At 45.1% G+C, this 72089-nt stretch overlaps 2 protein-coding genes across 3 annotated transcripts in view; both read left to right on the plus strand.

Annotated features, from left to right (window-relative positions):
- RETREG1 (reticulophagy regulator 1) overlaps positions 1 to 11352 on the plus strand; it is a 167925-nt gene extending 156573 nt beyond the window's left edge. For both annotated transcript variants that reach the window (XM_075585924.1, XM_075585925.1), the window contains one exon: positions 4811 to 11352. In XM_075585924.1, coding sequence (XP_075442039.1) covers positions 4811 to 5289 — 479 coding nt within the window. In that variant the 3' untranslated portion in view covers positions 5290 to 11352. The remainder of the gene's footprint in view (positions 1 to 4810) is intronic.
- A 25716-nt stretch (positions 11353 to 37068) lies between these two features.
- Positions 37069 to 53810, plus strand: ZNF622 (zinc finger protein 622). Its single transcript, XM_075585927.1, has 7 exons — positions 37069 to 37172; positions 38124 to 38776; positions 40133 to 40396; positions 42451 to 42613; positions 45328 to 45443; positions 47767 to 47910; positions 52620 to 53810. Exons 2-7 carry the CDS (start codon positions 38167 to 38169, stop codon positions 52745 to 52747), a joined length of 1425 nt encoding a protein of 474 aa, XP_075442042.1. The 5' UTR covers positions 37069 to 37172; positions 38124 to 38166; the 3' UTR covers positions 52748 to 53810.
- Positions 53811 to 72089: the final 18279 nt, after the last annotated feature.

The following is a 72089-nucleotide window of genomic DNA, read 5'->3' on the forward strand; positions in this document are numbered from 1 at the left end:
ATTTGAAAGAATCACTACTGGTACTTTTATCACCGAAGTTGGTTAGGCAGAAGTATTAGGACATGAAGGATGAATGCATCAGGCATCAATAGTGAGCATTTTGCCATTATATTGGCACTAAAGGCCAGATTTACTAAACTTTGCTAACAAAGCTCGCATTGGCTTACTGCTGAAAGGTCTGTTAAGTCATGGAACATAATGTGACATTACCTAAAACATGAACAGACATTATGTTCCCTGAGTTAACACTGTATCCATGCAGCTAAATATTTGCAAAAACATCCGGACAACATCTCATCGAAGAGGGATAACGTCACGCAATTGTATCATAACGTTGCATTATCTTCCACTAATGTGATATTCATCTGGTGATGTTCCAGTTATGTAAGTTGTAGCATTACTCCTATCCATACCCTGAAATAGGGCTCCTGCTGCAGTAGAGAGGAGAAGCAAGGGAATTAACGCTGGGAAATAACTCTATGTTGTTCTAATGATGACTTCCTGGGAGTGGTGTTACACCAGGGGTGGGCAACTCCAGTCCTCAAGGGCACCAACAGGTCAGGTTTTCAGGATATCCCTGCTTCAGCACAAGTGGTGCAGTCTTTGAGCCACCTGTGCTGAAGCAGGGATATCCTGAAAACCTGACCTGTTGGTGGCCCTTGACGAATGGAGTGGCCCACCTCTGTGTTACACCCATCCAAACACTGCTAAAACCCTCTTCAGGGTCTTGATTAGAGTAATGCCAAGTGTTTCTGTGACTTAAATAACACAACATTAAGTCCCCATGTTAACCTTAACGGAGTTTAGTAAATGTGTATGATAACGCCTTATTCACATATCATTTGTATCTCATTGTCCCAAACGGCTGCTATAGTGAACACTACAGGAGAAACTGTGGCTTAAGGCTATGTTATTGTCCTTAGTGGATACAGCAGTATTATTCCCGTGAGTAGCCTGACGGAGCTTAGTGCATTTACGCCTTTGTGGTTCTTCATTGGTCCAGTGAACCATAAAAATCAGTCTGTGCCTATCAAGGGAAAAATCCATACTCACGGTACTTTCCCAGACCTTGAAATTGATAACATTTCATATGTGTATATTGGCCTTTTTTGAAAGCAGGCAATCTCAAAATATATGGGCTTCACAAATCAACGACTGTGGTTTAATTATCAGAGCAGACATTTGATTTAATACAAACAGAATAGTAATATGTTTTCCTGCGCAGCGCTGCAGTGTACACCGCACTGTATATAAAACGATTGGATCTCTCTGCCATGTGAAGGTTACAATTTATTTTGTTAGACCAAAGACACGTAGAAACATGGTATTTCCCAGCAGATAAGAACCACTTGGCCCAACTAGTCTTCCCATTTTCCTGCCTGCTGTAAAACCTCACACCCTGTTTGATCCTTGGCTTTCTTTCACATTATGTCTATCCCAAGCATGTTTTCCATTAGCCGGCCTCCCTCCGGCTTCCGAGCATGGCCTCTTGTTCTAGCGCTCCTCTTTCCCTAACGTGCCACCCTCCAGCTTCCGAGCATGGCCTCTTGTTCTAGCTCTCCTCTTTCCCTAACTTGCCACCCTCTGGCTTCCGAGCATGGCCTCTTGTTCTAGCTCTCCTCTTTCCCTAACTTGCCTCCCTCCAGCTTCCGAGCATGGCCTCTTGTTCTAGCTCTCCTCTTTCCCTAACTTGCCACCCTCTGGCTTCCGAGCATGGCCTCTTGTTCTAGCGCTCCTCTTTCCCTGACATGTGCCTCCCTCCAGCTTCCGAGATTGGCCTCTTGTTCTAGCTCTCTTCTTTCCCTGACATGTGCCTCCCTCCAGCTTCCGAGCATGGCCTCTTGTTCTAGCTCTCCTCTTTCCCTAACTTGCCACCCTCCGGCTTCCGAGCATGGCCTCTTGTTCTAGCTCTCTTCTTTCCCTGACACGTGCCTCCCTCCAGCTTCCGAGCATGGCCTCTTGTTCTAGCGCCCCTCTTTCTCTGACATGAGCCATCCGATTCGATTATACAGTATAGTCCTCTCCTTTCTATCCTCCAAGCTGTACATATTAAGGTCCTTTAGTGGTTCTTGATAAGTCTTACGCTGTGGAGATCATGCACTATCTTAGTGGTCCTTTTTTTGCACAATCTCCAATTTATTGACGTCCTTCCCAGAGATGTGGTACCAGAATTGAACACAGTACATATCTATATGAGCTACATCATCCCTCATTCTCTCTATATTTTAAGCTATCATGAGCAGGGCCCTCTTTATCTATTTGTGCATGTTTCTCCTTATTTGTATGTAACTCTGTTTATGTAATTTATATCTCTCTATGCCCCCATTGTACCGCGCTACGGAATATGTTGGCACTTTATAAATAAACTATAGTAATAATCTATAAAGGGCACCACCACTGCTCTCTTTCTGCTACTAATACCTCTCCCTATACAACCTAACACCCTGCTGGTTTTCCGCATTGCTTTGTTACATTACTCGCCTGTAATGCCTTTTGATTTGTGTGACCTAGTGCATTATTTTGCACATTATTGCCATTAAATTGTAATTGCCACACTCTTGACCATTCCTCCAATCTACCTAAATCATTAGTCATTTCGTTTACACCCCTCGCCCCCCTCCAAACCATTTGTAATGTCATGAATGAAGATATTAAAGAGCACCAGTCCCAGTACAGATCCCTCCACTAGTCACCTTGTCCTCTTCTGAATGTGCTCCCTCTGAGACATGAAGATAAGGATCTGTCCAGTATCACTAGGAGCTGATACTGGATTCATAGTACCACTGTACCTTTACGGATATCTACTGTGACCAAATGAAATGCTATTGTTTATATCATACAAGTGTAGCGCTGTTTCCCTCCCACCCACCCCCCCCCCCCCCCCCCCCACCCCTCCTGGGAGAGCTGCCCTAGCTACCGGTGTCTGTGGGTGCAAGTACCTGTTGGTGTCCAGGAGATGCTGAGGTTCCGCAATGTTGTGGGGAAACAGGACAGGCTCTTGTGATGCGAGTGCCTCCATCTACCACAGGTACCAGGGGTGCTGGAGGCAGTCCCCATGATAGGACCTTTTCATTCTCTCCCCAAGTAACTGCATCCTTAGGCCAGAGTATATGGAACAGGAGTTTTTATTGCATCCCCTGCAGGCAGTACATACAGCAAATACTCTTTGGATCCCATGCTCCTGGATGGTCTCTGTGTTAGATATGTCCTTAGGCCTTATCACAGTCACCTAGTTGGACTGTTCATATAATCCCACCCCGCAGGGTAAGACAGCACACTTCCCTCACTTGTGGTCTCTCTGCTGGCAGACTACAAACTCCCTAAATGTAGACGTGCCTCTTCCTTAGTGGAGAAGGGGAAGGCACAAGGTCTGCACCTGGATTGGGCAGCACACAGACCCTGTCACACCTCCACTCCTGCCACTCAAGGAAGCTGTAGAGGGGTAAACCCAAGATGGGCACTGCCTGCACCTACCAGGACTTACATGCCAGGGAGGGCAGACGTATAGCCAGAACCAGCTATGGCTACACTAGTATGTGGTGTGAACACTAAAATGTAAAGATCTCAGTACTATTTCACAAATATTATTACTTCATGCTCTACAGGCCATGTACCTAAAAGAATAGTTGAGAATAAAGGTGTGTGTTCATTTTTTTAAAATCTAAATATTAAGCTGTTGCATTTTTTTATAAAACAGCACCACCTAGTGGTACTCTGTAGAACAGGAGTGTCAAACTCACTTTGTATGAGGGGCCTGATCAGATTTCAGATCTCCATACTTTCTTAAAATACAGCAGCTTCTCCCCCACATGCTCCCCTCCTCACCTGCTTCTCCCCCACATGCTCCCCTCCTCACCTGCTTCTCTCCCACATGCTCCCCTCCTTACCTGCTTCTCATCACATGCCCCCTTCCTCACCTGCTTCTCCCCCACATGCTCCCCTCCTCACCTGCTTCTCCCCCACATGCTCCCCTCCTCACCTGCTTCTCCCCCACATGCTCCCCTCCTCACCTGCTTCTCCCCACATGCTCCCCTCCTCACCTGCTTCTCCCCACATGCTCCCTTCCTCACCTGCTTCTCCCCCACATGCTTCCCTCCTCACCTGCTTCTCCCCCACATGCTCGCCTCTTCAGCAGCTTCTCCCCCACATGCTCCCTTCCTCACCTGCTTCTCCCCCACATGCTCCCCTCCTCACCTGCTTCTCCCCACATGCTCCCTTCCTCACCTGCTTCTCCCCCACATGCTCCCCTCCTCATCTGCTTCTCCCCCACATGCTTCCCTCCTCATCGGCTTCTCCCCCACATGCTCACCTGCTTTTCCTGCACATGCTCTCCCCTCCTCACCTGCTTCTCCCCCACATGCTCCCCTCCTTACCTGCTTCTCACCACATGTTCCCCTCCTCTCCAACTTCTCACCCAAATACGCTTCTCCCCAGCTTATTAAGCAGCTTAAAAACATTTTTGCAATGGTGGCAATCTTTAACTCCGCCACTCCTTTCTGTACCACATTAGTTTTCCAAATATGATCACGTACTACAGGAATTCCACCACCTCCCATGTCACCCATGCCAAAGTCTGCCAATGTGGAGTGCCCTGGTTAAACAACATTGTTTGTTTTTAATCCCAGTATCTTTATGACTTCCACCAGACTGGTACTCTTGTCTTTTCTCTCTGTTATCTCAGGTGTAAAGCTGTTTCATTCAAAAGTTGTATTCTGTTTTGACCTTTGAAGAATACATAATAATCTTTAGGTATATTTTTCATGTCCACAGTCCAGTCATTTTACCATCTTTGTCTCCTCTCCATTGCCAGATTTAGACCGGCCAAGTGACCAGGAGGAAGCCTTTGCCAGAGACCTGGCAGAATTCCCTTCCCTGGAGAATGGGTCCAATGATGAAGATGACTCCAGTATAGGCCTGCCTCACAAGCAGAAGCGCAAGCACAAGAAAAGAGACCAACCAAGTGGTGAGAAATATTCAGCAGCAGCCCTGTCACTTCTCCTGGGTAACGATCAACCCTTTAACTTAGTCAGCAATGTGGCTGGAGAGATCATCACAGCTGCAGTGTCAGCAGCTATCACAGACCAGTTACAATCAGCCCTGCTTTCCGGACTGCCTCCAGCGGCCAACACAAGTGAGGACACTGACACAGAAGAAGCCGATGACTTTGAACTTCTGGACCAGTCAGAGCTGGAGGACATAGAGGAGGAATTAGGACATGCATCAAGCCAAGATCCAAATGGCAAGAAGCCATCTTCAGGGTTTCTCTCTAGTTTTCTCGGGGGCCATTAACACCTACAGGTCTCCATTTCTAGTACATCTGGGTGAGATGGAACGAACAAGGGAAGACATGCAAATAAACAAGAGAATTAAGCAAGCAGCAGAATAAATTTGGGAAATTGTATAAGCTTTAAGTATTGCTCCCTTTAGAGTTTGTTGTCACCTTAGGCCCAAGTGATACATATCAGCTATCTCACCGATTGTTTCCTATCACACATTGACGTTGTCGCATGGAGTTGAATTACCATGTATGTACTCTCTTGTTACAGGTATGAGCCTTAGAAAGTTGTATGTTAAAATAGAATATGAAGGCCTTTTCATTTTCTTGCCAGGTGAAATTCTAAGGTTTACAGCCAACGTTTTCTTTACTCTCTAGGATGTTTGTGTTCAGTCAATTGTACCTTGTCACAATGTTTAGGAGAAGCTTGTTTCATGCTAAAAGTTGGAGTTCCTTTTAGGTGGAGGTTTTTGTGAGGGTGCTAAATGTCATACATAAGGAATACCTACTGACGCCCCCATTGCTAACACCTATAAATAACCCTGACATGTAACAGAAGATCAGATGCAAATCACAATGCAATGACCTGGGCTGAAGGGCCTTCTCAGTTAATCTCTGCATTTTTGGAGGTAATCAGCAGACTAGAGGGGCCAGTGGTCCTTACCTGCTGACAGTTTCTCTGTCTAATGGAAAACACCTCAGTATGACCCCAGCCAAGTGGAATCCTTAATATCCTTAATAGGGTTTTCCAAATGTTATATAATAAGGATTAGGCAATGTTCACTGAACGTATCCAGTTGAAACATCAGTTCCTATTTTGGTCTATCTCCCCAAAGCAATATTGCCAACATAACTCCATAGCCACTATTCGATATGCTATGAAGACCTTGTCTAGAAATATGCAATGAAGAACAACTTGCCTCGAAAGTTTTCTATTCAAGTGAATGGGTCTTAAAACTTTCCAAGCAAGAAGAAAATGGTTTTGTAACATACTAAATAGGGAGACATGTCACCGTGATATTTTTATTGAGTTCTTCAGTAACTCTGATCTCAGTGTACTGTTGTTCACAGGAGTCTGGCATTTGTATTGTAAATGGAGACTTGGAAAACCAATCCTAGAGTAAAGTCTCATGGTCAAAGAAGTTGGGTCTGAGTGTGGAACATGCAGGTGATTTTTCTCTTAAGGAAAAGCATTTATTGTTACTCCAAAAAAGTATAGGTACTCTATTAATAAATTAATATATAATACAGCATGTTAATTTTCAGACTTTTTTTTATTTTTCCCCCAAATATGAATTGTTGGTTTATGATATTGTACATCACAAAGCTTTTGAATTAACATTTTACAAGTTTACTGTTGAATTGTGAATCGCCTTATTAAGAAAAATTAGCAAATTATGTTAAGAAGGGAATCTTGTCAAGATAAAAAGCATTTTAAGTCAGGAAAAGCAGCAACCTCACAGGTTCTAATCAAATGCTTTCATAAACAATATACATACATACATATACAGTATATATATATATATATATATATATACACATACACACACACACACACACACACACACACACACACACACACACACACACACACACACACACACACACACACATACTTTGCTTTTGTAAGCCTGTAGCCTGAAATACAAGTATAATTGAGAGTTAGACAATTCTAAAAAGGATTATCTATATGTTTGACGTGATGTCAGGTTATCAGAGTGTTAGGGGACCATTCCAATTTTTTTCCTGTGTTATCGCACCTGATACTAAATGATACAGCTGTCAGTGTCACCTGAGTGCCACAATCTGAGATAACTCTATGGCCCAGACCCACAAAAGGGTGCTAAGCTTTAGCAAGCCTTAATTCCCATGCATATGAATGGAAGCTGAGGCGTGCTAAAGCTTAGCACCCTTTTGTGAATTTGGGCGAATATGCATATCAAATGAATGAATTGTGGCAATACTGTTATCTATTTTATTTAATGAGGAGGTACATTTTGCCAAAGGAATAAAAACAATTGATAAAAGCACTTGCAGGCACTTGTCAGCATTTCACAGGTTCTTACCACAATGTTGAGCGACTCATACTGTACATCATCACAGTTCTAAGATTCAGAGCCAACAGGCATTGATTGGCTCATTCATTAGGACGTGTTATTTTTTCTCTTTTACTGTTGCCCATTACTGGGTTCCATTGCATAAACCAGCTTGAAATGTCATCATGAATCCTCTAAGTCATTATTTGCTTTTAACTTTAAGAAATACAGAACCCTTTGAAATGTTACTATGACACACAGGGAACACCAGCTTAGCTATCGTACAAATATTACTGCCTTTGTATTACATACAGTAGGGCCCCGCTTTACAGCGTTCCGCTCATACAGCGTTTCCCAATGTATACCCATATTTATTAGGTTCGGTGCTTGTTCTGTTTTTCCGGGCTATCTCAGCATGACGCGCTCAGCAGCTGAGTATCCGGCTGTCACTAAGCAACAGTTTTAGCGCATGCGCAACTCTTTGTCAGATGCCATTTGTCAGCGAAACAGTCGGTTTACAGTTCTGCATCTCTGTTCTCAAAGGTACAATACAGTACAGTAGGGCCCCGCTTTACGGCGATTTCCGCTTTACGGCGACGGCCTGGAACGGAACCCGTCGTATGAGCGGAGCCCTGCTGTATATATTTTGAATAAAGAAATAACATTGAAGCAACAATGCCGTCTACAATTCTCCCCTCCCCCACCTCCCCCCCCATCTTATCTGAACCGACGTCTGGGGGAACCGCAGGTTCGGTACTCACTCCAGCGGCCAATAGGAAATCTGCAATGTTAATCTGAGAGATGTTGTTACGGTTTCCTATTGGTGACCCCATGGCCATGTTTGAAGTCTGTGGCCATATTTGAAGTTTTTTGGGGTCAAAACCAGCACAAAAATACTTACAAGTATTACGAGATCCAAGGGGTCTCTGGTTGCCGGGGGGGGCCACCGTTTCATATAAAATAAAGAAAACATACATTTCCTAGGCGGGATTACTGCTTTAAAGTGCAATCTTTACATACAGTATAACGCATCATTTGTCTCATTACAAATGTAACATTGTAATAACCTCTGAATTCATCAGTAACATTTAAAAAAAATGTATTTAGGAAACTTTATTGTGTTTTGAACAATAAAATAGCAGCCATTACCAGTTTGTCTTCTTGGTCCTCTTGCAAACTCCCACAAACCTCGGGGTTCCATGGAACACAGGTGAAAATCAGTGATCTAAATAAATAGTAGATAGACCACAAACACTTTTGTCCGAGCTGTCATAGGGCAGAAAGTAAGCAGCTTAATATGTCACCTACTGTAGTTTCAAACAAATTGATATTACAAAATGTTTGAGCTGGGCCATGGAATGGAACACAGTAATGTAACAGACAAGGTCTCCTCGATCCGTTTCTTCTTTAAGTTTGGAATAAGCTATCATCTGCTGTTTGACATATTTGCTGCAAATGCTCTGCAACAGTTAAAAGTCCTTACTCCGGCCACATTTGAGTAATATGTGGTTGGTCTCATGTTACCAATTTAGGTAAACGGATTTATTTTCTCTTTTAAATCTTTGTTTAAACTCACTGTTTTATAAGGATAGTAATCACATCTGTGGCTTAACATGGACTATTACCGTATTGCACATTCTTTTCTGCAGAACACCTGGCTTCAGAATTTGCACCAGCCAGGGTATTATTGGTCAGTTAGATCAGGGGTGCGCATAGTTTTTCCTCTGTGCCACCCTGTTGGCTCCTCCCCCCGGCACGTCCCCCCCTTAACTTGTCTCCGTATTTCTGATGTCACGACATGATGTGACCGTTGCCATCGCGACGTGTCGCTCGAAGCCGCCGGATATAAGGGACCTTATAGACACCTCGTGCTCCCGGGAAGAGCATGGGGCCTCTGCAAGCGCCGCGTGTCCCCCCCACCCCGAGAATTTTGCGACCCCTCCCCCCCCCGTTTGCGCACCCCTGAATTACATAAGTTTCCATTTCTGATATTTATTTAAACAATATTTATGTAAACAAAGCATACACAACTTAGTTTGTCTATAACTCCAGCACTTTATTTTACTATATTGCTACGTGTGAGTTTTGTATGTTTTCGCTATTGTTAAGTATGTTTTCTTCCCACGTGTTTTATGCCAAACTGTTATAACAATGACAAAATCAAGTTTACCTTTATACAATGACAATCTTAAATGGCTTGTCTTTTCGGTGACCCACTCCCAGGAACCCCCGTGGTTCAATAGGTATTTATTTATTTTTGCTACTGGCATTTTCAGGAGAAAACATGGCAGCCTACAACATAATTGGTGAGGAGCCAATGGGTAATGGGAACAACCTTCTGATACATAATATTCCCATAATGCATTGTCTCATTGGTAATGGTGTTGCTGGTATCCAATTATTCCTACCAACAATGTTGGGTGCAATAAGTCCAGTATCTGCTGAACCAGAATGATGCTACTATTTGTGCCCTGACAGAGCTCTGGTTCAAGTGTCTAAAATCATTTTTGGGAGGAAATGCTGCTTTGAGTCTAAATTGTCTGTACAAGTTAAAAACCACTGCCAGTTTTCACAAAGGAAACATGTCTATACTGTGTTGTGGTGTAAATTTATTTTGAAGCTTCAAATGCTCATTTCTGTACACTAAAGAATAATTGAGTTCAACACACATAATTAGAATAATTGGTTTTGTTTAGTACCGACCTGTTATGCAGAATTGTGCATAGCCTTAAGGGGCACGGTGAATCAATGGAAGAGTTAGTTCCTGAAGACACTGGAAGATACAGTTTACTACAGCTTTGTATTAAAAAGACATTGGTACAGAACTGGGATTCAATTTAAATTAAGCCCCATGTTTCATGAAAAATATATTGCCTGTCTTCTGGATCTATATATTTAAAAAAGTAAATGCTGAATCGTTGTTCTAGTCCTTACAGCTACCATATCTTGGGCTATCATTGAGATGTTAGATGCCCTATGTGGTGTTTGATTAGTGACGCTAGAAAATCTACTTAAGTGGTTTATGAATCAAGGCAAAAGTGGATACATTTGGGGGCAAAGACTTGATACACATCTATGAAAGGGAAAAAAATGCTATTAATTTCTATGGCATTTCTTTATTTGATACACATGGTGCAATTCCCCCCCATTTGCCTTGATTTATACGCCTCCAAGAGTGTAATTCTATATGCTCTGAAGAGGCCGATGGGGATATTTTCCACTGAAAACCCCAATATGCTGTATATCAATGAGGCATTTTGGACGGATAATGCCATATTTGCCACTTTGGAGAATATAGAATGACCCCCTAAGACTTAATAAATTCATCAGTGGAGATATTGAAGTCCCCATCTAGTTTTTATACAGAATAATATTTGTATAGTGGAAGCACTTTCTAGTATGTATGCAGATAAATGTCTTAAATGGAGATGGCCTCACAAATACCTAGCTTTATACAAACCAGGTGCCCGGGTCAGCATGAAGACACAAGGAATCCTACTTGGCCTTTAGACATCCCGTATTCTGCACAATAGCTTAGATCATAAACTCTTTATCTAGTCTTTTTGTAGACCTCTCGTCTTTATGTAGACCAATGGTGTGACTGGAGGAGACTATGTATAGACCAGTGAATTGTCATAACAGTGTCCATTTAATAAGGAGAAAAAAATATGTTCCTTAGTAGGAGAAGAAAGTTTTAAAAATAAATAATGCACTTTATTGTTTTATCAAACAAAACAAACCTTGTTAATCCATGCCATGGCCACTTTAATTGTGAGAACAGGAAGGACAATTATAAATGGAGTTTACTATGTCTGTTTGTGAATAATCTTTGTTTCTGGTTTTACAATAGAACAATTAGGACTAGATGTGTATTGTATTTTCATTTTTTTTTTTCCAACTACATTTTGCTGAAGGATGCTCAAAAAAAAAACAATGCACTTTGATATGTTACTAATTGATGGTGTTCTGTACGCATACGGTGGAACATGAAATGATTTAGGGCTCAAATAATAAACAATAAAGTGAACATTTCAAAATGGATTTGTTGTCGTTGGGTGTTTTGTAAAGGGCTTGTTAAGTCCATCTGTACAAGACCACAGGAGGGGGGGGGGGCACGAATACCTAGATAAGTAGTCACAAGAAGATCATGTTATATTGAAGTCATGTCCCAATGATAAGAGGAAATATTGCCAAAGCTCTATCGGAAAATGTGTCTGGTTGCTGGTGGCAACTGTGAAGTGACGCATATGTGAAGTGCTTCCCCAGAAATCTGCTACAGAGGAAATGTAATCTAATAAACATAAGCATCGCCCACAAATGTATTCTGATCCACAGAGACATTTAAAGCCGCAATCCCCTCTATTCACCATAAACAATACATACTTACATCCTTTTTACCTCTGTGAAGTCCCTTTATTGCAGATTTCTGCTGTTACAGTATTAGCAATATCACCCATTTTGGCCTTCTGTAATTGCACTCTGGAGATATCCCTGGCTGAAAAACTGCCTGTTTCTTTAGTTTACAGGAAGAACATTGCATCAAGGTTTAAAAATACAGTGTATATATATATATATATATATATATATATATATATATATATATATATATATATATATATATATGTAGCCATGTGTAAAATTGGTGTACAGATCTCTCTCATGCTGGCAGTAATCCTGGTAAGAAGGCAGGGTTGCCAGTAGTGATCATGGAGGTTTGCCCTCAAACCCCTGTGATGTGTCATATATGTAGCAAAGGAAGTGACAGCATGCTTTGTGTCCACTGTTAGTGACACAGAGGTGGGTCTTTCTGGAGCCTATATATTACACAGCACTCCCAAAAGTTAGGTCGTTCTTCTTCTCTGGCGGCTGGTTCAGAGTTGGAGTTCAAGGTCTGCAGCAGTTCATGTCTGTCAGAGTGGCCAAGGGACAATCTATTACACACTGTGTCCAGGGACCTGGCACAGCTGGTGGTCTCCCTTAGGGGAGAGATGGAAGAACAACTCCATTAAAGAGACAGGAGGAACCTTCTGCATGGAGGGTCTCTACAAGATGTGCTCCTAAGTGTCGGCCGTTGTGATGGGCAGTCTGCCAGAAACATGTCAATAAAGATGTCCATGGAAAGACCTTTCTTGCCTGGGAGTGGAGTTACTCAGGGAGAAGGTGCACTTAGGAGTTCCCCGTTAGAAACTCCTCCCTGCTACCGTAGGGATCCTGATGGGGTGGAGGCGCTGTACCAAATGTGAGTAGGACTCAGAAAACTACCTCAGACGCCTGTCATGGTGATATCCCCAACAATATTAAGCGGGAGACTCAGGAGTCCTGTTGCCAGCAGGTGCACCACACTACATACATGTAATTGGGATAGTTTCTCACATATGGGGTCAGGATCAGAAGGGCCCAGAGGGAAACACTGTTACATTTGGAGGCGCTGCTGAGATGCCTATCAACAGGACAGCTTTTGCTAGGCACACTGGAAAACAGGAGAATATATGCTGCCAGTCAGTGCTGTGGAAGGGACGGGAGCCTAGGGGTAGTCAGGAGTGTGACGGTCCGCTCGCAAAGTACACCCTAGGGCCTTGAATGGAGTAAAGTGGGTCTGGAGACAGGGCTATAGCTGTTCAGGTCACCTTGAGGCAGCTAGTCATAGGATGCCTGAGGGGATAGCCTGGTTAACGCGGGTCAGGAATTCCTGAGAGGATCTGTGTTAGAGGTAGCCAAGAGAGGTTGACGCCCTAGTACTGCATGGGAGAAGCCAGAGTACTCTAGCCAGTAACCAGACTACTTACCACAAAGCACATACTGGAGGGAAGCAGATACAGCATACAGTGAAAGAGTGAGCCTAGCCTGAGGTAGTGCAACATGGGTCAGACATACATGAGATACATGTAGGAAGGTGCACTGGCATTCTTTATTGCATCGAAATGCAATGTGCGATCGCAATCAAAGTGTAAAAATGGCGACTGAAAGAAATGATGTTCCGCGCGGTGCGGAGAGTCCAAAATGGCAGCTCGCGCCTGATGGAGAGAGCGCACGTGGTGTGTGTACCACTGAGGATCAAGCTACAGAAGGAACTTTTGTTAGTTTGCTATGGAGTGGCGCTAAAGCAGTGGCTGTGCCGTTTTTGTCCTGCCTAGGAGCCCGGGGTGCTGCCTTGGATGAGAGTGTTGAGGACATTGCTATTATATGTGGAGAGAATGGAGAATCTGATTGCCAGGCGGTGATCACAACACAAACTACCTCAGCTGCTAATGTGAATGGCCGTGCAATCCAAAATGGCGGTTCCCGCTTCCCTGGGAGACCGTGTGGGCCGTGTGAAGAGAATTCTGCAAATCATAATGTTGCAAGGAGTTGGCCGGGAGAGGCGCGAAAGACAGAACCCCACCCTGCTGGGAAAAGTGGCGCGAAACCTGTGGCCGCGCCCTCCTGGACTGTGACAGGCTCAGAGCCAATTCTGGGTCACCAAGTGAATCTGTGGGACCCTCCTCTGATATCCACCAGGGGAGGGGTCCTTGTATCTGCCAATTGAAAACGGAGCTGACTGAGGGAGGAGCTATAGGTGCGCTTCCTGCCCCTCAATTGCGAGGAGCTGGTGAACAGGAGAGACTGCGGTGTCGAGTGTCTCCCTTAACCAGTGTGACTAAGAGTGCAATGGACATTGCTGTACACCCCTACCTATTGCCAGGAGGCTTCCTGGTCATGAAGGCGGGTGGAAAGGAGACGCTGCAGTGCCTGTGCGCTCAATGCAGGCTACCCGGCGGAGAAGCCAGCACCACTGCAAGATGCCCCCAGTGTGGAATACACTATCTATGGGCCGTGGAGTCATTTGTGCCTGGGCACGTCGCGGAGGCGGGAGGAGAGACAGCCAAGCTGACTGCTGGAGCCTCGCCCAAAGTGAAAACGGAGAAGGCCAATCCTGGAGAATGGGGATCTTTGCTGATGATAGCACCTGAGAGAAAGGAGATTGGGGCCTGCAACCGCAGCGAGAACCCGGAACCTCGCTGTTGGTCCCCTGCGGAAGTACCATTACCAGCGTCGGAGTCTGCCTCGTCGGACGAGGAGCAAGCAAGCCCGACATCGGTGGTGATGCGCCTACCGGCGGACCACTACAGCGGTGCTGAAAAGGAGCCAGCACTTACCTGTGATGTGGAGGAGCCGAGTCTCCAGAGTTCGTGATCGCCTGAGATGATGCGACCGGAGTGGATGAGTCCCACGGCCATGGCGACTCAGATGATGAAAGGAGAAGAGGATCTCATCGCAAGCCCGCGGAGTGGTGAGATACCCTCTTCCCTCCCTCAGGCTCCGATGAAGGCGGCAGAGAAGGAAGGCCTAGTCCAGGCCCCAGTGGAACAGCGGAACGAACCATCGCGTCCGGCACTGGATGTCGTACTGGAAGAGGAAGTTCCAGTGGGGGACCCCACCCAAGATGGCGCCGTGTACCGCGAGATGGATGACGTCACTTCCGGCGGACACAGCGGAGCCTACTGGAAGCAACCAGCATCACCACGACCGCCGTGCTGCACCAGGTTGTCCGGAACGGAGAGGAGCAAGAGTCGGCAGGCTACGAGGAATTCGGGGAAACAAGAGACGGGTGAGCCTTACCCACTCAACGCTGGCACTGGCCGAGGTATTGCCAAACTGCGGATAGTAGTACCGCATCGCCAGCACACTTCTCCCTTTGCCCTGCCCCCGTCCATTGCCCAAACCTCTGCCCCTGTCATCTCGTCATCCGGGTCCCTGTCTAGCCAAGGGTGGTCTGCGGAGTTCCGGGATACCTCTGAGGAGCGGACTGGGTCAGCTATGGACGGCGGGGAATGTTTTACTTCCGATGAAGGATCGGGGAAGGAAATGATTGCGTCTGAGATGTATACAAGAACGAGTTCTATTGATTATAATGCAAATGTGAGGGGTAGTCCTAAACGCATTGGGTCAGCATCTAGGTCCACAGGAACATCAGGAGTTTCTTCTGGGGGAGAACCGGAGGAAAGTGAGATAACGGTATCAGTGAGAGAGCGGGCTGTAGAGAAAGAGACCAGATGGTGGGCTCCGATGTTTGAGGGGTATGAGGCCTGGTTGGATCGTACGCGGTTCATACTTATACGGGGCAATATAGTTGATCATTGGTGGGATATAGGTGAGTACTCCAAGGAGGAACGCCTGGAAGAGTTGATTAAGCGATGGTATGACCTTCAGAGGGGCATTGTTACTCTACGGGGGTCCTCTATCTTATATGATGCAGTTGCTCCTGAAGAACCATTGTCCTGGGTACTGCCAGGCAAGGCAGGCAAGAAAAAGTTGATTCGAATCATCAGGGCTGAGAGTGCCATAGTTGCAAGATACAAAAGGTCTCATGGTCTGGAATATCCATATGTACCTGAACCTCTCATGCAGGACATAGAGGATAACAGGGATGCCTGGCTGAGGGAGACTATTGAGGACTATACCATGTCTAAAACTGATCATGTAGCACATAAGACAGAGGAAAGGATCTGCTATCTCATGAGGGTATGGAGTGTTGGGTGCAACATATACATGCACAAAATGGAGTATAGAGAATGGCAGCCCCGATCTTATAGTATTACAGTGCAGGATGCTAATGGGAGGGAGGTGAAGAAACCTGACCCTAGGCACTACTACTAAGTAAATTCTCCTATGGAGTGGTTCAAATGTGCTGCTGTGACCAAACTGGCCTATGTGATTATGTTCATGCTGAGAAGAGGCATTCTGTAATAATGTATGCATATGCTAATGTATATTGTTATATGTTGCAGTACTACCTGATGGAAGGTTCCGCAAATTTAGGTCCCAAGTGGGGTCGTTGGATTCCACCAGGGGGAGATTGTAGCCAAGTTAAAAATTGGTGTACAGATCTCTCTCATGCTGGCAGTAATACTGGTAAGAAGGCAGGGTTGCCAGTAGTGATCATGGAGGTTTGCTCTCAAACCCCTGTGATGTGTCATATATGTAGCAAAGGAAGTGACAGCATGCTTTGTGTCCACTGTTAGTGACACAGAGGGTCTTTCTGGAGCCTATATATTACACAGCACTCCCAAAAGTTAGGTCGTTCTTCTTCTTCTCTGGCGGCTGGTTCAGAGTTGGAGTTCAAGGTCTGCAGCAGTTCAAGTCTGTCTGTCAGAGTGGCCAAGGGACAATCTATTACACACTGTGTCCAGGGACCTGGCACAGCTGGTGGTCTCCCTTAGGGGAGAGGTGGAAGAACAACTCAATTAAAGAGACAGGCGGAACCTTCTGCATGGAGGGTCTCTACAAGATGTGCGGCTAAGTGTCGGCCGCTGTGATGGGCAGTCTGCCAGAAACATGTCAATAAAGATGTCCATGGAAAGACCCTTCTTGCCTGTGAGTGGAGTTACTCAGGGAGAAGGTGCACTTAGGAGTCCCCCGTCAGAAACTCCTCCCTGCTACCATAGGGATCCTGATGGGGTGGAGGCGCTGTACCAAATGTGAGTAGGACTCAGAACACTACCTCAGATGCGTGTCATGGTGATATCCCCAACAATATCAAGCGGGAGACTCAGGAGTCCTGTTGCCAGCAGGTGCACCACACTACATACATGTAATTAGGATAGTTTCTCACATATGGGGTCAGGATCAGAAGGGCCCAGAGGGAAACACCGTTATATATATATATATATATATATATATACTATCGCAATTGGACTAACACGGCTGTTTCCGTTATATATATATATATATATATATATATTGTGACAGAAACCAGGGGATGGTAATAAATTCCGTATATAGGGCTCCCAGGATACTAGACAGTTTCTATCCTGTTTGGCCTGGGAGTGCAGCCTTATAATACATACACTCCATCCCACAGTTTGGCAAGCGCTGGAACTGAGGGATGAGAGATCCAGACCAGAGTTTGTCTGCTGCCTGATTTCTGTCACCTGTCATGCTAATTAGGAATTAGGTATGAAAGACTGATTTCCTGTTTGCTCTGGTCTCCCCACAAGAGCCAGGAGGCTGGAAGGCTGCTGAACTACAGAGGGGAGAAGCCTCTTCCCCAAACAGGTTCAATCTTTCTGTTCATTTGTGTAAGACTGCAAAAGTACCGTGTTTTGATGTTGGAAGTGGAAAAGCCACTTCCAACCCTGAGTCAGGGATATCTAAGTTAAGTTATCGCTCAGGTGAGCAGCTTTTGTTTTGATCTGTTTTCTGTTGTATGCACTGTGGCAGTCTCAGTGCCTGGGACTGAATAAACCAGGCATAGCCTGTTTAAAGGAACAGTACGTGACGCCTCATCATTTAACCTACCCTAAAAGACCGTGTTCTAAACAGTCCCGGACAAACGACGGAGCCCCGGAGTAAGCCGTTTGTCACATATGGTGGAGAATGCGGGCAGAGCACTAGGGGGTCTGCGGGTTGAAGAACTTTGAAAAAAAAAAAAAAAAAAAAAAAGTTTTTTTCATCCTCTGCAAACAAGATGGAAGACGTGGTGGGTGCACTGGTACGCAATGTCGCTGCCCAGAAAGACGCGAATGAAACCCAGCAACAGCTGTTAATAGCCCAGCAAGAAACTAATGCAAACCAGCAGCAGACGAATGCAGCCCATCAACAGCTGCTAATAGCCCAGCAAGAGATTAATGCCAACCAGCAACAGGCGAATGCCAACCAGCAACAGGCGAATGCAAACCAGCAACAGACGAATGAAGCCCTGCAAAACGCGAATGCAAACCAGCAAGAGACAAACCGCTTGCTGAGAGAGGAGCAACAGCGGTTCGCTCAGGGCTTACAGCAGGAACTCGAGATACTGAGGGGGACTATCAGTAACCTTCCACTGGCAGCGGCAGCCCCAGTACCGAAAATGACCAGGGCAAGCCACTACCTTCAGAAGATGGGACCCTCGGATGATGTGGAAGCCTATCTTCTCACGTTTGAACGCACGGCACAGAGAGAGGGATGGCCAGAAGCTGAGTGGGCTGGTCTAATCGCACCCTTCCTAAGCGGCGAACACCAGAAGGCTTACTTTGATCTAGAGCCAGCCGAAGCTAACGTCTATGCAAAATTGAAGTTCGAGATCCTCGCCCGCCTCGGCGTAACCACGGCTGTTCGCGCCCAAAGGTTTCACGCATGGTCCTTCACGATGGATAAAGCCACCCGAAGCCAGATGTATGACCTCATCCACCTCGCCCGGAAGTGGCTACAACCCGAGATCAACTCAGCCAGCCACATCGTGGAACGGTTGGTCATGGACCAGTTCTTGAGGAAACTTCCCTCTGCCTTACGCCGTTGGGTCAGTCGGAGTGACCCCCACAATGCGGATGAGCTTGTGGCCCTCGTAGAAAGGTACAATGCAGCAGAAGAGCACCCGCAACCCACAGTCGTGGAGCAACCCCACTACCCGAGGTTCCAGGACTCTTCCAGAGACGGTAAAAGGGTACCGGGGTTAAGGGGCACTGAAGAGCGGCGACCACCTTCACGCAGCACCAGCAACAGTGGTTCGCACACTAAGGGCAATAGCCAACATGGGGAGCCGGGAAAAGGCTCTAAGTGGGACACAGACTGTGTACCCAAATGTGTAAATTGTCATGAGAGGGGCCACACAGCAAAAATCTGCCCACTAAATGATGAGCCCATGCAATGCAACAGCGTGGAACCTTATTCGCTGTTGTCCCAATGTATGGGCCCTAGCCCAGAGGACCCCTTGAATAACCATCTGTGGGCATTTGTAAAGGTTAATGGTAAGAGGATCCGGGCACTTCTTGACTCTGGGAGCATGGTCACACTAGTGTCCGAATACCTCTTGCCCATTAAGAAGAAACAGGGAAACAGTTCACAAAGAGTGGCAATTTGTTGTATACATGGGGATAATCATGAATATTCCACTGTTGATGTTTTTTTTGAAACAGAGTTTGGTTCTTTAGATTTCAAGGTGGGTATTGTACCCAAACTGGCACATGATGTGTTAATAGGGACCGACTTTCCCCATTTTCTAAAAATGTGGTCCCCCGCTCAGAATAGCGCCCAGAGTTCAATAGCGGACCATAATGAAGTATTAGAAGAAACAAATCCTTTCCCTTTTTCAGAAATGGAGGTTGACGAGGGCCCAAATAAGAAGGGGGAAAAGGAGGAGTGCTGTAAAATTCCCTTCCCCATCACTACTTTGGTAGGGAATACCCCAAATCAAGATGTTGAGCAGACACTTACCACCCCAGAACCGGATAAGACCCTCGCTGACATAGAGGTCAGTCCTGGGAGTTTTAAGAAGGCCCAGTGGGAGGACCCCACATTAGCGGTAGCAAGGGGAAATATACGGGACCAGAATAGTACTCCTGGCCAACCAGATAGGTCACTTGCTTACCCCTACTTCGAGGTAGAGAACGACCTAGTATATCGGGTTGATAAAAGGAAATCAGTTACAACTAAACAATTGTTGGTACCACGGACATTCCGTAACGTAGTATTACACCTCGCACATAGTCATCCATTGGGGGGACACCTAGGGGTGGAAAAGACAAAAGAAAAGGTTCTTCGAAGCTTCTATTGGCCTGGGGTTCTGGCAGAAATTACGAATTATTGTTCCTCATGCCCAGAATGTCAGATCACCGCCCCGTTCAAGGCGTACCGCAGCCCATTGGTACCCCTTCCCATAATAGAGGTACCATTTGACCGGATTGCTATGGATCTAGTAGGACCCCTAATAAAGTCTGCTAGGGGACATCAGCATATATTGGTAATATTAGATTATGCCACCCGATATCCGGAGGCAGTTCCCCTACGTAGCACCTCAGCTAAAAACATAGCAAAAGAGTTAGTAGTTCTGTTTTCCCGGGTCGGGATTCCTAAAGAAATTCTATCTGACCAGGGAACACCATTTATGTCCCAAGTAACGAAAGAGCTATGTAAACTCCTAAAAATCAAGCATCTCAGAACCTCAGTCTATCATCCACAAACAGATGGTTTAGTGGAAAGGTTCAATAAAACCTTAAAGAGCATGTTACGGCGGGCGGTTGATAAAGATGGGAAAAACTGGGATTGTTTGTTACCGTACCTGTTATTTGCCATTAGGGAAGTTCCCCAATCATCCACTGGCTTCTCCCCGTTTGAACTATTGTATGGCCGACACCCAAGGGGCTTACTGGATATAGCCAAAGAGACTTGGGAACACGAGGTTACCCCTTACAGAAGTGTAATAGAGCATGTTGCCCAGATGCAGGACCGCATTGCTGCAGTCCTACCCATAGTGAGGGAACACATGGAGAAAGCTCAAGAAGCACAGAGGAATACATATAATAAGGGTGCTAGGGTCAGAATTTTTTCTCCAGGTGATAGGGTACTAGTTCTGGTTCCCACCGTGGAGAGTAAATTCCTTGCTAAATGGCATGGGCCATATGAGGTCTTGGAAAGAGTGGGAGAAGTAAATTATAAGGTAAGACAGCCAGGTAGGAGGAAACCTGAGCAAATTTACCATATAAACCTACTCAAGCCCTGGAAAGATAGAGAAGTCTTGTTAACCCTAGTACCCCCAGGTCCGTCAGAGAATCAAGAAACTGACCCAGAGGTTAGCATAGCTGAAACCCTGTCTGTTCATCAGAAACGAGAGGTTCAGAATTTAGTGAAAAGAAACAAAGAAATCTTCTCTATACGGCCAGGTAGAACTAGCGTAATTGAACATGACCTAGTCTCTGAACCGGGGGTCCGAGTTAACCTTAAACCGTACCGAATCCCAGAGGCCAAAAGAAAGGCTATAAGTTTAGAGGTTAAAAAAATGCTAAAACTAGGTGTAATTGAGGAATCCCAAAGTGGGTGGAACAGCCCTATAGTCTTAGTCCCAAAGCCAGATGGTACAACAAGGTTTTGTAATGACTACCGGAAACTAAACGCGGTGTCAAAATTTGATACTTATCCTATGCCCAGGGTAGATGAACTTGTAGAGAGACTGGGCAAAGCCCGATATCTCACAACCCTAGACCTAACAAAAGGGTACTGGCAGGTTCCCCTCACAGAAAGGGCAAAAGAAAAGACAGCCTTCTCAACCCCAGACGGCCTCTTTCAGTATAAGGTGTTGCCTTTTGGCTTACATGGAGCTCCCGCCACATTCCAAAGAATGATGGATAAAATTTTAAAACCACATGCTCGGTATGCTGCCGCCTACCTGGATGATGTGGTAATCCATAGTGAAGATTGGCAATCCCACCTTCCAAAGGTCCAAGCTGTGCTTGACGCAGTCCGGTCTGCTGGACTAACTGCTAACCCCGCTAAATGCACTATTGGTCTGGAGGAGGCCAAGTATCTGGGATATTCTATTGGCAGAGGTTTACTCAAACCCCAAACACTCAAAGTGGAGGCGATACAAAATTGGCCAAGGCCAGTTACAAAAAAAACAAGTAAGGACCTTTTTGGGGTTAATTGGGTACTATAGAAGGTTTATTCCCAATTTTGCAACTAAGGCAACCCCACTAACTGACCTCACAAAAGCAAGAGGACCGCTAATGGTAAAGTGGTCCCCCGAAACCGAACAGGCCTTTAGAAGCCTGAAAGAAGCTCTCTGTGCCCAACCAGTGTTGGTCACACCTGACTTCTCCAAAGAGTTCGTAGTCCAAACCGACGCATCTGAGGTAGGGCTGGGGGCGGTACTCTCCCAGGAGTCTCAAGGTGAGGAGCACCCCATCCTTTATTTAAGTAGGAAACTAAATCCCCAGGAGAAAAATTACTCCATAGTAGAGAAAGAGTGTCTCGCAATAAAGTGGGCTGTAGAGACGCTCAAATACTACCTGTTGGGGAGAAAATTCCGGTTGGTCACAGATCATGCACCCCTTACCTGGATGTGTCAAAACAGGGAAAAGAATGCTAGAGTGACCAGGTGGTTCCTAAGCCTACAACCCTTTAAATTTTCTGTGGAACACAGGTCAGGGCACAAACATGGCAATGCTGACGGGTTGTCAAGGATGCACTCCCTAATATCCATGGTCGCTCATCCCTCGAGGTCTGAGCTGGGGGGGAGGATATGTGACAGAAACCAGGGGATGGTAATAAATTCCGTATATAGGGCTCCCAGGATACTAGACAGTTTCTATCCTGTTTGGCCTGGGAGTGCAGCCTTATAATACATACACTCCATCCCACAGTTTGGCAAGCGCTGGAACTGAGGGATGAGAGATCCAGACCAGAGTTTGTCTGCTGCCTGATTTCTGTCACCTGTCATGCTAATTAGGAATCAGGTATGAAAGACTGATTTCCTGTTTGCTCTGGTCTCCCCACAAGAGCCAGGAGGCTGGAAGGCTGCTGAACTACAGAGGGGAGAAGCCTCTTCCCCAAACAGGTTCAATCTTTCTGTTCATTTGTGTAAGACTGCAAAAGTACCGTGTTTTGATGTTGGAAGTGGAAAAGCCACTTCCAACCCTGAGTCAGGGATATCTAAGTTAAGTTATCGCTCAGGTGAGCAGCTTTTGTTTTGATCTGTTTTCTGTTGTATGCACTGTGGCAGTCTCAGTGCCTGGGACTGAATAAACCAGGCATAGCCTGTTTAAAGGAACAGTACGTGACGCCTCATCATTTAACCTACCCTAAAAGACCGTGTTCTAAACAGTCCCGGACAAACGACGGAGCCCCGGAGTAAGCCGTTTGTCACAATATATATATATATATATATATATTGCAAAAAAAGGGGAAAAGAGCCCCAATGAAAGCACTCTGGTATGCCTGACAGTACAAAACCACAATGTTTATTGAAAAAGTTACAGAACATAAAATAAAATTAAAGTACAGAAAATTTAAAACAAGGCATGGATCCCCTGATAAGTGCAAACTGGATAAACCCTCAATTCAGGGAGTTACCCTTAGAGACAATACAAGGTCTAACAAGACATATGGGTGCTAGAGAGTATCTGACAGGGTGTAAATGTGAAAGCTGCTGACAGACAATAAAAGGTGGCTAAATAAGGTGATTGGTGGACTGTATAACAAAGTGCAGCAGTCTCCCTACAACAGGGGGTAAAATTACACCAATGCAATAACAACAGACTAGCTGTGAAAAAACACATGTATAGTCACAAAGAGCACACCTAGGTCTGTAGCAGCAAATGAATGATACTTCACCTCATGTCAGGTACTCTGCACAGTCTTAGAGGAATCCAGGAGAAAAGCTCACAGCACATGAGTATGTCCCAGAGAAGGGACACTACAGGGGATCCTGCCACTGGACCTGCTCCTACGCGTTTCGGCCTTAGCCTTCAACTGGGAGTGGTACAGTGGGCAGTATAACATGCACCTTAAAAAGGGATTTATTTAGGCTGGTGATAGTGGGCACCTGTGGTGTTTAATGGGTAGCACATGTAGTAAGGAGTAAACTAATTTATTAGCATAATGTGTCACAGAGGCATCACGGGCTGAGAGCCAATGTTAGGGATGTATTACCTAAGTTCCTACCCATAAGAGGGCAGTTCTGGCAAAAACGGAGTCTCAAACGGGGTACTGCGCATGCGCATGACGTCACGGACGTGCGACTAGGCAAAAGGTGTCGTCTGTAATGAATCATTCAGGGGCTGGTCTAAGGGGGAAGCGCTGGGGACTGAGGGCAAAAACGTGCATCACGGATGCAAATGCGCATGACCGTGACGTCATAAGTCAGCGTCCCCGGCGTCCTGCGCTTAGTCATCTGAAAAATGGCAAATACTTCTGTTATATGAAGCCTCTAGGTTCCTGACTGCGCATGTTTGCCCTTAATTGCCAGTAATAGCGCGATCTATGGGCTTTAAATCGTATCAAATCATAACTTGCGCAAGTACTATGTATACACCTCACTGGTCAAAATAAAGGGAATAAACTTGTCTTAAAGGGGCATTACCAACAGTAAGTAGAGAACATGAATAAACTTCGCATTAGTCATGTATGGTCACTGTACAGAACAGTTAAGTTGTCAATCATATAAGCTGACTATTACAGTTGTAAACTTAATAGTTGTTACTAATAATACTTCTTGCACTACCTCAGATGCGTGTCATGGTGATATCCCCAACAATATCAAGCGGGAGACTCAGGAGTCCTGTTGCCAGCAGGTGCACCACACTACATACATGTAATTAGGATAGTTTCTCACATATGGGGTCAGGATCAGAAGGGCCCAGAGGGAAACACCGTTATATATATATATATATACTATCGCAATTGGACTAACACGGCTGTTTCCGTTTTATATATATATATATATATATATATATATATATATATATATATATATATATATATATATATAATGGAAACAGCCGTGTTAGTCCAATTGCGATAGTGCAGAATAAATGAGTTCTTCAGTATTAGGTGATACCTTTTTTACTTGGACAATTTATGTCATAGAACAAACAATACTGCTGACCTGAAGGAGAGGAAAACTCTCAAAAGCTTGTCCTATGACATAAATTGTTAGTCCAAATAAAAAAGGTATCACCTAATACTGAAGAACTCATTTATTCTGCACTATATATATATACACACATATATATACACACACAGTAACCAGGGAGATCCTGATGACAAAAAAGACAGCACACCACAGGTATAATCCAAAAAATGTGTATTGTGAACACAAGGCAGCCTTGTGTTCACAATACAGTACACATTTTTTGTGCTGTCTTTTTTGTTACTGTGTGTGTATACTTCATCTATAGGACAAGCAACTGTCTTCTTTTGAAATCTTGGCTCCTATGTGCAGCCTACTCACAAGATGTCAGAAGTATTAAAGCAACTCCAAAACTGTGCCAATACTGTGTCTTTGTACCAGGTCAGGATGAGATGAACCTCAGCAGTATAAACGAAAAATATCCATAGCACAGATCAATACAATAAAAATACGCCTGCCAATACACATGACAGTATTACGTGCCTTTTTAATTTTGCATTATTGTAAGTGCAAATGTAATTTTTTTTTAATATAAACATTTTTTATTGTATTGATCTGTGTTATAGATATTTTTCTTTTATACTGCTGAGGTTCATCTCTCTCCTGATATTCTTGTCTGATGACACTTTCATTTGGTGCACATCCTGACCTGGTACAAAGACACAGTATTGCCACAGTTTTGGAGTTGCTTTAATACTTCTGACATCTGGTGAGTAGGCTGCACATAGGAGCCAAGATTCAAGCTGTTGGACGATTTGATTGCACTATCATCTGCACTTAGATTTGTTTGTGTTGTTTTTCTCCTATATGCTCCCCCTGAACTGTGAAAATACAACTCTACTTCTTGGGACCAGTGAAGACAGGCCCTACCAGAGGGTTTCACCAGGGAGTGACAACTTTATATATTACACGTATATTTTATATGCACATTTATTTTTCACATTATTTTTATTGTATTCACCTTCTTGTCACTTTAAGAATAGTGAGCACTCTTTTGTGTAAATGTGCCTTTGAGATCACCGACACATACTTGAGGTATCAAATGTAAAACAATTTTATTAAAACAGGGCAAGCAAATTTCCTGATGTATTGATATAATACGAAGATAAAAAGCAATGGTAAAGTACAATGTATACAATGTATAAGAAACAAATATTGCCAATCATAAGCTGTATTTCAGTGAAGAGCGTGAATGTTTGCTGAGTCACACAGTGATAATTCAACTGATATGTAGTAAGGGTGTACCGAGTACCCGGAATTACCCGGTACCCGGCACATTTCCAGCTACCCGGACATTACCCGGACCCGGCAACTGAGAAGTGGGCCCGGCGACGGGTAATGTCAGAGTAGCTGAAAATCTAATTACTTACCTTTCAGCCAGCGGAGGTGCCGAGGTGGTGGGGTGGGCAGGAGCAGAGGTGCCGAGGTGGTGGGGCGGGTGGGCAGGAGCGGAGGAAGAGCGGGCAGGTGCGGAGGCTCACTGTTAGGGTGGGTGTCCAATAGGAACTCTCCATCTCCTGCTCTGGTCACTGCTTACCTGCTGCGGTGCTGTGTAAGGGATTCCTGCAGTCCCCCACCGGCTGAAGACACCTCCGATGCTGCCACCGCCACAGGACCGCTGCTGCTGTTCCTAGATGTCGCCAGGTAAGTGTCAAACCGGGTAGCCGGTTACTCGGCCATCTAGAACCATTGATTTTGGCCGGGTACCCGTTACCCGTGTTTTTTTTTTTAAATCACTGCCCTGTACAGCGGAGCACAGTTGAAGAAGGGGACCAGCACCATCAATGAAGGGTTAAAAGCGTAGATTTATTAGTACATGGTATGGGGGGGAGACAAAACACACTCTGACGCGTTTCAGGCTGGGACGCCCTTTATCAAAGAGTACAATCGCGTCTCACAGACCCGCAGTTATGAAGGGGATTCCCCGCCTACAATTCCCAGTGACGCCGCGCGATTTTGGCGCGAAACTCGGCATGCAGTTCTATTGGTTGAATCAGGCTCCCAATCAGAGCGCTCGATTCAGAAGGTACGTCTGGTGCGGCTGAGGTTTCCCGTTCAACTGCGGGAATGGAAGGAAAGACATAAAGAGACAAACAATATTAAAAGTACAATGAGCAAACATCTGACACATAATTTGATACGCAAATAGTTCATCATATGGATGTGGACAGTACAGGATACAGGACACTGCATCTGTATAAATGATCTAAGCAAAATCGCAGTGAGTCATAATCAGCATAAGCTTAATAAAATACATGAAATTAACCCTTGAGTCATGCGTGGCAAATACAAAGTGTCAGAATAACAAAAAGTAGAAAAGCTTGGAATGATAAAATATATGATCTTAAGTTTTAAATAGATTATACAATATGTTATTCTGTCTCTGTACCAATCTCCAAAATCTGTATAGATGACAAAATTAATAATAAATATATCTTGGTATATCCTTAGTGCTAATTATGCGTGGAGAGAAGGTAGAGCACTGCAGAAAAAAGTAGGGCTGGAGGCTGATTGGTGAAAATTAAAAATGCTTTAATAGAGATGCATGGTAGCAAAAGCTACATAAAAACTCTTTGATAAAGCGCTATTTAGCGCGAAATGCATTAGAGGACCCTTTTTATGTAGCTTTTGCTACCATGCATCTCTATTAAAGCATTTTTAATTTTCACTACTCAGCCTCCAGCCCTACTTTTTTCTGCAGTGCTCTACCTTCTCTCCACGCATACTTGATCTACACAACGGACGGATGCACGCGTATATGGAGCATAAGGGGTCTATCATGTGAGTCATGTATCTGTATTTCTTACATTGTGACTGTGACTATAGGGTATTTGCATGGCTCCAGCCTTTTGGTTCAGGACACCATCCCTCTCCATAGTGAATGCACTGGGAGTCCTTTTATATAGGGGCTTTTTTTGTGATTTCATTTTGAGGGTGGTTATATGCTTTCTGTCCATATCAGGCTTTATTTGGTGAGCTATATACCCTGTCACATATATACATTTTTTCATTGATTTGACTCAACCCTTGACTCCTGGGCTATATTGCCTTCATTGCACTATTCTGGGAATTAGAAGCACCATACAGAGATTCATTTCTCATCCTTTGCTTAGTGCTAATTATAACTAAATGGATGGGGGTTGGGGGGGGAGGGGGGGAAAGGGGGGATAAGGGGGGAGTGGGGGGGGGGGGAGGGGGGCAAAATTAATAAAATATAAAGAAGTCAGTATAGCAATATGGAACATACATGTTGGGAGATAAATATACATATCATGTGCTTCATGTATTGTATTTCAGCCTCCAGTTTGTGAAGGCACATAATTCAATAATATAACGTAGAGAGTGGTTAGTTTAATTTAAAAAATGTTTGAGTTCCCAGTCCTGGTTCATGCCCCTGGGTGCCATTGTCCCAACGGCATAAATCCAGAACATCTCCCTGCGATTAAGTAAAGCTTCTCTGTCGCCTCCCCTAGCATGGGCATGGATGTGTTCTATTGTACTTTTAATATTGTTTGTCTCTTTATGTCTTTCCTTCCATTCCCGCAGTTGAACGGGAAACCTCAGCCGCACCAGACGTACCTTCTGAATCGATCGCTCTGATTGGGAGTCTGATTCAACCAATAGAACTGCATGCCGAGTTTCGCGCCAAAATCGCGCGGCGTCACTGGGAATTGTAGGCGGGGAATCCCCTTCATAACTGCGGGTCTGTGAGACGCGATTGTACTCTTTGATAAAGGGTGTCCCAGCCTGAAACGCGTCAGAGTGTGTTTTGTCTCCCCCCCATACCATGTACTAATAAATCTACGCTTTTAACCCTTCATTGATGGTGCTGGTCCCCTTCTTCAGCTGTGCTCCGCTGCAATCCTTGGATTTCGTGGTACCTTTACAAACTCTGCGTGATGCACGCACACATGGAGGAATTGCTATCTAAGTGAGTATTGTTTCTCCCCATCATGGATCAAAGGGGAGTTGGTGACCTGTAACAGTGCTGCAGGTAAGATTTATCTAGTCTGGTGAAGTGCCATTAAGACATTATATGTTATTGATTATCCCTGCTATCAATTGCACTGGGTCCAATACTTGATATAGCTGTAACGGGTTTCCCCCCCCCCCCAATCTCACATTGGCCCGGGTAGTCTAACCAGTCCCCATTACGTGTTCGTGTCTGGTGGTGCACCTGTATGCAACAGGGCTCCTGAGTCTCCCGCTTGATGGTATTAGGGGATATCATCAGGACAGGTAGCTGAGGTAGTGGGTGCGAGTTCAACTTACATCATGTGCAGCGCCTCCACCTCATCAGGGTCTATGCTTCCGCAGGGAGATGGTCCTGGTGAGGAACTCCTTCTTGGTGGTGCCATCCACTGCTGAGTAATTTCACACTCACACAGTGGGGGTATCGTTAACAAGGTCATCTTTATTGTAGACGGTGATGTAGCAGACTGCCCCATGCAGCTGCCGGCTCTAGCCGCCCATCTCTCCGTGCTGTCCCTTCGCCAGGTACGCCCTCCCGAATTGAAGTGGGATTCCCTCTTCTCCTAGGGAGATCCTCTCTGTGCCAGGTCCCTGGACACAGAGTGGCTTAGACAGGCTGATTGGTCAACATGGACCGCTAGTTACGTCACTAGGGTCACAAAGTGTTCCTACAATCCCTTATGCAGGAAAATACAACTTACCAACAGCTTTCCACAGTTGCTAGAACACACTGTAACTAACTGTGTTGTGCCTTATATACTTCAGGAGGCAGGTGCATCCCTGATGTCACTATCCAGGGACTCAGAGCATACAGCCACTCCCCTCCATACATAGGGCACCTCACCATGGGGTGAGGGAAAACCTCCATAACTACTGCTGGCATACCGGTTCTTACCAGGACTTACTGCCAACAGAGAGGAAAGCAATATACCATTATTATGCATGGCTATATACTCCCCCTGGTGAATCCCCACCGTCCCAGCTGGGGCCTAAATTTGGTGTACCTTGCTCCAGGAAACACTGAAAAAGAACACACAACTTAGCGTTTAAACATTATCACCTTCACATAATAATGACAGAACATACGCTCACTGACCAGCAGAGAGCATCAAAGAAAAAGGCAGACCACTCTTTGACGGACCTAATAGTAGTGTCGAGAGTCTGGTTTCTTCATCCTCCCGCCCCGCTGCATCGGTGACTGTTACACTAAACTCTCGGGGCAAGCCTCGCTCATTGCAATACACCACCTTGTGCATATAAACGCTGCGCCCTATTTTCCAGACCCGCATCAGCTGGGAGACCCTCTGCTCAGCCTGAACTCCCTTAATGGCTCCTCCCTTATTCACGATATAGTATTCGATATCATTACGAAGCCACCTTTCTCGATTGTCCTCTATTTCCCTCATCAGAGGTTCAGGGACATATGGGTATTCAAGCCCATGGGATCTTTTATATTTAGCTGCAATAGCCCGTTCAGCTCGGCAGGCCCGGGTTAATTTAGTTTGCCCAGCCTTTCCCGGTAACACCCATGACAGGGGCTCATCTGACTCCACCGGATCATCTAACCCTTCAGATCCCTTTGGGGTAATAAGACCTACTTGTATTCGGTCCCACCGTTCTCGTAGCTCCTTGAGATAGGCCTCGTCGTCAAAATCCCCAGGAGCCCACCAATGGTCAACCACCCCATCCCTTTCTAGAATGAAACGGGTGCGGTCTATCCAGGCGACATATCCCTCATATAATGGTGCCCACCACCTAGTTTCCCGTACCTCCTCTGCGTTGGGTTCTAGGGGCTCTTCCTCTTCAGGCCCACCCGATGATACCCCTGAAGTACCCACAGATGGTGCAAACCTTTCCTTACGCTGTGACCAGTGTCCACCCGTAATACTCAGTATACTAGTGCTATCACTGGGTACCGACCCTCGTCGGGAAATCCTCCCTCCACCCTCCGACCCATCGTCCGAAGTTCCCCAGTCCAGGCTTCCAGTCCGTTCTGTGGTAGGACCCCGGGAATCCCCTGACATACCCAGACTAGAGGTAGACCCGAAGGAACAGGTGACAGGGACAGGGGTTTGAACTAGGGCCTTGGGGCTAACCTTGGGGATGGATGGGGTTGGGGGACGGGGCCGGACGGTAGGTACCGGCAGGGTCACGGCCTGCTCCTCTGCAATACCTGACTCACGTGAGCCACAAAGTTCGTTCTGTCCTTCGGTAGTGGATCTTCTTGTTCTCCGATTCGAGCGCCCACTCCGTCGGTCCGTAGGGGATCGACTCCCACTGCTCGACCGTAGAGGCGCGATCGCCTCCCACTCGACACCGCTCAGGTCGTCCGGAACTGCCTCTGGACACGCACGTGCTGCGACGCCATCTTGGGTTGGGTCCCCAAGCGAGACCTCTTCCTCCACGAGGATATCCGGCAACGCCCTTCTGCTGTGTGGTCCAGCCTGACCCTGGATCCGCTCTTCGTTCACCTCCACCCCCGGGATCTGCGGTGAGCACGGAGTTAACCTACTGCTCCGCAGGGTCGGGGGTGGATCGACCTCCTTCCGACCCGCTAGTCACCATGGCAGTGGGACTCCAGCGATCGGGTTGTCGCAGCACTGGAGACACTCGACTCAGTGTCTCCACACCACGAGGGATAGCATCTCGCCACGGAATACCACTAGTATGGTACTCCGCTAACAAGTCCTGGGCCTCTGCCAGCCTGGCACACTCCTCGTCCGAGGACTCTAATTTACAGTTCGGGCGGGGTATTCCAGTAGGGGACCGTCTATGGGCTCCTTTCCGGTCACCTCTCCGATTGCTGGTTTTCTCCGCCTTGAGAATTCGGCTTGACTCCGGCTCCGCGGGACCTGCACTCACACTCCACAGTGCACCCGGAAGCTCCGCTGCCGACGTCGGGGTAGGATTTCTCATCCCCCCGGCTTGTACCGGCACAAATGTGGTCATAGGCCACATATATTGCAGTCCACAATGAGCACTCCCCACAGCTCCGCCAGGCAGTCTGCACTGCAGGCAGAGACAGACCACTGTCTCCACACCCTCTACGCGGATAATCAGGAAGCCTCCTGGAAATGAGTAGGGGTGGGTTGATATCAAGGGACTCTGTTCCACTTTCTCCGCTTGCTCAGCCATGGTCACCAACGGAAGCACTCGTCATAGCGGTCTGTATTGATCAATGGCTCTTCGCAACTGAAGTGCAGAGGATGGTTGAGCAATCCTTCCCCCCACTTCCTCCATCGGCATCCGGTGGAACTGTAGACCACTCCCCCTGGTTGAAACTAGGGGGATGTCTCGCCGCTTTGTAGGCTGACCCAGCACAGGGGCGGAATGAGTCATAGTCCATGAGGGCGCGGCTCCAGCTTTCGCGCCAAACTCCCCAACTGGGTGGAGTTTCCTCGTTGCCGCCAATCCTGGCCAACAATTTGCAAACTGCAGAGTTGCAAGACTTTCTGCAGCTGGCCCACGCGATGTCCCGGGAACGCGGGAACCGCCATTTTGGTAAGCACTGTCCTTCTTTATATTTGAGGTAGCGTCTGGCTGTTTGTTTATTGGTGTGTAACAAAGTCCATTTGGTTCCTCCCATCTCGCAAGGCTGTCGTCCTCACTATTCTCAGGGGTATCTTCCCGAGAACATAGGCATGACAAACACGGCGCAGCCACGGCTTTCACGCCATTCCATAACAAACACACAAGAGTCTCTCCTGTAGCTTGTTCTCCTTCCTCGTCCCGGCATCCTGGACCTTCTGCTCTTTGCAGATCCTCCATTCTGACGGTCGCTTCTTGCTCACGGTATACTGGATTATTGTACATGGAGCTCCGCTCTGCGGGGCAGCTACCACATCCGTACAATAAACATGCCTTGTGCACCACCTTGTGTACCTAACATATGTCTAACTCGTGTTGGCACTACCTCAGGCTAGGCTCACTCTCTCAGTGTCTACTGTATCTCCTTCCTCCCAGTCTGTGCTCCCTGGTGAGGCTATCTGGAGTGATCTGGAATGGCTAGAGTACTCTGGGGCTCCCATGCAGTACTTGGGCGTCTACCTCTCTTGGTCAGCCTAGTGCAGACCCTCTCCAGGACTCCTGACCTAGTTAACAGGCTCTCCCTTCTGGCGTCCTACCCCTAGCGCGACCTCAAGGTGACTCGGACAGCTATAGCCCCTCTCCAGACCCACTAACTCCTCTCAGGATCCCAGGGTATCCCTGCGGTTCCATCCCAACACAGCACAAAGTGGCAGCATACACTTTCCCTGTTTCCTAGCGTGTGCCTAGCAAAAGCCTGTCCTGTTGACAGGTATCTCAGCAGCGCCTCCAATTGTAACGGGTTTCCCCCCCCAATCTCACATTGGCCCGGGTAGTCTAACCAGTCCCCATTACGTGTTCGTGTCTGGTGGTGCACCTGTAGGCAACAGGGCTCCTGAGTCTCCCGCTTGATGGTATTAGGGGATATCATCAGGACAGGTAGCTGAGGTAGTGGGTGCGAGTTCAACTTACATCATGTGCAGCGCCTCCACCTCATCAGGGTCTATGCTTCCGCAGGGAGATGGTCCTGGTGAGGAACTCGTTCTTGGTGGTGCCATCCACTGCTGAGTAATTTCACACTCACACAGTGGGGGTATCGTTAACAAGGTCATCTTTATTGTAGACGGTGATGTAGCAGACTGCCCCATGCAGCTGCCGGCTCTAGCCGCACATCTCTCCGTGCTGTCCCTTCGCCAGGTACGCCCTCCCGAATTGAAGTGGGATTCCCTCTTCTCCTAGGAAGATCCTCTCTGTGCCAGGTCCCTGGACACAGAGTGGCTTAGACAGGCTGATTGGTCAACATGGACCGCTAGTTACGTCACTAGGGTCACAAAGTGTTCCTACAATCCCTTATGCAGGAAAATACAACTTCCCAACAGCTTTCCACAGCTGCTAGAACACACTGTAACTAACTGTGTTGTGCCTTATATACTTCAGGAGGCAGGCGCATCCCTGATGTCACTATCCAGGGACTCAGAGCATACAGCCACTCCCCTCCATACATAGGGCACCTCACCATGGGGTGAGGGAAAACATCCATAACTACTGCTGGCATACCTGTTCTTACCAGGACTTACTGCCAACAGAGAGGAAAGCAATATACCCTTATTATGCATGGCTATATAGCTTTATTCCATTTCTCCTTACCTTGGCTATACATTGATACTAATTGCCTACATATGTATCCAACATGCTGAAGCGCTGCTTCTGGGATTTTTTATCCTGCTTTTCCACTGCCCGGTACAACACTAATATGTAGTATGAGAAGTGGCAGATGGATGTTCAGGTACAGATCACAAAGTAAGTATTAGATATTGTGTTTCTATATGGGGTATATACCTCTATTTATTTGTGAGCACATCTATATCTACATCTGAGAGTAACTGGAGCAAGCAGGACGTTGTTTATCTTTTGCTGTGTTAGTGAGGTATATGATGTATGAATCCCGCGATCCGTGGGCTGATTGCCAAAATCACAGAGTCCAGTCACCTCACGAATCCTTAGCTGGATACATTGTGCTGTAACACTGAACCTTTGGAACTCACTTCTCTTAGCTTTCAGCGCCTTCAATGGGGAATCCTCTCACACAGCTGATCGGCACTAACATGATGACGTGTGCCCTACGCGTTTCGTCAGATGCACTGACTTCATCAGGGGTGTGTCCCAGAGAAGTAGCCATATATATTTATAGCTAATGCAGAGTGTCCTGATTGGTTCAAATTGCTCAATCTCTTGAAACTGAATTGTCAGCAGCAAAAAGTGGGCATTTCCATTGTGTGAATGATTCATATACAAAATTACAATCAAAGCCATATTCAATTATATAATAAAACAAAATAAATGATCAAACTTCAGAAAAATAAACATATGTAATGGTGTTTCCCCCACCCCGTGGGAGATTCCCCTGTTACCAGGTGTATGGTGCATTCTACCTGTTGGTTCACAAGAGGCTCAGTGGTTTGTCGATAGTTGTGGGGACTGCAGGACAGGCTTCTGGGGTATAAACCCGACACTTACTCCATGGTACACTACGCCTCCATCTGCCATAAGCCTCAGATGTATGGAGGGGTTCTCCTACGGTAGAAACAGTTACTTCTCCCCCTAATAAGATCACAAACCAGGCCGGAGGTAAAATCACCTGGAACAGATTTATTCCTGTACATTTCACAGCAACACGGTAGTCCCCCTGCCTAATACAGTCTCTGTTCTGGTCTCTGGATCAAGATGGTCCCTGGACCTGCACTACGGGTCAAGGGCCCCCACAGCAGTCCTAGCTCTTCCCCAGCCCTCTAGCACAGAGGTCCCCAACTCCAGTCCTCAAGGACCACTAACAGTGCAGGTTTTACAGATACCCCTGCTAGAGCACAGGTGGTTCAGTCAAAATGATTGGGCCACCTGTGCTAATGAGAGGCTATCCTTAAATCCTGCACTGTTAGCGGTCCTTGAGGACTGAAGTTGGGGACTTCTGCGCAGGACCAGGGGAATAAGTGATCACTCACTCTCCCCCTAAGTGAAGAGGACCAGGACCTGCCAGTGCAGAGCAGTCCAGTGTGATACCTTGTCTCTCGCATGGTAGAGACACACTAAAGAATTTGGGGGTTGCAACTCCCTTAAGTACAGTAGGGGGAAGGTACCAGGTCTGAACCCAGGATTGGGCAACAATCAGACCTAAACCCACCTCCTCCCCTGTCACTCAAGGGAATGCGTTGTGTGGAGAAAACCCATGATTAGTACTGGCACTGCCTGCTCTTACCAGGACTTGAATGCAAGTGAGGGCAGAGTAGTAACCAGAAACCAGCCATGACTACATATATAACACAAATCAGGATGTGTAATAATGTCAAATTAACAAAAACAAAATTTACTATAAATAATTGATTAATACATATATGAAAAAAATCAATGATCTGATATATAAATAATATACAATAACATAAAATATAATGATAAATGTTAATGAATATTATCCAATTGCTAAATGTACTGAAAATATATATATATATATATATCAAATGAGGTCTTCACACCTGATGTAAGAGAATTTTGACTATGGAGATGACCTAGGCGCAGAGAAAGGCCGCGCTTATAGTGCTGGCGACGCGACCGATTACGTCACCCATCGCCACCCGCGAAAACTATCATTGGATTTTATGCGACTGCCGCCAGCGACGTCACTTTCGGGGACGGGCCACGGTCTCTGATTGGTTTAGAGACAGTCACATGTGGCGACTGTCTCTAAAAAATCAAATAGACCCGGCTTCAAAATGTTTTGCCACGACGTCGCTTTTACTATAAGTGCTTGCGACGGACTCAATGTATTTGATTTTGTGCATTGTCGCCGTCGCAAGGCACTATAAGCGCAGCCAAAGGGGGGAGGGAAGGGAAAAGGGAGAACATAGAGTAGTAGTATGTCCGTATAGGGTCTTGCGCACAAGGTAAGAGATGCACCCAAAATTAATTGAAGTAAATCAAGCCTTTCTCCAGAAACACTGGATCTGGGTCTCTCGAAGTGGATCCCTGCTATACTTTGGGGATTTTTCTTCTCCGTTCAGATTTGTATCATGTGGGGGAGATAACCATAAAGAGCACAAATAGTGTAATACTATTTATTGAAAAAAATATAAAACCTTAAGCATAAGTTATTAAACCCACACTTTAAAATAACATGTAAAGGCAATGGGAGAGTTGATGTTTAATGAGTCTCTTGCACTCAATTCCTGATAAAATCAGCCTTGGCTCTGTTATGCACAGTTATTGAAGAGCCCCGTGGGAACGTTATCCTCTCCACTCTCTGGCTATGTCCCTGTTGTGAAGAGCTGTAGCCGGTTTAGATGGCGTGCCTCCGTGCATGAGGCTCCACGCAAGACCGGCTTGTCCTCTCTCCACTTCATGCAGGTAATTAAGGTTCCTCGACATTAATCTTAGTGGAAAAGAGAATACATGAATGATTGATTTTGAAATATTTTACAGTACTCTTCTTACACTTCATGTACAATAATGTAACATTTCAATACATGATATACACACACATTTCAATATACATTTTTAATACGCCTAAAATTACACTAGACAGCCCCCTCTGCCCCTGACCTGTGCCGTGCATGTACTGTAGAGTAAGCTGCTCCTCTCTTGTAGTGCCATGCATTGAGGATGCAGAGCGCACGTGCAGCCCTTTCTGGTATACCAACTCCGAGCAGCAGGTGGCAGCACGAACAGGAAAGAGCCAGCGAACCTCGAACGCACAGAGGCCATCCGTAACATGGGCAAACGTGCCCACAGGCTTCCAGCGTGACGTGCGAGCGCAGGACTGTGGGCACAAGACGCCATCATGGAAGCTGGGAATTTCTTCCGCACCCTGCCCGGACTCAAGATGGCCACAACCCCCCCCCCCCCCCACCTGTTCCAGAGAAGAGAGAGCGTCACGAGGGCGCTCTGGTTGATTACTGGTACCTCTCTATGGTGAGACCGGAAAAGGAAGCGGAGCCTGAGCCCACGTGACAGAGAGGTGAGAGAAGAGAGACTGTGTGTCTATATATGTATTTACTGTGTATAGTATACCTGTGCTTACACATGTGTAGACAGACGTGTACACGTGATATATGCATTTGTGCATAAATGCGCTATAACACAGCACTGCATGTGTTATCAATACATATCACGTGTACACCTCGATTTTGTATCCAGCTTTTATTTTTCAAAATTAAGTGAACAAGGGTTTGAGCTACTATGTATATCTATCTCTATTTATATAGTGCCAACTGTGTACTCCTATAGTGCTTTACAAAGACTACAGTATAGGAAATTATAGTACAATATTATAAATGTATGAATGAATATGGGTGTGGGGACAAAAGTATGTGTGTATGTGTGTATATATATATATATATATATATATACATACATACAACACATTATTAAAAAAAAATGCCACTCGCCTGAAAAAAAGGCACTTTACCCTTCACCACCCATTTTTTTATTTATCAGACTGTAAAAGTCTCTTTTTCAATCAACCCCCTTCTCTTTCTCACCCCCCTTTCTCACCCCCCTTTACTGAACACTTCCGGGTCAGAACGCATTGGTATGCTCCTACCCGTCTCTTCTCCTGCTGCTCACATAGATGTGAATGCTCTCTCTAAGTCAGTCCTGCCGCCTTCTCGCCAGCTCACAAAATCCACTCGCTCCGGCTGAGTGGGTTTGTCGAGATGTATGTATGTATACGTGTGCCACATTTCTGAGTGATGAGGATGAAGAAATGTGAAAAGTGTCACATACAGGGAGTGAGCACTTAAGCTCTTTTTAATATATCTGTTAATCTGAAAAAGTCTTTAAATGAAATCGTAATTGGTCACATTTGCCACCCGCCTTGTAAAAGGTCTGGTGATTCCCCCCCCCCCCCCGTGCTTGAGTAGCTGAAATTTATGTTTATCATTACTGTATACATGTTTTTATTTCCCAGCTGTCCGGGATATCCAGATTAAGAGGCTGGTTTTGCTCAAGAGATGGCATCTTACACCTGCATCACGTGCCGGGTGACCTTTGCAGACCCTGATATCCAGAGGGCCCACTACAAGACTGACTGGCACCGATACAACCTGAAGAGGAAGGTGGCTGACATGCCTTCGGTCACGGCTGAGAATTTCCAAGAGCGGGTGCTGGCCCAGAGAGCGGTGGTGGAGGAGCAGAGCAAGGAGACCGCCACCTATTGCACTGCCTGCAGCAAGAGGTTTGCCACGTTTAATGCCTACGAGAACCACCTGAAGTCCAAAAAGCACGTAGACCTGGAGAAGAAGGCGGCCCAGGCTATCACCAAGAAGGTGGAGATGTTGAACGAGAAAAATTTGGAGAAGGGCCTGGAGACGGAGGGCGTAGACAAGGATGCCATGAACAAAGCAATCCAGCAAGCTATCAAGGCACAGCCCTCCATGTCTCCCAAGAAGAACCCCACCACGGACCCTATGGCTGGGCAGGGAAATGTGTCTTCTGCTACAGGAAGTCAAGAGGCAGAAGCGAGGGCCCGGCCTCAAAAACCTCCCAGGCTGCAGTGGTATGAACAGCAGGCAAAGAGGCTGGCAGGGCAGGAGGCTGAGAATGAAGAAACAGAGGAGGAAGGTAATACGCGAGACAACAATATTTTAACATCTCACTTTTATCATTGGTGCTATCTTTAATATTTCCTAAAGAGAAGGACTGACCGGTGCACAGTTCATTATTTAAAACACCTTGTGAGTGGCTCCTAAGCTAGCTGGTCATGAAACCTTTAACCTCAGACTGCTCTACTGCAGTCTTGAATGTTTTTTTTTTTTTTAATGTCTACTACAGGGGAGTAATCTTTTTCCCCTGCCGGCTTTCCTGCTCTCCGCGCGCCCCCCTCTCTCCCTCTTTACAGTGGTTCCCGGCGTCTGGCGGCGCGTCTCCAAATGCCGGCTGAACCACGGTAAGTGCAGTTTACAGAGGCCTTCGCTACTTCCCCGACACTTAATTTAAGTGCCTTCGGGAAGCTCGCGGGGCCCCTGTAAACCCCGCGCCCCCCCAGTTTACGCACCACTTGTCTACTAAACTGCTTTTTATGCATAGGTCCAGTACTGTTTAGACGTGTGTGTGTGTGTGTGTGTGTGTGTGTATATATATGTGCATGGACAGAGCCCGAAAAGTTAACAATTTAAATGGTCTACAATATGGAAAAGGTTACGAAGCACTATTTTTGTTGTGTTCTCAATCATTCAAAATAAAACCACCCGTAAGCGGACACTGTCCTCTCCCGTGTCACTTTGATACCTTTGTAACTCTGACATTGTTGACGAGGAGGATCAGAGTTGGCCATTTTCAGTGGTCAATTTTAGCTTTTCTTATTCAACCTGACATTTTTGAACGAGAACATTAATCTTGCATGTCCTGTCTTGGGCCTGTACTGTGGATATCTGCCCCTATTTAAATATTATACGATAGTAAGCATAGGCCCCTTTCGCACAAACAGCTGATTTGGTTTCAAATGTCATAGTGAACCTCCTGAGTCCCATTGTATTACAGAAGAGTGTTATTTCCCTATGCTAGGGATACATTTTTATATTGCACGTCTCTGCAAAACATATATATTTTTTTTCTTATGATGGCCTCTTATTTGTTAAATCATTTTATAAAGTCATACAGGTAGTGCTTGTCTCCATTGGTATGTGCTGCAGTACTTCTTTCACACACATGCTATGATCATGTTAATGTGCTGGTGCTCCTGTAATAAAGTTCTGGGGTTTTCTTCCTTAACAACAACAAAACAAAGGGAGAGATTTACTGACCTCAGATGTGGGTTATTGCACTGTGACCTCACGTTATCTGCCATTCCAGTCAGTGGCAGTTACTGCAGTATCGCACTGCCACAACCTGTACCAGAGGTTAGTGAATTCCAGAGAGCGAGTCAGGGGTTTGACTCGCCCTTTGTGACATGTACGTTATATTGTCTGTTTCTATCAGTCTGGGAAGATATGGATTCAGCAGAGGAGGACGGAGTAGACAGCGATGAGGAAATGGAGGATGGGGGAGTTGGAGATGATGGAGGCATCACTCATGCTGAGAGTACGCCTCCCTCCGATACCATTCCTGTCACAGACTGTTTGTTCTGCCCTCATCACTCCCGCTCGCTTATGAAGAATATCGCTCACATGACCAAAGTTCATAGCTTCTTCATCCCCGACATAGAGTTCCTTCAGGATCTTCAGGGCCTCATCAGGTACTTGGGTGAGTATGTTTGCCCAGTAAGTTTGCATCGTGCTTTTAGAGTGCATAATACAAATGTATATATTGGGAGATTTACAGGTACAAAAAAAACCCCACTTATATGGCTCTACTTTTTAGTGTATATTATAGCAATGGTTCCCAACATTTTTTTTTTCATTGGGAACCCCCTGCTAGAAAATATTTGTTCTGAGAACCCCTATTAAATAAATCCTGTTGTCTCAGACTATTGCTCACAAAACTGTTTGATTGATCCCAGGCAGTACAGTGTCCTGAGCTTGTGGGGGTAACATGCTTAATAAGGCCCCAACCTGCACCTTGGTGTGCAGACAGCATGGGTGGGGTAACAGTCAATGACTGCGACAGCTGCCGAAGTTGCGCTGCACAATACCATGCTGCTGTGGATCCAAAGCATTTGCAGAGAGCTTTTGCTGTAATTGTTATACCACCCCGCTAAGGTACAGTTGGGACCTTACTGAGTGTGCTGCCCCCACATGGGCTCAGGAACCCACTACACTGCCTGGGATCTGCCATTACAGATTTTTATTTTTGGCAAACCCCTTGGAGACAAACCCCTTTTGGGAATCACTGATAAAGATTAGTGTGAGGAAAACAATTGAAATACAAAACGCCAATAACTAGTGACATTTATATACAAACTAATGATGCTTAATAACCTGTAGCCCCAAAGTAATTTTGTTCAGCAAGCATACGCAATCATAGAAAACAAAACATTTAAAATATGTAGTGTAAAAGTTCAGAATCATATGTATATATCTACTAGAAGGCCGATCAGCACACTTGGCGTTTTCAGAAATGTCTTTGAATTATTATACTGGTGTTCCTGTTCACCTTGTCCTGACAAAGGTCTTGGGAACTGAAACGTAGATTTTTCTAAATACGTATTTAAATTGGAGTAGCGCACACGCTTTCAATATTTTTAGCTTTAGCGTGCACCTCCCTTATTTCTCTGTGAGAGAGATTGTGTGAGAGAGAGAGAGATTGTGTGTGTGAGAGAGAGAGATTGTGTGTGTGAGAGAGAGAGATTGTGTGTGTGTGAGAGAGAGAGATTGTGTGTGTGAGAGAGAGAGATTGTGTGTGTGTGAGAGAGAGAGATTGTGTGTGTGTGAGAGAGAGAGATTGTGTGTGTGTGTGTGAGAGAGAGATTGTGTGTGTGAGAGAGAGATTGTGTGTGTGTGAGAGAGAGAGATTGTGTGTGTGTGAGAGAGAGAGATTGTGTGTGTGTGAGAGAGAGAGATTGTGTGTGTGTGAGAGAGAGAGATTGTGTGTGTGTGTGAGAGAGAGAGATTGTGTGTGTGTGAGAGAGAGAGATTGTGTGTGTGTGAGAGAGAGAGATTGTGTGTGTGTGAGAGAGAGAGATTGTGTGTGTGTGAGAGAGATTGTGTGTGTGTGAGAGAGATTGTGTGTGTGTGAGAGAGATTGTGTGTGTGTGAGAGAGAGAGATTGTGTGTGTGTGTGAGAGACAGAGATTGTGTGTGTGTGAGAGAGAGAGATTGTTTGTGTGTGAGAGAGAGAGATTGTGTGTGAGAGAGAGAGAGATTGTGTGTGTGAGAGAGAGATTTTGTGTGTGTGTGTGTGTGTGTGAGATTTTGTGTGAGAGAGAGATTGTGATTTGTAATACTTAGCTGCAGGGGGCTTAAAGCAACAAATGCGGTTTGTGCGAGGCAGTGTTGGCCCTGTGTTGCCAACAAGAGCCCCCTGGTTCAGGGTATACTTTGTCTGGTTTCTGTTTTTTGGGGGGAACAATTAATGACCTTCAACATCACTGAAGGTGAGCCAATGAACAAGATGGATATTGCACATTTTAACACTGCAGTCCTGCTCTTTTGTATTGGGTATGTTTGGGGGGTGGGGGTGGGGATGGTGAACTGCCAACCTTGGTTTTTTTTAAATGCATCTGTGAGCCATGCAAATGGTTACATTTTCATAATACATTACTTGGGTGGTGACGTAGTTTGATTTGCTGCAAGGGAATTGCAAGTTGCATATAAACATGTATTGTACGCAGTCTGATCACAACTGTGTTGTCTCTGCAGGGGAAAAGGTCGGTGTTGGGAAGGTTTGCCTTTGGTGCAATGAGAAGGGGAAGTCCTTTTACACTACAGAGTCAGTCCAGGCTCACATGAATGACAAGAGCCACTGCAAGCTCTTAACTGATGGGGATGCTGCCCTGGAGTTTGCAGATTTCTACGATTTTAGGTAGGAAATAACATATAAGGAAAGCAAGCATGCCCGAGAGAGAAATTTGTAAGGGAAGGGAGAATTTGGAAGACAGAGGCAGTGGCAGTTCAAGGGCTGGGGGTGGTGCTAGTCCTGAACGGGGCACAGCTAGCCAGAGCCCTCCTGTACTCCTGCTTTCAACACACACTGGTAGGGGCAACGGTATCTCTCTGACATGCCGGCTAGAGGGGGGTAACCGGAACGCCACCCCCGTGTCTACCGATGCTTGCTCCTAAACATTCTGTTCGGCGCCTAAGTATTTGATATTTTTGTCTACCCCTGACCATAAAATGAAATCACAACCATATAGTACCAGTTTGGAAAATGTCTGACTTAAAATGAAAGCATTGAATAAGTGAAATAGACCGCTATCACCTTAAGTAGTTTGAACAATATAGATGTAAATGACAGGTGCTGTAAGGGTATTGAATACAATAGTATCGGTGGTGATCAAAGAGTTTGATCAAAATAGAAACCCTTATAAGTAGCAATCTCTTGTCATACATGTAGTGTCATATTTATTGGACTTAAGTGGTCCAACAGTTAGATACTGTATGTCTGAGTAGTGCCCAGATTCACAGAGGAAGTCAAAAAAATACAATTTTATTGAATCTACATAGATATTAAAAACACATATACATTATTAAAAATCCCTATTATTTTGAGTGGTGAATAAGTTTTTATCATAAATCAGTCGGTATAATACCATATATAAACATATCTTGACTTTCAGAATCACAGCTGTAAGTACGGTCTCTTGACCAAAACCAAAGGGTATTGCAGGTATATAATATGTATCAATCACAGCGTGATCACATGGAGGTGAAACGATATCTCTATGTGTACTATAGGATTAATTCTAGGAGCATATTAGTGGTATGGTGTGGGATAGGTAGTACGCAAAACAGAGAAAACATACAGATATATATCAATGCTGATGTCGCAGTATACAGGTGGTACTGATATATCAAAGCAAAAATTGTACATATACCACTGCTATGTCGCAGTATATAGTTGACTCTGTTTGTATAATGAGCCCTCTGGCTCTCCCAACACTAGAGTGCTATGTATAATGTTCAGTAAAATGAACCAGTATCACAGAGGTAAATACACGCACTCAGAAGATTCTCTGTGGTCACAGGGTAATGTGATATGAATATGAATGCCATATGTGATATGATATGAATCACTTCAAAACTTATTCACCACTCAAAATAATAGGGATTTTTAATAATGTATATGTGTTTTTAATATCTATGTAGATTCAATAAAATTGTATTTTTTTTACTTCCTCTGAATCTGGGCACTACTCAGACATACAGTATCTAACTGTTGGACCACTTAAGTCCAATAAATATGACACTACATGTATGACAAGAGATTGCTACTTATAAGGGTTTCTATTTTGATCAAACTCTTTGATCACCACCGATACTATTAAAATGAAAGCAGCCATTATCACTGCTCAGGTCTTCCATTGCTAAGTGCTCGGATTGAATTGGCAAGATTTCTGCAGCTATTCAAATGTTGAAGCAACCAGTAGGTCTTTACTTTACTATTCCTCTAAAGAAAAGAAAAATACCAACGAAAATCTGCACACCAAAAATATCGAACAAAGTGTGTGTTGTTGTTGTTGTTGTTGTTGTTGTTGTTGTTGTTGTTGTCGTCGACAACAGAAAAATATTCAGAGGGTACTATGAATAGATGGATCCACCTGCCTTCCAGAATCCAACATCATCAAAACGTTGTTCCCATCCTTTTTTGAGCATTGGACCTCCTGAAGAATTTTTTTAAATTGAGCACCTCTACTTTTTCGACCTGACTCGTCCCCTCACCCACAGGCAACACTCGTTTTCACAAGCACATACTCGCCTACGCATGCCACGTTCTATACTCGGATCACCCTTTCACTAAACACATACATGTATCCACCTTCTCTCACTGTACACTCGCCTTTTCTCTCAATCATAAACACCACATTCATCTCCCCCTTCTCTTACTTGGACCACACCCCTTCTCCACCCCACGTAAAGCACTAAATCGCTGCACCCTGGTTGAGCGACTGTGATAAAGGGTTCAGTACTAGAACCGGAAATGTTATGCACTTTCGTGGACCTTTTCTCATTCGGTTAGACTGCTCCATGATGGGGAATCGTTGTATCTATTCTAGTGCTATAAGGATTTGTGGTAAATGACCTAATGGATTATGTTAATCTATGAATAAGTCAAGTATTAATAACTTTAATATAGTGCTTTTCTCTCAATGCTCTTCACAATTACAATATAGCATGCGCTATGCAGTGCTGTGCATAGAATAATAGACACAGTTCTGCCCCGTAGAGCTTACAATCTGTTTTGGTGCCTGAGGCTCAGGGACATAAAATTGATGTTCCCAAGGTCACAGGGTGTTTCCAATAGGCTTTGGACCAAGCTCCCTTGCTTGATTCCTTGCTTACGGAACCATTCCTTTGTAATACAAATCTTCTTTTTTTTAAATTATATATGCATTGTGCATTGATTTTTCTCCTATCACTATTTCTGTAAAATGGTAAACTGTTCTAATAATCATGTGCGCGCGTATATACACATACACACACATACACACACATACACACATTAACATTCACAGCAGATGTTCACTTTATTTGGCAGTTCATTTTTTGTATTTTAATAATGTGTTGCTGTTTCAACAGGGCCAGCTATCCTGACCATAAGGAAGGAGAAGATGTGGAGATGCTTGATAGAGCAGTATTGGAAGAGAAGAACGTGGACTATGATGAGGAAAGTATGGAGCTGGTCCTGCCCTCAGGCAAGTAGCTTGGGTCCTAACATGCTTTTACCATTTAAGATCTCTTCTTGCCCTGCTTTTGTGTGTAAAATTCAATGGTACGTTCAGGAGAAAATATTAATTGTCTGTAAGGTTAAAATTGAGCTTACCTCAGATGCTAGAGCTTACAAAAAAAAATCCCCCCCTTTTTTTTTTTTTTGTAACAATTGTTGATATTTTTTTATATTGGACATGCTGAAGGATATAAAAGGTTAACAGGATCTAAACTCATGGAGGTTTATGTGGGGGGCATTGGTGCTTTAAGATTTGTCAGTCTGTTAGTAAAACTTCTACTGTTCACCTGAAAGCCAGATAGTATGTTAGACATTTCTTTAAAGGCTAGTTAAAATCTAAATTGATCTATGAAAAATAAAGCAAATAATGTAGGGTTAAGTTTCTCAGAAACCAATACCCTCAGACTGAATAAAGCTCATTAGAGGCGTGTGTAAGTAACATAATTATGCCCCTTTATGAAGCATTAGTAAGACCGCACCTTGAATATGGAGTACAGTTTTGGGCACCACTCCTTAGAAAATACATTATGGAAGTAGAGAGAGTGCAGAGAAGAGCCACCAAATTAATAAAGGGGATGGACAATCTAACTTATGAGGAGAGGCTAGCTAAATTTGATTTATTTACATTAGAAAAGAGGCGTCTAAGAGGGGATATGATAACTATATACAAATATATTCGGGGACAATACAAGGAGCTTTCAAAAGAACTATTCGTCCCAAGGGCAGTACAAATGACTCGGGGGCATCTCTTTAGGTTGTAGGAAAGGAGATTTCACCAGCAACAAAGGAAAGGGTTCTTTACAGTAAGGGCAGTTAAAATGTTGAATTCATTACCCATAGAGACTGTGATGGCAGATACAATAGATTTGTTCATAAAAAGGTTGGTCATCTTTTTAGAAAGGAAAGGTATACAGGAATATACCAAATAAGTAAACATGGGAAGGATGTTGATCCAGGGAGTAATCTGATTGCCAATATTTGGAGTCGGGAAGGAATTTATTTCCCCTTATGAAATATCATTTAGATGCTATTTCCCGGGTTTTTTGTTTGCCTTCCTCTAGATCAGTATACTGTAAGTACAAATATAGGATAAAGTATCTGTCGTCTACATTTAGCATAGGTTGAACTTGATGGACATAGGTCTTTTTTCAACCTCATTTACTATAAAACTATAAGTGGCAGCAATTTGGGAAGAAGAAATATCAGAAAGCTTTAAAGAGCCACCCCTCTAATGTATTCTCTTTAAAATGCCAAAGAAATGTCTGTCTGGTCAGTTTTGATGGTATAATCCCATAATGTAATGGCAGCTGTCATTGCAACCTTTTCATTAAGTTGGACGGTAGAGGGGTAGTTATTGTGCAGATCTAACATTGCCTCACTGAAACATTCTGTAATTACAATCGCAATTATATTGATCTATCGAGATGCTTTTGAAAGCTAGGAATAAAGAAGCTATTTGTAGTCAATCTGGAGCAATTACCTATTCTTCATATTTACTGTTGCTTTTCCAATCACTGTATGCCTGTCCTGACTGACCACCAGAACACGGTCTGCTATACCACAAGGATGAGCGGAACCAAATCCTGGGAACTCATCCATATTAACTTGGTTATAGTCTTTCATTAAGGCTGAAAGTTTTGCGTGTTAAGATATCCACTGCTATTTTGGGACACTGAAGTATTACCCTGAACTCTGCAATGACCAGCCGTGCTTTGCATGGGGCAATTCCCAGAAGGACTGGTGATGGAATAAAATGTCTGTCGCCTACTACCAGAACTAAATATCGAAAGCTTTAATTGACTGGGCAGTGTATTAAAAAGCACTGTGTTAAAAACGGCTGGTTTTATGTTTTCTCAGGAGACGGTAGCCACTTTTCAATAAGTGATGTAATGTTATTGAAAGGCAAAAATTGGCTTTGGACTTCACCCTTAAACTGTTGTGATATGAATTGTTTCTTTCTGAAATGTAGAATCGCCAGCACACTCCAGGATATGTGGAACAATGAGCGCGGTTCCCTAATATGTCTCCTTGGTGCTGGTCTGCTAACGCGGTATCCCGCTTCATGACCACTGGCATAAACTTCCAACTGAGCAGAATAAACGCACAACAGGATCAGTGCCATGAGCATGCACTGCTTTTATTGCTTCCTTTTATATAGGAGAGCATGTGCGACACCATTGAGTGTAGTAAGCTGTACAGAAGCCAGATTCTTCCACTGATCTCCATGCTTATGTTCCTGCATAGCTAGACTATCTGCTTCAAAACATCAACTGTACTTTCTCTGATCCCAGGTGCTAGAGTTGGTCATCGTTCGTTGATGAGATACTACAAGCAGAAGTTTGGCATATCTAGAGCGGTGGTTGTCTCCAAAAACCAAAGAGCTGTGGGCAGACTATTACAGCAGTACAAGGCCCTCGGGTGGACAGGCGGTACTGGTAAGTGTAGTATGAAGATGTCAGTGGATAAGTGTTTATCGTCTCTTGTCTCAGACCGGTCCTAGGAGAAACACACAAGATAGTTGGCTGATCAGCTGAAGTCACATTTTGTAGTCGCAAAGAAAATGATGCATACCTGCTTCATTAACATTTGTTTTACAATTTCAAATTTGCACCTAAATGCCTAGTTCCTGCCAGCATAGCAGCAACGAATCGCTGCAAATAGAAAGCACAAAATGGTTAGTTTGGAGCTTTTTATCTAAGAGGAATTCTGCAGCGAGGCGGAATCAGAAGTAATTGGAGATGTTATGGGACAATGGAAGCATTTTAATTTTTTTATTTTATTATTTGTATTAGTTTATTTTATCCTTGATCTAAAAAAAAATGTTTAATCTATATTTCTCCACAACCAGAAAATTACTGAAGGATTTCACAATAGTATTTGTGATTTGTTTTCCATTCTTATGATCACTGCTTGGGGTAAAGCAGCATGCACAGCTAAGAATCACTTCTATGTAAACACTAAATCCTGCTACTATTGTTTTTTATTATTGAGAACAGCACAGACAGGATGGTTTACATAAGAGGATTATGACTGCCAAATGTTTCCATTTGAATTGTCGATTCAAGCAATCCCAAATAAATAATGAATACATCCAGACAAAGTACATATTCTTTTAAGAAACCTTATGCTCGCTAAACAAAATAATTCACACAGAAAGCCACCTGGTGGAAGAGAATGGATTTGTAAGAGCACACACATTCCTCATATTCACAGTAACGTAGCATATGCTCTAGTACAATTGGATACATAAATTCCAGCACAAATTTAGGAAAAATACAATTGGTTTAATATAATTTATGTATAAATAAACCACCTTATAATACACAGTAAAATGTATTAGACATCACTTATGTTTAAAGAATATGAAAGTGTAATTGATACAATAAAAACTATTCACCTATCTGTTTGCTCCCCCCCCCCTCATTATATTTCTATTGATATACAAATAGAATTTTCTTGGTTGTCCCATTGGCAGTGGTCACCAATGGGTTAAGTTCCACCCAGCTGAGAGAGGACAGAAATCTAACTGTGGGAAGACCTATAAATAAAATAGCCCCTCCTCTCCTCCCCAGGTGGTCCTCTTCCCCCCCACCCCCACCCCTTGTACTACCTAGCTGAGGTAGAGGTTAGTGTTTCTCTGTAGTGTAGAGGGGGCTTACCTGATTACTAGTTAATCGCATCAGGGGAGTTGTCCGGCCTCTCCCGCTGAAGCCCGGACGTCCGCCCTCCAAAGGAGTTGGCTGTTCCGGGGGCCTTCGGAAGGCCATGTTGTAATTAGCAGGGAGCTCTCGTGAGTGGCGTAGTGGTGACATCTCGAGGGGGGGAAAAAAACCCAGAAGTTTTAAAGTGCTCAGCAAAGAAACGCTGTTGCTACTCTGCACCTCACACAAGGATCACAAACGGCGGAGGACAGCATTTACGCTGGAAAGCCTGCACAAGTGCTGCAACATAAGGTGTAAGTTCTACTAGCCTACCTAATTAATCAGGCACTGCTTAGAAACGTGCAAGCCTTTCTGATACAAGCCAACGTTGGCTTACAATCATGAATGCAGTCGGTGCAAGAACAGAGTTTTAAAAAAAAGCAAGCCCCTTGGAGACAGTAGTAGTCAGTATTGTGATTTTTGTTTTGTGAAAGAGATCGCTATTATTAGTATTGGTATTTGTATTATGTCAGTGCTCCACAGGATAACCGGAGGATCCAGTTACCAGAGCAAGAGCCAGGTATTGGGGAAAACGCTGTGAGTAACACAAGACGGTGTGCTGCCTATAAGCCAACACTTGAGGGGTGGGGGGGGATATATATATTTTTTGAGGATTGCCAAAAGATCTGGTTGTACCAACGTTTGATTTCGTCTCCGTTTGATTTCGTCTCCGTTTGATGTACAACACGGTAACCCAGGGTATGGGGCAACCTATTCTAAGTCTGCACAAAGACATTCTGGAAAGATTGCAAGACTACTCTTCTGAACATTCAGAGAACAAACAATTCAGCAAGAGGAGCTGGACATGGAATCATCTGATATGGATTTTTCGGCAGATGAACCTTTTGATCTCGTGGTCATTTGACCAGCTTCTCAAGACCGTACGAGGACAAGCCTTCAGGGCCTAGGGATCGCCTATGCAGGAGCCTGCATAGGAAGCCAAGAACTTTCCTGGTTCACGACGTGGTGAAGGACATGAGTGGTCGTAACCAGACAAAAAGGGTATCCTTGACCAGGAAATTTTGAAAATGTGCCCGTTTGAGGAGAAGCGGAAGCTTGGGGTTCCCTTAGGTAGTCACACCCGTATCAAGGTTTTGCAACCTCCTTTCAAGATGCAAAGGCAGGCGGATGAAGGACGCCTTGAAGTCGTTCAGAGGGTGCAGCTTGCAGGCCTTTCATAGCTATAACATCAGTATCGAGTGAAGCATCGCTGGATTCCGTTAAGCTATCAGCAGGGTAAATGGCATTATCCTTCGTAGCCAGAAAAGCTCTTTAGATACGGCCATGGCAGGCAGATTTGTCAACAAAGAACAATTTCTGTTCAATTCCTTTTGGGGGGGACATCATCTGTTTTGGCAGGAAACTAGATTCCATCATCGAGCGGCTCCGGGGCTGTCTGTTTTTTTACAGGAAAGGATTTGATACAGCATACCTCAAGTATGAATTAGGGCAAACGGCCGAGGCTTGAGAGCCAATAGGCCCGGAAGAGCTTACTCGAGAGCAACCTCCTGGTGTGGAGGCCAGAGCTGCTCTTTGTTGATCAAGAGGACAATGGACCCCAATATAGCACGACTGCAAAGTTCTCAGGAGAGGAAGAGCGCTCAAACCTCCCACTTATGGACTCAAGCAATTTCAGGACGTTTGGGGGGCGGGGGGAGGGTTGGGGGGAGGGTGAAAGCACGATCAAATTCAGGGCACCTCGCTTTGGCCTCAACTTCGCTGAGAACATTCACCAAGGTGTTAACACTCGCCGCCTAATTAAGGAAGCGGGGAATACAAATATTTTCCTTATACTTTTCCTTATCTTTCATCAAGACAAGGTCGTCTTGAGGCCAGTTTAACTAATTACCCAAGGTTGTTTCAAAATTCCACCTCAACCAGGAGGTAATATTAATCTAGTTGCCCAAAACCAGCAAATGACACAGAACAGATTCTGCACACTTTAGATATAGTGAAGTGCTTTATACTCTACCTTTCCAGAATGGAAGGATTTAGGAAGTCAGACAGGCTGTTCATCCTGCCAAAGGGATCAAGGAAAGGACAAGCGGCTTCAAAGTCTACGATAAGTCACTAGATCGTAAAGGCTATCAAGAAGACCTATACTATCCCAGAATATTCCAGCCTAGTGCTGGTAAAGGTTCATTCTGCGAGAGACCGTTGTAAGCAGCAAAGGCGCAGGCTTCCCCTGCAGATTTAGGCAGGGGGTCAATATGGACTTCAATTAGTACATTAATTAAGTAATACTGTTTGGATATATATATGCCTCAGCAGATGCATGCTTTGGTAGGAGGGTCCTGCAGTCAATTATCATCACTTAAATAAAAGCTTATATTTGAGTGAGTGACAAGGAGTGTGGTGTTGTTTTCAGGACACCCCCTTCTCCAACTTTTATGTGGGTACTGCAAGTACTTGGCAAGTCCCATTGGGGACCACTGCCATGGACATCCAAGAAAATTGATACTCATCCTATGGTAATTTTCTTTTCCTGGCAGAGCTCACCAATCCCCTCCCAAAGTTTTATTTAAGATATTAGTTTCTAGTTATATATTTCAGCGTTTGTACTGAGACCAACTGGGGAGGAAAGGAGGGGCTATTTATTTATAGGTCCTCTCAGAGGTAGATATTTGTCCTGTCTCAGTTGGAGGGTGGAACTTAACCCATTGGTGACCACTGCCATGGATCAACTCTACAGGAAAAGAAACTTGTCCAATTTACTGTATCAATTTTCTATTTTATTTCTGTATACATTTTACTGTACATTGTAAGATTTGGACCTTGGGAATGGTCCTTGTTAGCAGCAGCTGCCCAGCTATTTAGGGAACGTATAGGGCTATTGTTTGTACCAATTTGTGCATTTTTATATTTTATTTACAAATAGATGTATTGGCAATCTGCTGATTACACCTTTTTATTGATTACACATTTTTACTGGTATATAACTTTATTGATTTTGTTGTTAAGCGCTTACTCTGTTTATTTTATATGCTCTAGTAACCCTGTATACACGGGGACTTTTATATATAAATGTTTGCGTTTCTTTAGTTAAATTGAAACAAATGTTCATTATTATCGATACAGAAATATCTATATCGGAAATAGCCGTGTTAGTCCAGTTGCGATAGTGCAGAATTAATTGGTTCTTCAGTTTTCGGTGAGACCTTTCCTACCTCTCTTCCTCAGGTCGGCAATACTGATTTGCAAAGGAATCTATGGCTAAAACAGTGTAAGGGAGAGCAGAAAAAAAATCAGTATTGCCGACCTGAGGATGAGAGAACTCTCGAAAGCTTGTCCTATGACATAAATTGTTAGTCCAAATAAAAAAGGTATCACCTAATACTGAAGAACTTTTATTCTGATATATATATATATATATTATTATTATTATTTTATTTATTTATTTATTACAAATACATACTATACTTTTTTTTCTCTTTCTACCAAAGGTTCCCTTTATCAGCACGGGCGTGATATGCAGTACGTCCAGAGGATGAAGTCCAAATGGATGCTGAAAACAGGAATGAGCAATAATGCCACAAAGCAGATGTACTTCAGGGCCCAAGTCAGATTTTGAGCTCATCATGCACTTGACAATGAAGTTGTGGTTTATTTTAAATCACCTCCATCGATTGTTTTGCCACTTTCATGTCCTACGTTGGTCTTCAGCTGTTACCAGCTTCATGGCGTTGTTTCACCAACCTTAACGCTTAGAGTTGGGTTAAAAAGGATAATTGTGGTTGGGAGGCATCTGCTTACAATTCAACTCCAGCAGTGCCTATATTGATATTTTAACTGGTAATTAATATTTTCAAAGGCTAGCATTCTGTAAAGATTGTGAATGTACACCCTCTGAAAGGTATAATTTTGTTTATCAACGCATAATTTGTGTCCATAAGTGAGGTTTAACTCTCCAGTACCACGGGCTAAATATTGGTTAAATCACCTATGCCTTTGGAAAAAAAAAGAGGGAAGCAGTGTGTGTCTGGTGCTGAACCGTGTTCATTTCAGCTCGGGGGATCCCCTGCTCCCCAAATACTTGCATGTAAAGGGAATGCTGTTATCGCTCTGCTGTTTAAAGGTCCCGCTTCACAATGGCTAAATGGAAGCCGCAAGGGAGGATGTTGCGGCCTCCTATTGGCCCGTAGGGCCTTTAGACCGATATATATATATTATAAATATCCATCCCTGCCAGGGCTGCTACTACCATGTATCTTGGGAAGCTGGCAGTCCCCAGAGCTGAAAGCAATGCGGTTCAGCTCCGGAGATCCCCTGCTTCAAACATAGTCCAAAAAACTCCGCAGACATGTAGTAGTAATACTAGCTGATCCATGCTCCCCTTAAATCGGGAAGCTCTCGGATCCAAATATGCAAAAAAACAAACGTTCCTAGAAGACCACTACTCAGCATTTCTTTCTCCAGAGTTTAACAGAAGTCAAATTAAGTGCTACCTTCCACAAGATGAACTGTATAGCTTTCACAAGCTTGTTCTAAAATATATTCTGTAATTCTAATTTAAAAATAAAGTGTACTATGGACAAATGTTGGCAATTTGTTTTTGTTTAGAGAACCGTCGTTTTAAATTTGCACAATTGCAGTAGTATCTTCACATCAGATAATAAAGACGAGGTTGTCCACTGCCTGCGAGTTATGAATCTTTTATGTTGTGGTTGTTATAGATTATGGTACAAGTCATGTAACTGATGTGTGTAAAAACAGTGGCACAGCGCTCAACGATTTTTGTTTTGAGTAGTATATGACAAGAAAGGTACCAAATGACTGTCTTGTTCTGAAAAATGTTTATTTGAAATGCAATGTCATATCCTTATGACCTCCACGCTGACAAATGTTTAGCATATTTTATATATTGACATGCACTTACTAAAGACTGACAGAGAGACTGATTGACAGAGAGACTGATTGACAGAGAGACTGATTGACAGAGAGACTGATTGACAGAGAGACTGATTGACAGAGAGACTGATTGACAGAGAGACTGATTGACAGAGAGACTGATTAACAGAGAGACTGATTGACAGAGAGACTGATTGACAGAGAGACTGATTGACAGACTGATTGACAGACTGATTGACAGAGAGATTGACAGAGAGACTGATTGACAGACTGATTGACAGACTGATTGACAGACTGATTGACAGACTGATTGACAGACTGATTGACAGACTGATTGACTGACTGATTGACTGACTGACTGAGAGACTGACTGACTGACTGAGAGACTGACTGACTGACTGAGAGACTGACTGACTGACTGAGAGACTGACTGACTGACTGAGAGACTGACTGACTGACTGAGAGACTGACTGACTGAGAGACTGACTGACTGAGAGACTGACTGACTGAGAGACTGACTGACTGAGAGACTGACTGACTGAGAGACTGACTGACTGAGAGACTGACTGACTGAGAGACTGACTGACTGAGAGACTGACTGACTGAGAGACTGACTGACTGAGAGACTGACTGACTGAGAGACTGACTGACTGAGAGACTGACTGACTGAGAGACTGACTGACTGACTGAGAGACTGACTGACTGACTGAGAGACTGACTGACTGACTGAGAGACTGACTGACTGACTGAGAGACTGACTGACTGACTGAGAGACTGACTGACTGACTGAGAGACTGACTGACTGACTGAGAGACTGACTGACTGACTGAGAGACTGACTGACTGACTGAGAGACTGACTGACTGACTGAGAGACTGACTGACTGACTGAGAGACTGACTGACTGACTGAGAGACTGACTGACTGACTGAGAGACTGACTGACTGACTGAGAGACTGACTGACTGACTGAGAGACTGACTGACTGAGAGACTGACTGACTGTCAGGGTTCTGCTCGCCACAAACCAGGGTCGGACCGCGAGGCTGAGGTGGGGTTGTAAAAGCACCGACCTGAGACCACGCAGGCTGATCCGGATTGCGCAGTTCGTAGTCATATGTCGCAGGATCAGGATTGGAGAAGACAGCGTCGTCGTTGTAGAAGCCAGGGTCAGGACAGGAGACATCAGGATAAACATTGTTCAGGCAAGAGTTCGGCAACAGGTAGTCAGGAGAGCCCCGCTTCAGCTTAGGAGCGCGGGGTTGGCCTCTGCGCGAGCGGCGACCATGGCCCATGGTACTGGTCACAGGAGATGGTAGGCAGACCAGAGTAGCACACCGCTTTGCTGCACGGGTGCACCAGTGCTACAGCGCAAGAGTCCTGAGCGGGCTAGGGAATCCTCTGTCTCAGCGCAGGAACCAGGACACGGCCTCTCTAGATTAGGGAAAGAGTAGGCCCCAGGAACCAGGAAGCTGAAGATACACAGGGAAACCTCCGCTTCAGTGCAGGAATCCAGGAGACTGAAGGACACAGGGACGAAACCTCCGCTTCAGTGCAGGAATCCAGGAGGCTGAAGGACGCAGGGACGAAACCTCTGCTTCAGCACAGGAGAACAGGAGTGGACCGCTGCGTGAATATAGCAGCCGGTCACAGGAAACAAGGAGCTGAAGTGAACAAGAAGAGTACTCAGCTACAACACAGGAGACTGGAGCAGACCGCTGCGTGAATATAGCAGCCGGCCTTAGGAAACCTGGAGCTGCAGACAACAAGGAGAATACTCCGCTTCAGCATGAGAGACAGGAACAAGCGAGGGCTTGTGGCAGAACAGATAGTGACATCCAGGAAGGACTTTGCTCGGCAGGGAGCATTATGGGAAGACAGTACTTAAAGGCCAGCGGGCCAATCCCCGGAGGGGGGTGTGAAGGTACTGCTCCAATGAGTGAATGCAAGTCTAGGTTGCAGTGATAGGCTGCACAGCTGCAATAGATACCAGAGGGAGTGTGTATTGCTTTGGTGAGTGAATCCAGGCTGCAGCAAACATCAGGAGAGGTGCTCCAGGACTGCACTGTCTGCAAGGTAAGGCAACCAGTAAACCGCGTAGCGGATTCCTTACACTGACTGACTGAGAGACTGACTGAGAGACTGACTGACTGACTGCGAGACTGACTGACTGCGAGACTGACTGACTGAGAGACTGACTCGCTGAGAGACGGACTCGCTGAGAGACGGACTCGCTGAGAGACGGACTCGCTGAGAGACGGACTCGCTGAGAGACGGACTCGCTGAGAGACGGACTCGCTGAGAGACGGACTCGCTGAGAGACGGACTCGCTGAGAGACGGACTCGCTGAGAGACGGACTCGCTGAGAGACGGACTCGCTGAGAGACGGACTCGCTGAGAGACGGACTCGCTGAGAGACGGACTCGCTGAGAGACTGACTCGCTGAGAGACTGACTCGCTGAGAGACTGACTCGCTGAGAGACTGACTCGCTGAGAGACTGACTCGCTGAGAGACTGACTCGCTGAGAGACTGACTCGCTGAGAGACTGACTCGCTGAGAGACTGACTCGCTGAGAGACTGACTCGCTGAGAGACTGACTCGCTGAGAGACTGACTCGCTGAGAGACTGACTCGCTGAGAGACTGACTCGCTGAGAGACTGACTCGCTGAGAGACTGACTCGCTGAGAGACTGACTCGCTGAGAGACTGACTCGCTGAGAGACTGACTCGCTGAGAGACTGACTCGCTGAGAGACTGACTCGCTGAGAGACTGACTCGCTGAGAGACTGACTCGCTGAGAGACTGACTCGCTGAGAGACTGACTCGCTGAGAGACTGACTCGCTGAGAGACTGACTCGCTGAGAGACTGACTCACTGACTGAGAGACTGACTCACTGACTGAGAGACTGACTGACTGACTGACTGACTGACTGACTGACTGACTGACTGAGAGACTGACTGACTGACTGAGAGACTGACTGACTGAGAGACTGACTGACTGAGAGACTGACTGACTGAGAGACTGACTGACTGAGAGACTGACTGACTGAGAGACTGACTGACTGACTGAGAGACTGACTGACTGACTGACTGAGAGACTGACTGACTGACTGACTGAGAGACTGACTGACTGACTGAGAGACTGACTGACTGACTGACTGAGTGACTGACTGACTGAGTGACTGACTGACTGAGAGACTGACTGACTGAGAGACTGACTGACTGAGAGACTGACTGACTGAGAGACTGACTGACTGAGAGACTGACTGAGAGACTGACTGAGAGACTGACTGAGAGACTGACTGACTGACTGAGAGACTGACTGACTGACTGAGAGACTGACTGACTGACTGAGAGACTGACTGACTGACTGACTGACTGACTGAGAGACTGACTGACTGACTGAGAGACTGACTGACTGACTGAGAGACTGACTGACTGACTGAGAGACTGACTGACTGAGAGACTGACTCACTGAGAGACTGACTCACTGAGAGACTGACTCACTGACTGAGAGACTGACTCACTGACTGAGAGACTGACTGACTGACTGAGAGACTGACTGACTGACTGAGAGACTGACTGACTGACTGAGAGACTGACTGACTGACTGACTGACTGAGAGACTGACTGACTGACTGAGAGACTGACTGACTGACTGAGAGACTGACTGACTGACTGAGAGACTGACTGACTGACTGAGAGACTGACTGACTGACTGAGAGACTGACTGACTGACTGAGAGACTGACTGACTGACTGAGAGACTGACTGACTGAGAGACTGACTCACTGAGAGACTGACTCACTGAGAGACTGACTCACTGAGAGACTGACTCACTGACTGAGAGACTGACTCACTGACTGAGAGACTGACTCACTGACTGAGAGACTGACTGACTGACTGAGAGACTGACTGACTGACTGAGAGACTGACTGACTGACTGAGAGACTGACTGACTGACTGAGAGACTGACTGAGAGACTGACTGACTGACTGAGAGACTGACTGACTGACTGAGAGACTGACTGACTGAGAGACTGACTGACTGACTGAGAGACTGACTGACTGACTGAGTGACTGACTGACTGAGAGACTGACTGACTGAGAGACTGACTGACTGAGAGACTGACTGACTGAGAGACTGACTGACTGAGAGACTGACTGAGAGACTGACTGACTGAGAGACTGACTGACTGACTGACTGACTGAGAGACTGACTGACTGACTGAGAGACTGACTGACTGACTGAGAGACTGACTCACTGAGAGACTGACTGACTGACTCACTGAGAGACTGACTGACTGACTCACTGAGAGACTGACTGACTGACTCACTGAGAGACTGACTGACTGACTCACTCACTGAGAGACTGACTGACTGACTGACTCACTGACTGACTGACTCACTGAGAGACTGACTGACTGAGAGACTGACTGACTGACTGAGAGACTGACTGACTGACTGAGAGAGACTGACTGACTGACTGACTGAGAGAGACTGACTGACTGACTGAGAGAGACTGACTGACTGAGAGACTGACTGAGAGACTGACTGACTGAGAGACTGACTGACTGACTGAGAGACTGACTGACTGACTGAGAGACTGACTGACTGAGAGACTGACTGACTGAGAGACTGACTGACTGAGAGACTGACTGACTGAGAGACTGACTGACTGACTGAGAGACTGACTGACTGACTGAGAGACTGACTGACTGACTGAGAGACTGACTGACTGACTGAGAGACTGACTGACTGACTGAGAGACTGACTGACTGACTGAGAGACTGACTGACTGACTGAGAGACTGACTGACTGACTGAGAGACTGACTGACTGACTGAGAGACTGACTGACTGACTGAGAGACTGACTGACTGACTGAGAGACTGACTGACTGACTGAGAGACTGACTGACTGACTGAGAGACTGACTGACTGAGAGACTGACTGACTGACTGAGAGACTGACTGACTGAGAGACTGACTGACTGAGAGACTGACTGACTGAGAGACTGACTGACTGAGAGACTGACTGACTGAGAGACTGACTGACTGAGAGACTGACTGACTGAGAGACTGACTGACTGAGAGACTGACTGACTGAGAGACTGACTGACTGAGAGACTGACTGACTGAGAGACTGACTGACTGAGAGACTGACTGACTGAGAGACTGACTGACTGAGAGACTGACTGACTGAGAGACTGACTGACTGAGAGACTGACTGACTGAGAGACTGACTGACTGAGAGACTGACTGACTGAGAGACTGACTGACTGAGAGACTGACTGACTGAGAGACTGACTGACTGAGAGACTGACTGACTGAGAGACTGACTGACTGAGAGACTGACTGACTGACTGACTGAGAGACTGACTGACTGAGAGACTGACTGACTGAGAGACTGACTGACTGAGAGACTGACTGACTGAGAGACTGACTGACTGAGAGACTGACTGACTGAGAGACTGACTGACTGAGAGACTGACTGACTGAGAGACTGACTGACTGAGAGACTGACTGACTGAGAGACTGACTGACTGAGAGACTGACTGACTGAGAGACTGACTGACTGAGAGACTGACTGACTGAGAGACTGACTGACTGAGAGACTGACTGACTGAGAGACTGACTGACTGAGAGACTGACTGACTGAGAGACTGACTGACTGAGAGACTGACTGACTGAGAGACTGACTGACTGACTGACTGACTGACTGAGAGACTGACTGACTGACTGACTGACTGAGAGACTCTTATATACCCCTTAAAAGCCACAAATGGCTCATGATCAACCCCTCAAGATCTGCCGTCGCACTAAAGCTGTCATAGCCTTAGCAGGAAAAGCAGCAGAAAACTGAAAAACTAAACAGAGCAATATCAGTCCACATGTAGGGAATTTGCATCCCTGGTAGCCATGGTGACTAGTTCCTGGTAGCCGCGACGCTGTCCCGCAAGACGGGAATTCATAGCGCTCCCCAATGCGCATGTGCAGTCTCCTCGGAGTCAGTATAAGCACCATAACACATCTGGTAATGAGAAAGTTATCATAGGATACTTTATCTTTAGCATAAATTCAGCAGCAAGCAGTCATTGACGCAGCATGTCAGGAACAGTCCAAGAAGGACAAGGCTGATGCTCTTGTGTATGGAGTCACGGGGGGAGATCTACAAGGGTATCCTAAAAATAAACAGTGGGGAACAACCGTGAATGAAGGGTGTAGGGAATAAAAACAAAATTACACAGTGTAGCAGAATACATTGAGGCAAACTGACTAGTAAAGGAGTAGGCTATATACAATGTATGGCAATAATAGTCAAATACTCATGAGAGATAAATGCATCATAAATCTGCAGCAACTAGAATAGCAGAAATGGACAGAACGTCAGGAAGCGAAGGGGGAAAAGGGATGGAAAGGAGAAGAGGGGGGAAAAAAGGAGGGAAGGGATCCTGATAGTGGATCTATGCAAGCAAATCCTTTCCTTAAGCATGCGAGTGGTCTTCCCCACATAGTACAGGCCGCATGGGCAACGAATAAAGTAAACCACATAGCGGCTTTCACAATTAAGGAAGTCTTTGATTTTGGGGGCTTTCCCACTATGTGGGTGTGCATAACTTTTGCCAAGAATCATGTGCTGACAATTTGTGCAACCATGGCACTTGTACACCCCAGGGGTCCTGGTGAGCCAGTTGGTGGGACTGGTATATTTGGTCACTGGATCTGTTTGTAGGAGGGAGTCACCAATGTTGCGTCCAAGCCTGTAGCAAAAAAGTGGTGGTTTAGTAAAATGTACCCCGATCTTCTTGTCATTAGCAAGTACATGCCAATGTCTCTGTATGCTAGATTTAATCATTCCAGAGGAAGTACTGAAGGTAGTGGCTACATGGGACCTATTTAAATCTGATGTTTTTGCAGTAGGTGTGAGTAATTGATCACAGGGGATTAATTTAGCCTTTTCAAGTGCAATTGTAATCTCCCTTGCATCATACCCACGATCCAGGAACCGCTGTGTCATATTTAACAGCGCCAAATCACATTCTGTCTCATCACTGGTCACTCTTCTTACCCTCAAGAACTGGGAGTATGGCAGCCCTCTTTTCAATGGTGAGGGATGATGGCTGTTGGCCAAAAGTAGGGTGTTTTTATCTGTTGTCTTCTGATGAATCCTCGTCAGCACTGATCAGCATCACGGTAAACAACAGTGTCAAGAAAAACTACCTCTTTTGCCGAGTATGTCATGGTGAACCTGATGTTGGAGGGAATCTGATTCAAATGGTCCAGGAACGACACGAGTTCCCTTTCTGTCCCCTTCCACAACATGAAGATATCATCTATATATCTCATGTAGTTGGTGATATGATGTGCATATGGTGTGTCATTGAGGACATGTGTCTGCTCGTACTGATCCATGTACAGATTAGCATACGATGGGGCCCTATTTGACCCCATCGCAGTGCCCATGAGTTGGAGATAGAAGTGTGATTCAAATTTAAAAAAGTTCTTATGCAGCACGATCTCAACCAGGAGTAAGAGGAACTCTGTAGGGGGACCAGAGTAATTTGTACTTTTCTTCAGATAGTCCTCTATGGCCTCCATCCCCTCTGAATGGGCAATGTTAGTGTACAAGCTTGAAATATCCATGGTTACAAGCAAGACATCCTGTAAATCAAGGCTAACTACCATAAGTCGATTAATAAAATCTGTTTTGTCCTTGATGTAACTCCCCATTTTGGCTACGAGTGGTTGAAGGTAGGAATCAACATATTGTGAGATAGGGTGACACAACGAGCCTCTGGCCGAGATGATCAGTCTGCCAGGAGGCGCAGTAAGTGATTTGTACACCTTTGGTAGTATACAGAGCAGCGGTGCGTAAACTGGGGGGCGCGAGACTGCCGGCGGGGGGGGGTGTGCGGGGTTTACAGAGGCTTCCCCCGCTTCCCGCAGGCACTTAAATTAAGTGCCGGGGGAGCTGCAGGGCCTCTAAACCTTTACTTACCTAGGCTCCGGCGGCTTCCTTCCTGCGTCGGCATGGCAACGCGGCGTCAAAATGACGATGCGAGGTCATGTGACGTCACGTTGCTATGGCAACGTGACGTCGACGCCAGAGCGCAGGTAAGTGGGGGATAGGGGGGGCGCAGTAGTGAGGGGACCGCCGGCAGGGGGGCGCAGGGAAAAAAGTTTGCGCCCCCCTGATATAGAGGACCGGGGTAATAGGAAACTCCTGTTGTAGAAATTTCCCCGTATCCTCTGTAATCCAGCGATTGTCGATTCCTAACTGGATGATATTGTCAATCTCCCTCTTATAGCCATGGGTAGGGTCACCCTTCAGCAGTTTGTTGTGTTGAACTACATTGAGCTGCCTCATGACCTCAGTCTGGTATTGCCCATAGTCCATAACCACTATACCTCCCCTTTGTCGGACGCTCTTATGATGATATTTTTATTGTCACGCAGTGACTTCAATCCTTGATGCTCATCGGGCGTAAGGTTGGAGAAACTCCGTTTATAGTTCTTAATACGCCCTTTCGTATCTGCCTCAAGCAAGTTGATAAAGGTGGAGATATTCGGATTCTGTACCTGTGGGTCAAATGTACTGACATGTCGAAATGGATGTGCAGTATTGGTGCAGTCACCAGGTGTCCTGATGTCCTCATGGCCCTAGGAGAAGAAATCCCTCAACCACAACCGGCGATTGTGTTGATAAAGATCTACCTCCCAACTAAAGGGGTCGATGGTATGTGTAGGGACAAAGGACAACACTTTGTTTAAGATACTGCATTCAATCGGTGAGAGGGTGTATCCGGAGATATTAAAGATCACCTCCTTTGTGGTCGACCTCTCTGTACTCCCCTGCCTTTGTTCTCCCTTGATGGATACCTGGGGGCCCCCACCACCTTTCCGAATGGGTCGACACCGGCGTGGGCCGGTAGTGGTGGCTTCTGTTGATGTGTCATGCCTGGACCTAAAAAAGGAACAGCTGGAGTAGTTTCTTGATTGTCCGAATGATCCGTGTCGCTCGTGTTGTATGGACTGGCTGCTGTTGTCCCATGTCTGTATTTGGTATAATTCCTCCTTGGTCCCTGTCTGCCAATTGTAGGTTCTCCTATGCCCAAAAGCCATTTGTAAATTTTGCGCTTCTTATAGTCCACGTTGACTTGTTTGAGTTTTTCTCTCATATATTTAATAAGGCTCTCTCTATACAGGTCCACTGCTACCTGGATTTTATCTGTCCAGCTGGTATCGGTGTCTACCGTAAGTGTCTCCACGTGTTTGGTCTCAATGTCAGATATTTCCTTCCTGATTTTGGTTAATTCTTTTGTAGCCTGGTCTATCACAAGAATAATTAGATCAAACGAGCATTTATTTAAAATGCTAATCCAGCACTTACAGAAATCAGGGTCACTCCTCCCAATCGTGGGCTGATTTTTGACGCGGAACCCTCTGGGTATCAGTTTCTCACGATGGTAGTGAGAAAGGGTAGCACCATGCATGTAAAAATCAACCTCATTCTTTTTGAGTTTTAACATGTCATTGTGAATGTCAGTAGCCTTTTCAGGACCAAAAATGTCCTCCACTAATTTTGTTGACCTCAACGTCACTAAAACAGAGTGTATCTGATATAGAAGAAAAAATGCCCGCTACATCTGGAAGTGTATCCATAGCACAGAAATCACAGTGATAAAAATGAATATATAATATAAGCTACACAATAGTGGACTCTCAGCTGTCAGAGACCACTAGAACATTATAGTGAAAAATAGGTGGGTGCTCAACTCATATGCAAGACATATAAAATAAAGAGACAGTTGGCACTTCAAATACAAAACAATAGTTGCGGTGCATGTCCCATAGGGATAAAATAGAAAACGGTAGTCAAATCAACAAGAGTAAACAAAGGACAGCACTCAGTGGTAGATGAAAAAACCTGTTTTCAAAGTAGACAGCAGCACAAACAAGACCAACGTTTCAGTCCTCACAGGGACCTTCCTCAGGGCAGTGCTGTAGACTACTGGCCGTGGAAACCTTATATACCCCCTAAAACACACCTAACTGGCCATCAGCTACTCTGAATGGATATGCAAAAATGACCCATGATCAACCCCTCATGTGTCTTCGCTATTGGCTGTGAACCTGGGGAGGCGGTGCTGATATTTCCCTGCATCTGCATAAAACTCTGCATACCTCAATGAACTTTTTATCACTCTGGGAAGAAGCCCACCGCACGGGCGAAACGCGTAGAGTGCTTTCTAATGGCAGCATTTGATGTTTGATTCCTGACATCGCAGGACTCCTTTCTGAGGGTGTAACCCCTATGTGCTTACTATGCGATCCAGACTTGGGCAGGAACCTCATGCTATTGGGACTCTCTATGGACTGATCGTTACCTTTCCATTCTCAGCTGAGTATTTTATTTTATTTATTTATTTATAAAATATTTTACCAGGAAGTAATACATTGAGAGTTACCTCTCGTTTTCAAGTATGTCCTGGGCACAGAGTAAAACAAATAATACATGGTTACAAGTACAGTTACATAAATGAACAGGGTATACATTATATACAAGACATTGCATGCACAGTTAAAGAAAATATATATTATGAGCGTATGAAACAGTTACAGACCAGGTTAAAATGTGAGACAGCCTTAGATTTGAAAGAACTTAAACTGGTGGTGGATGTGAGAGTCTCTGGTAGGTTGTTCCAGTTTTGGGGTGCACGGTAGGAGAAGGAGGAACGTCCGGATACTTTGTTGAGGCTTGGGACCATGAACAGTCTTTTGGAGTCTGATCTCAGGTGATAAGTGCTGCAAGTGGTAGGGGTGAGGAGCTTGTTCAGGTAGCTGGGTAGCTTGCCTATGAAGAATTTAAAGGCAAGACAGGAAAGGTGAACTTTGCGCCTAGACTCTAGTGTTGACCAATCTAGTTCTTTGAGCATTTCGCAGTGATGTGTGTTGTAGTTGCATTGGAGAACAAAACGACAAATTGAATTGTAGAGGGTGTCAAGTTTGCTAAGGTGGGTTTGAGGTGCCGAGCCATATACTATGTCTCCATAGTCAATAATTGGCATTAGCATCTGCTGTGCGATACGCTTTCTGACCAGGAGACTTAGGGAGGATTTGTTCCTGTAAAGTACCCCTAGTTTGGCATAGGTCTTGGTTGTCAGGGTATCAATGTGCATCCCGAATGTTAAGTGGGAGTCGAACCATAAGCCCAGGTATTTAAAACTAGTGACAGGTGTTAGGGTGGTGTTAGCGTTGGTTCTAATCAGGAGCTCAGTCACTGGAAGCTTTACAAATTTAGACTTGGTCCCAAATACCATTGTTACAGTCTTGTCAGTGTTTAAAAACAGTTTGTTTTGGGAAATCCAGTTTTCAAGTCTCAAAAAATCAGACTGAAGTGTGTGTTGAAGGTCAGAGAGGCTATGGCTGTGTGCATATAGGATTGTGTCATCTGCATACATGTGTATTGAGGCTTCCTTACATGCTGTGGGAAGATCATTAATGAACACTGAGAAGAGTAGGGGCCCCAGAACAGAGCCTTGCGGGACACCACAGGTGATATCCAGGGGGTTGGAGTTAGAGCCTGAGATGGACACATGTTGGGATCTTCCTGATAGGTAGGACTGAAACCAGTTTAAAGCATGCTTCCCTATTCCAGAGCTCTGGAGTTTGTTAAGCAGGATAGCATGATCAACTGTGTCAAAAGCCTTTGCAAAATCTAGGAATACTGCACCAGTGAGTTGTCCCCGTTCCATTCCACACTGGATTTCATTGCAAACTTTTAGCAGGGTAGTTACGGTGGAGTGTTTGGGACGAAACCCAGATTGGAATTGGCTAGGGAAATTTGTCTTGGTATAGAAATCGCTTAATTGGGAGTGGACACATTTTCCCATGACTTTGGATAGAATTGGGAGAAGTGAGATTGGCCTGTAGTTTGAGACAGTGTTTTTGTCCCCACTTTTGAAGATTGGGACAACTCTGGCAGTTTTCCAGGTCTTAGGGATATGGCCTGCAGACAGGATAGAGTTGACTATGGACGCAATTGGTTTGGCAATGGCTGGGGCACCAAGTCGTAGGAACCTAGATTGTAGTAAGTCGGGTCCACATTGGCTGCTTAGTTTTAGTTTGAGGAGCGCTTGTATAATCTCTTCTTCAGATACTGGGCCAAATTGAAAATTGTGGGCAGTGTTGGGAGGGGGTGGGACTATAGGGGTACTCCCAGGATGAGATTCAGGTTTGTGGTTTGGGCTGCGTTTCGCTAATAAGTTAGTGGCACACCCCACAAAGTAATCATTGAATGCATTTGCAATGTCAGTGGGGTTTGTCAGAGTAATATCCCCCTTAGTGATATTACTTGGTTGTTGATGGTTAGGAGGCTGGAATATATTGTTGATAACCTTCCAGAAGTTAGCTGGGTTTGATGTATTCTGGTGGAGATTGTCAGAGTAATATTGGGCTTTTGCATGCCTTGTTTGCCTTGTGCACATGTTCCTCATGCATCTGTAGTGATTGAGATCCTTGGTAGTGGCAGTTACTTTGTAGCTTTTCCACAAGGCATCCCTGAACTGGTAGAGTGCTATAAGGTCAGGTTTAACCCATGGAAGGTGGGCCCCCCGTACCCTTATTTTGCGTAGTGGAGCATGGGTATCGCAGAGTTTTAAGAACTCAGATTGGAAATAGTCGAGCTCAGAATCAGGGTCGGGAATTAAATCGATTCTGTGCCATGGGCAGTTGGTAAGGTCATCCAGAAACTGTTGTGGGTTAAAGTTTTTAAATGTTCTAGTGAGGAGAACTTTAGGGCTTGAATGGGGCGGTTTAATTTTCCTTACACAGTACACTATTGCATGGTCACTGAAAATATCAGGAAGGATGCCAGAGGATTGGATTCTGCTGGGGTTTGAGGAGAGAATCCAGTCTAGCAAGGAATGGTTATGCGATTTCAGGTTTATCCGTGTGGGTTGGGAAATGAGTTGCGATAGGTTAAGTGACTTGAGTTGTATCTGGATTTTGTGGTTTTTAGGGTAAAGCCAATTGAAGTTGAAATCCCCAAGAACTAGCAGCTCACTCTTCTCATTCAGAGAGGAAATGGAGCCAAGAAATTGGGTGATATCAGTCAGGGATTGTAGAGGGGCTTTAGGGGGGCGGTAGATGCCAGCAAGCAAGATGGGCTTAGAAAAGGGGAGGCAGATTTTGCCAACTAGAATTTCAAAAGAGGGTGGACTTGGTGGGCAATTTAACAGTGTAAATTGTAAGGTGTCTGCAATATAAAATAACATCCCACCTCCTCTCTTTGACCTATCTCTCCTAGAAATGGAGTATCCCTGAATGGCGATATTTGCATCAGGGGTTTTAGGGGATAGCCATGTTTCTGTAAGAACGATGGCTTTGGGTTTATGCATAAGGCACCATGCCCTTAGTTCGTCCAGTTTGGGCAGCAGGCTCCGGATGTTTATATGGGCGACAGATAGCCCTTTTTGGAATTTAAAGGTGGAATTCTCAGGGGCATGGGACAGAGCTGAAATGGGAGGACCTGGGTCATGGTTCAATATCACCTGCTAAAGAGAGTAATAGTATGAGTAGAAATTTGGGTAGTTGTTTGCAAGTTGTAAATTTGTGGTGTTTGCCATTAGAGTGAGCAGTGGTTGGTGTGCTGGTTTTTAGAGTTCTCCACCAACATTCAGTAGATAGTGCAAGGCTTTTGAGTAGTCCAGGGTGTATGGAGATGTAGGGTGTGGGCCAGGATGGAGGAGTTTGTAGTGGGTAGAGGGAGTAACATCTCCATGAGGCCAAGAGAAAATAAAAAGTTAAAATACATAGCAGGTTCATGATGCCAGAGGTAGGCAGTGCTGCAAGGAGCTGTTGTGAGCAGAGTGAGTGTGTGCAGACTAAGCAGCAGGTGTGTGCCTGTTCCTTAGATGTTTAGCTGTATTGCAATGCTAGAGTCAGTTCAGGGTTTCAGTGTATTGTGCAGTCAGTTTTGGGAGAAACTGCAGTGAGTAAGTTGTAAAGGGGGGGGGGGTTGAAATAGGCTGGTTAGCAAGCATGGGATCATAGTGTGATCTGAATAGCTTACCGTTTGTTGTCTTGAGTAAAAGAGTTTGCAGTAGATCCAGTCCCCAGTCACCTCTAGTCAAACTATTGTCTAACTGTATTTATCACTTAAAAAGCTCACTTTAAATGCCTCACTGTAATGCCAATTGCAGGAGAGGTGTTTGATTTATACAGCTAAAACAGTCACATGACCCTCTCCCTCCCCAATCAATCAGCTTGTTCCAGTTGGTCAATTAAAAGCACAGAGTTAAGAGGGAGGAAAAAAAAAAACACCTTTTGATATTCAAACATACCAAAATATTCACTGCTTAAAGCCACTGAGTAAATCTTTTAAACAGGACTTGCACATCAAGGGACATACCTGTGAAGAGAATGCAATTAGATCCATGTCACATCAGCTGAGATTATTGATCTTGCATTGATCTTGCATGAAGATAGTAAGTGTATTAACTATAACTATAGTCTAACTGTTTTTATCACTTAAAAAGCCATGTCTTTCACTAGGGATCCCCTCTCTATCTACAGGATTGGTTTATTCATTTAGGTTTTGGCACTGGCTGACATTAGCATTCTCTACAGATGGGAGTAGTATTTTTATCTCCCTGTCTCTTTCCGTGCCTCACCTGTTGTTGCTTACAGGCATCCCTGCATTTATGTTGTGCTTTTTATTTTCTGGACTCATTTTCACAGGGTTTGAGAATTTTGCCTGCTTTTTTCTCACCTGTGACTCCCCCTTGGTTATAGTTTATTTTTCATGTGTGCTTTATTTGCAGTACATATAAGTTTATTTATAATATATGTTCTCCCTATTTCTGTTAAGTATTTATTTATTTTCCAGATTTGGTGGTTAGGAGTATCTTGGGGTGTCTTTGCTATTTAGCAGATCTGTATCGTTTTATTTATTTTTTATTATTAGATGATACATTTTTTGTCTTTATAGTTAAGTATTCAGTTATATCCTTGTACAACATATCCACCTTCCTTTCCTTTTCCCACCGATCCTCTCAGCCAGTCACGATCGCGTTGCTCAGTGAGTGACGTCACTCGCACCGGTGCCTGAGATGAGGTGATTACTGCTGATGCAGATACTACACTGGCGACACACTTTATTCGAGCTCGGCTAGTCCCACGAATTCGGGAATACCCGGGTGTATTGAGGTTTGTGACTGTTTTCTGCCCGAGTGCATTGAGGTATTTTCCAGGCAGGGATTGAAGCATTTTATTCCCGCTGGCTGCAATACTGCACAGTATATATATATATATACTGCATTACAATTCATGAATTTATGCCATCTGGTAGACACGCGAAGCATTGCAGCCTATTAAATCATAATCATTATCATTTAACAGATCAGCCGCCCGTCAGCCAGGCATGAACCCAGGCTGGGAAGGCAAACGCAACGGGGCTTGTCAGAGGTGAGGAGCGGCGCATTCCAGGTATCTGCCAGGTACATACTGGGTATTTGCTCGAATAAAGTGTGTCGGTGCAGTACATCCTGCATCTGATGCTGATGCATCAGATGCAGGAAGTCCCAGCTGATGTAGTTACTCTGGGTTCCCACACAAGTGCGCATGTGCTAAGATATCAGCTTCTTGTTGTTATTGCCATAGGTGACGTCATCTGAGCCATGAGAGGCTTAAAGAGGCATGGCTGAGAGGATTGGTGGGCAGTGCAGTAAATCAAGGGAAATCCTTTAAAGACTAGCTGACCTCTACCTGTCTGTATCACTCCGGGATGAAGGCCACCCACGGGCGAAACGCATAGAGTGGTGTCCTTCTGGCAGCTCCCCTTTAATTTACTGCTGACATGACTCTCACTGCATGCTGCGGTCTCTGTGGACATTTGATCTTTTAAACCAGCACACATTGGAATGCCTACTACCAGCAACCGACCTCCCTTGTCACGACAAGACAGCTGAGTATCTTTCTCTCCTGTTCTGGGAGTCAGGGTTTCTCGTGGCATTCATGCACACCTGTGTTGTATCAATTCCAAGCGCATTGGCTATCTATATCTTTATTCTCTACCTAGACATTTGTATTTTGTCTGCCTCTGTGCCTGGATCCCAGAGACTCTATATATCTATGCTGTGTATATATACAGGCATACCCCGCTTTAAGGACACTCACTTTAAGTACACTCGCGAGTAAGTACATATCGCTCAATAGGCAAACAGCAGCTCACGTATGCGCCTGTCAGCACATCCTGAACAGCAATACTGGCTCCCTACCTGTACCGAAGCTGTGCGTAAGCGGGGAGACTATAGAGCCTGTTACACATGTCTTATTTACATCAGTTCTGCACGTATATAATGATTGCAGATTACAGTATATGCATCGATAAGTGGGGAAAAGGTAGGGCTTCACTTTAAGTACATTTTCGCTTTACATACATGCTCCGGTCCCATTGGTACGTTAATGCGGGGTATGCCTGTATATATTTTATTTTTTGCATTTGCTGGCCAGGGTTTGAGTCTTGCATACATCTTTTTTCTCCCCTGTGCTTTTCCCTTGGTATTAGTTTTATTAATTTTTTGTCCTAGACACCATTGCATGTGTCTAGGTTTATTAAATGATATATTTTTCCCTGTGCATCTAGATGTAGCATTCTTTAGTTAGCAAGGGTTTGTTTGCTTTAAGGGTTTTTTTCTGTGTATTTAGTAACTTAGATTTTGTGTAATACTTTAATTATTTGGACACATCATAGTTATTAGATTATCAGTTAGCATTTAATATATATTTTCCAGTGAGTCATTGTTTGTTTATCTTTTGCAGCTGCCATTTGTGTGTTTATGTTTTTAAGGTAGTACTTATTGTTGTTCTATTAATAAAATCTTTTTCATTTTCTGCACTTGAGGAGCATCCAGTTCTTTTCACCAACAGTTTTACATTAATATTCTTGTGGTATATTTTAGAGTGCTATTCAAGGGATTGTCTTTGTTCTTCTCTGTGTGTTTTATATATTTTCTCCATCCCTCAGCACCAACAGTATTCCTTAAATATTTAATTCCTGATACTTCTCTTGGTTTTATTTTTGATACCCAAGTAATCAGTGATAATTAGGGTCTGGTTTAGCCACTCATTCCTAGTGTGAGCAACATTTCTTTTTTGTGTGGTTGATATATATATATATATATATATATATATATATATATATATATATATATATATATATATACATACATACACACACACACACACACACACACACACACACACACACACACACATACACACATACACACCGGTTGCCCGGGTCTTTTGTGATTGGGGTGCCGGGTGTGGCATAAGGGAGGAGGGGGTATTTCCCGGTGTTAGATGCTGAGGTCCTCCTTGGCAATGACCTGAGACATATTACATGCGTGTTTACGGCAGAACTGGCTCTTGTTGCAACGATTGCAAGGAGCCAGCGATCAGGAGTTGCACCTGAAGGATCTGCCGTCCCCCTGCATTTGGGACCAACAATTCCAAGGGTCTTTGTGGAGACCAGACAGGTAAGCCAGACTGAGTATACTGACTTACCTTGCCTTTTACATGTTCCTGGGTTCCCTGACTTTGAGACTACGTGTGGGGGGCCAGAATTAGGGACACGGTTTAGGGGTGCGGTGCGGTCTGAGCGCAGGAGGCACCAGGTGTCTGAGTCTGACTCGGGCAGTGGGTCACACCGGGACTCCTGGCACCGCGGGCTCTTGTGTGCAGAGCCGGGGTCTACCAGTTTAGATAAGGTTTGGACTGGTAGAAGACAGCTAGTGGTATAGAGGGAATGTAGGCAACCGTTGTTACACGGGTCCATTTCATACCACTAGCAGAGCATCAGGGGGCCACTCGCAAGAGAGCTCAGCTGTTACAGCCTTGCTGCGGGCATCAGGGGCTGTGGCAGAGTTGTGCCACACCAGGGGTGCCTGGCAGCAGGTAGGTAAGGTGGGTGATCATGCGAGGCCAGCTCTTAACCCGTTACAGGTAATAGGGGAACCTTACCAAGGGGTAGCTATAGACATAGTGGGTCCCCTCATGATCCACAGT

This window comes from Ascaphus truei, chromosome 2, assembly GCF_040206685.1.
Source record: "Ascaphus truei isolate aAscTru1 chromosome 2, aAscTru1.hap1, whole genome shotgun sequence".
NCBI lineage: Eukaryota > Metazoa > Chordata > Amphibia > Anura > Ascaphidae > Ascaphus > Ascaphus truei.

Bases quoted from the DNA above. Each gene is read 5' to 3' on its own strand.
- ZNF622 (XM_075585927.1), top strand. From the start codon at position 38,167: ATGGCATCTTACACCTGCATCACGTGCCGGGTGACCTTTGCAGACCCT. The intron at 45,444-47,766 runs GCAAGTAGCTTG...CTCTGATCCCAG, and splicing joins GGAGCTGGTCCTGCCCTCAG to GTGCTAGAGTTGGTCATCGT. The intron at 47,911-52,619 runs GTAAGTGTAGTA...TTTCTACCAAAG, and splicing joins CGGGTGGACAGGCGGTACTG to GTTCCCTTTATCAGCACGGG.